The 59,716-nt window shown below is 46.8% G+C and overlaps 1 protein-coding gene across 1 annotated transcript; it reads left to right on the forward strand.

Annotated features, from left to right (window-relative positions):
- Positions 1-8,072: 8,072 nt before the first annotated feature.
- AKAP5 (A-kinase anchoring protein 5) lies at positions 8,073-27,224 on the forward strand. Its single transcript, XM_056545552.1, has 2 exons — positions 8,073-8,217; positions 25,446-27,224. Exon 2 carries the CDS (start codon positions 25,573-25,575, stop codon positions 26,953-26,955), a length of 1,383 nt encoding a protein of 460 aa, XP_056401527.1. The 5' UTR covers positions 8,073-8,217; positions 25,446-25,572; the 3' UTR covers positions 26,956-27,224.
- The last annotated feature ends 32,492 nt before the right edge of the window (positions 27,225-59,716 follow it).

Below are 59,716 nucleotides of genomic sequence, written 5' to 3' on the forward strand. Positions count from 1 at the left end.
TGGAAGCTAATCAGACTGATTGGGCCAGGCACCAATCACTGGTGCACTGGCCCTTTAAATTTCAGTGCGCTAGCGCGCGCGCGCCCTAGAGAGCGGAGCCGCGCGCACCAGAACATGACAGTCGGGGACCAGGAAGGGTAAGTGGCTTGGGATGCAATTCGCGAGCGGGCGCGTCCCGCTATGCGAATCGCATCCCCATCGCGAATGTCAGTGCAGCACTCCCGGTCAGCGGGTCTGACCGGGGCGCTGCAGAAGGGAGAACGCCGCGAGCGTTCCGGGTCCCTGCTCCTCCCCGGAGCGCTCGCAGTGTTCTCCCTTCTGCAGCAGTACCCCCCCCCCCCTTAGGTCTCCCCCTCTCTTTGTCTCCTTGTCCCTTTAACTGAGAAGAGAACATAGGGGGCGTCTCTTGAGTTTCCTTCCGGAACAAAAAACAGTCCTGGGTAGCTACATCAGCGGCCGGTAATCTGGAAGAAGTGGGAATGGGGAGGGGGGGCAGAGTGTCACCAGGACGGGGGCTATGAGGAGGCACTGCACAGTCCTGATAGGCCTTGGGGAGACCAGGCACAGGAGGAGACACTGAGGCCCGACAGACAGGACTGGGAGCAGACGTGAGGCATTTCTTGCGGCAAGCAGGGCCCCAATTCTTGATCTCCCCGGTGGTCCAGTCAAGGGTGGGAGAATGATGCTGGAGCCATGGCAGACCGAGGAGGACTTCAGAGGTGCAGTTGGGAAGGACGAAAAATTCAATTTTCTCGTGATGCAGTCCAATGCTCATAAGCAAGGGCTCAGTGCAGTCCAACTTCACTCCGTTGACCGAAGAAATGTAGAGCGGCTTGACGAGATGGGTCACCGGGATGCAGAACCTATTCACCAAAGAGGCCAGAATAAAATTTCCAGAAGCACCAGAGTCCAAGCAGGCCACGGCTGAGAAGGAGGAGTTGGCAGAAGGAGAAATCCGCACGGGCACAGTGAGATGTGGAGAAGCAGACTTTGTACCAAGAGACGCCATACCCACGTGAGCTGGGTGCGTGTGTGCGTTTCCCAGACGTGGAGGACGAATAGGGCAATCCACCAAGAAAAGTTCGGTACTGGCGCAGTACAGACATAAATTTTTATCCCTACGGCGAGTCCTCTCTTCATGGGTCAGGCGAGATCGATCCACTTGCATAGCCTCCTCGGCGGGAGGCACAGGGGTAGATTGCAAAGGATACTGTGAGAGAGGTGCCCAGAGATCAAGGTCTTTTTCCTGGCGGAGCTCCTGGTGTCTTTCAGAAAAACGCATGTCAATGCGGGTGGCCAAATGGATAAGTTCTTGCAGGTTGGCAGGAATCTCTCGTTCGGCCAGCACATCCTTGATGTTACTGGATAGGCCTTTTTTGAAGGTCACGCAGAGGGCCTTGTTATTCCAGGACAATTCGGAGGCGAGAGTACGGAATTGGATGGCGTACTCGCCTACTGAAGAATTACCCTGGACCAGGTTCAGCAGGGCAGTCTCGGCAGAAGAAGCTCGGGCTGGTTCCTTGAAGACACTACGGACTTCAGAGAAGAAGGACTGGACTGTGGCTGTGGCAGGATCATTACGGTCCCAGAGCGGTGTGGCCCAAGACAAGGCCTTTCCAGACAGAAGACTCACTACGAACGCCACCTTAGACCGTTCTGTAGGAAATTGGTCCGACAACATCTCCATATGTAGGGAACATTGAGACAAGAAGCCACGGCAGAGTCTAGAGTCCCCATCAAATTTGTCCGGCAGGGACAAGCGGAGGCTAGGAGCGGCCACTCGCTGCGGAGGAGGTGCAGGAGCTGGCGGAGGAGATGGTTGCTGCTGTAGCAGTGGCAGAAGTTGCTGTAACGTGGCGGTCAACTGCGACAGCTGCTGTCCTTGTTGGGCAATTTGCTGCGATTGCTGGGCGACCACCGTGGATAGGTCAGCGAGACTTGGCAGCGGCACCTCAGTGGGATCCATGGCCGGATCTACTGTTAGGATTCGGCTAGCTGGATGTGGATCCTCTGTGTCAGCGAGGGATTGACGTGGACCATGTTGGTGGACCGGTTCTAGGGTTGCTACTGGTTTTCACCAGAGCCCGCCGCAAAGCGGGATGGTCTTGCTGCAGCGGAAGCAACCAGGTCGTATCCACTGGCAACGGCTCAACCTCGCTGACTGCTGAGAAGGCGTGGGACAGAAGGACTAGGCAGAGGCAAGGTCAGACATAGCAGAAGGTCGGGGCAGGTGGCAAGGTTCGTAGTCAATGAGGATAGCAGGAGATCTGGAACACAGGCTTTGGACAACACTAAACGCTTTCTCTGGCACAAGGCAACAAGATCCGGCAAGGAAGTGCAGGGGAAGTGAGGTAATATGGACAGGGAGCAGGTGGAAGCTAATCAGACTGATTGGGCCAGGCACCAATCACTGGTGCACTGGCCCTTTAAATCCCAGAGCGCTGGCGAGAGAGCGGAGCCACGCGCGCCAGAACATGACAGCCGGGGACCGGGACGGGTAAGTGGCTTGGGATGCGATTCGGGAGCGGGCGTGTCAAGCTATGCGAATAACATCCCCATCGCGAATGTCAGTGCAGCGCTCCCGGTCAGCGGGTGTGACCGGGGCGCTGCAGAAGGGAGAACGCCGCGAGCGCTCCGGGGAGAAGCAGGGACCCGGAGCGCTCGGCGTAACAGAAGCAAAGACAATACCAGCAAATCTCTACCACAGAGAATGACAATTGGGTGTTGCGTATTCCCCTGTGTACAGAAAACAATAATCTCCACTGTAGAGGCCACATTTCAAATAGGGACAATGTATGTGGATATTGAAACTATTATTTCAGCTTATCTGAACCTAATTGATACATCAGACCCAGACCCGCCGCTACCGGACCGGCAAACCAAGCAATTGCTTGGGGCCCCGAGCTGGCTGGGGGGCCCCGAGCAGAGCCGGTGCTTGTCCATCCTGTAGCGACGGGGCAATTCGGGGGGCCGCACATTTCAATTAAATTACCTTTTTGTAGGGCGCGGGCCCCTTAAGAAACAAAGCAGGGCCGGACAGGTCAGTGGCTGATGGGAGTAGAGACGTCACATGCCCCGCGCAGGCATGCACGTCAACTCCAATCACCTGACCTGTCCCTGCCTACGTCCCCACGCGAACCTCCAGCATCCTCCCCGTGCAGTGACAGGAGCAGCAGCAGACTCACGCCGCTGCAACGATCCCTGGCAGGGTAAGTAAACTGGCGTGGGGGGCCCGGGGGGGGGGGGGGGGATTGTATGGTGGTTAGGGGACTACAATGGTGATGAGAGGTGTGTGCCTGTGTGTGTGTGTGTGGGGGGGGGTTATGGGGTCATGAGAGGTGCAGGGGGGGTGTTATGGGGGTCAAGAGAGGTGCAGGGGTGTTATGCGGGTGATAAGAGGTGCAGGGGTGTTATGGGGAATGTTATGGGGGTGTTATGGGGTGATGAGAGGTGCAGGGGGGAGTGTTATGAGGGTCATGAGAGGTGCAGGGGTGTTATGGGGGTGATAAGAGGTGCAGGGGGGGTGTTATGGGGGTGATGAAAGGTGCAGGGGGTGTATATGTATATATGATGTGTATGCATGTGTGTCAGTATTGTATTCAGTGGATACAGTGTGGAGCAGCATTATATTCAGGGTACAGTGTGTGGCAGCATTATATTCAGGGTACAGTGTGTGGCAGAATTATATTTAATGGGTACAGTGTGTGGCAGAATTATATTTAGTGGGTACAGCATGTGGCAGTATTCAGGTTACAGTGTGTGGCAGTATTATATTCAGTGGATACAGTGTGTGGCAGTATTATATTCAGGGTACAGTGTGTGGCAGTATTATATTTAGTGAGTACAGTGTATGGCAGTATTATATTTAGTGGGTACAGTGTGTGGCAGTATTATATTCAGTGGGTACAGAGTGTGGCAGTATTATATTCAGGGTACAGTGTGTGGCAGTATTATATTTAGTGGGTACAGTGTATGGCAGTATTATATTTAGTGGGCACAGTGTGTGGCAGTATTATATTCAGGTTACAGTGTGTGGCAGTATTATATTCAGTGGATACAGTGTGGGGCAGTATTCAGGGGTACAGTGAGTGGCAGTATTATATTTAGTGGATAGAGTGTGTGGCAGGATTATATTTAGTGGGTACAGCATGTGGCAGTATTCAAGTTACAGTGTGTGGCAGTATTATATTCAGTGGATACAGTGTGTGGCAGTATTATATTCAGGGTACAGTGTGTGGCAGTATTATATTTAGTGGGTACAGTGTACGGCAGTATTATATTTAGTGGGTAGAATATGTGCCAGTATTATATTCAGGGTACAGTGTGGGGCAGTATTATATTTAGTGGGTACAGTGTATAGCAGTATTTTATTCAGGGTACAGTGTATGGCAGTATTATATTCAGGGTACAGTGAGGGGCAGTATTTTATTTAGGGTACAGTGTGGGGCAGTATTTTATTTAGGTTATAGTGGCGGGCAGTATTATATTTAGGGCACAGTGTATAGCAGTATTATATTTAGTGGGTACAGTGAATAGCAGTATTATATTTAGTGGGTACAGTGTATAGCCGTATTATATTCAGGGTACAATGTGTGGCAGTATTATATTTAGGGTACAGTGTGGCGCAGTATTATATTTAGTGGGTACAGTGTGTGGCAGTATTATATTCAGGGTACAGTGTGGGGCAGTACTTTACATAGGGTACACTTTCTGGCAAGGTTATAATGATTACTGTCTTCATGCAGAGGATGAGAATCTGCTGACAAGATGAGGAGCCAATGATGTCTGGATGTCAGACTCTGCAGAGAAGATGGAGCTGGGGGAAGACCTGGTCTCTGGACCAGATGAAGAAGAAAAGATAACAGAGAAGATATCACTCAAGTCAGAAGACGTCACTCAGGTCACTGATATCATAGTGTATTCTCCTGACTGTCCTATCAGAGCTGTAGTCACTTGTAAGTTCTGCAATTATGATGGGTAAAACTGTGTCCAATCTGTGTCTCTTCAGCTGTTACAAAACTACAACTCCCATCACCAGAGGCTCTCCAGACATGATGAGAGTTTTAGCTTTCCAACAGCTGGAGAACCACTTCAACCGAGGTGATCGGTGGGGGTCTCAGCAGTCAGACCCCCACCCAAAAAAATGGCCCGGGGGGGGTGGGGTGGTCCTGGACAGGGGGTATGGGTAGGGAACACTGCTGCACCTAATGTGGGGAGAACTATGCTGTACCTAATGTGAGGGGGGAACACTGCCAACCTAATGTGGGGAGAACTATGCTGCACCTAATGTGGGGGGGGGGGGGAACACTGCCAACCTAATGTGGGGAGAACTGTGCTGCACCTAATGTGGGGGGAACACTGCCTACCTAATGTGGGGGGAACTCTGCTGCACCTAATGTGGGTGGGGGAACTCTGCTGCACCTAATGTGGGGGGGAACACTGCTGCACCTAATGTGGGGGGAACATTGCTGCACCTAATGTGCGTTGTATCGACGTTCGCTCACGTTGCGCTCCCAGAATTCAAGGGCCGGCGTTACTATGTCCTGACGCCGGCCCTAGAGCGTGACGTGCGTGAACATCAAAGGGGAGGGGCCTCCATGTCCATTTTGCTTGGGGCCCCCAAATTCCTTCAAACGGCCCTGATCAGACCCAAGCATGACCAAGAGAATTCCCCCCATGAGAACAACCACCCTGTATGCCAATGGTGCAAGTGCAAACCCAACAGAGTAGGACTAATATAGGAGTCTCAGGTGAAGAATCAGTGTGAGTACGAAGGGGGCGGTTCACAACGAACCTCTCATCTCAAACCAGTGAAGCATCCAATATCTGTTTTTTTTCTTTATCCCACCTGAACCTGAGACTATTAGGCGCAAATATTCTAGGGAGAGATGTCGTGTACGGTAACAAATATCTTTTAGGGGGGAATTGATAGGGATGACCCTTATGTTTCTAATGACTGATCAATATACTAATACCAATATGCCATTGCTGATGGAAAAATATATTTGTTCCCTAGCCCTTAACCCATATACATCAGCTTGCAATATGCTCGTGACTACGAATGAGGCCTTGGGATGACTCCATGCGGGAGTAGAAAGACAAAATATCTGACGAACTCTGCCAAGAAATTAATGTACACTAGATATGCTAATATATACTGACACAATAATCAAACAACCAATCAAAATGTAACATGCTAATTCTGATGTCATAACTAAACCTCCTTCTTTGTCCAATGTAAAAACTAAATGTACTTCCTGGATTAAATAGAACTCTTTGGGGCAGCTACGAGTATGCTAAGAAAGAGTATATACCAACATCCTGTGTGGTGTATATTTTCTTATGTCGACACTTAGCAATATATGGCAGCACAGTCAATCACATTTGAAAGCTTCCCCTCGGACCATCATTATCAATAGGAAAGCCAAGAATAGAAACTCTTGGAGTTGCCTCATAGCAGGTCCAAAGGATGATAAGATGTGCCACTAGTTCTCCAGTGAGTCTGGTTGTGCAAGGATGGCTAACCTTACCTGGCTACTGCATCATCTATGTCCCAGCTCAAGCACAGGCTTAAAGGGGTAGTCCAGTGGTGAAAAACTTATCCCCTATCCTAAGGATAGGGGATAAGTTTGAGATCGCGGGGGGTCCGACCGCTGGGGCCCCCTGCGATCTCTCTGTACGGGGCCCCGGCTCTCCGCCGAGATAGCGGGTGTCGACCCCCGCACGAGGCGGCGGCCGACACGCCCCCTCAATACATCTCTATGGCAGAGCCGGAGATTGCCGAAGGCAGCGCTTCGGCTCTGCCATAGAGTTGTATTGAGGGGGCGTGTCGGCCGCCGCCTCGTGCGGAGGTCGACACGCCCCCTTCCAGCGGGCTGTCGGGGCTCCGTACAGGAGATCGCGGGGGGCCCCAGGGGTCGGACCCCCCGCGATCTGCAACTTATCCCCTATCCTTAGGATAGGGGATAAGTTGCTCACCACTGAATCACCACTGGACTACTCCTTTAAACAAAGACCAGGAAGACCTTCTCTGGTCACTCCTACCCTATCAGCCTGCAGAATGCATAAAAGGGAGGAGGGGGTTACATAGCAGGACATGAAGAGTCATATAGAGTAAGGACATGCCCCCTCGAGAGCACAGAATGAAAAAGCAAGTTAGCAACAGATAGAAGGTATTTATGAGAAATATAGGTGCTAGACACAAAAATATTTGATTGTACATGATCATGATTACTAGGTACTGAGTAACATATACCATTCAAATACAACAAGTCAGAAGGAATGATGTCGCAATCACCGGTACTGCAAACTTCTTTCCTTATTTCAGGTTACTTACATGTGGGAAACAGATGGACAAACGACAGCAAGGGTGTACAGCAAGGGTGTACAGAAAGGAGGCGATCGCGTTTTGTCGGCACTTCCTCTGGCCTCAACACACTGAGTAACATGTAACTTTTTTATTTGTGGGATCTGACAGGTACGCTCTTATGGTGACACCTTCTCCTGCAAATTAGCACTCGGGAAACCTTATTCCCTGACACCAGCTACCGTAATAAGGTATGGCGGACACTCTTGTACAGCAGTTCTACAGCTCTTTTACAATTGTGGCAACAAATAACACAATATAACATGGCAAAGCAATAAATAAAGAGGATAAAACTTTTCTTAAATACACGTATTCACCCCCTACACCCCCCCCCCCTTAGAAACTTTGTATGTAGGTTCCTTCTATATATGAAGAGCCAATGGTGCAAACATTTAAACTTTTCCATGAGCGATTTTGCAGGGGTGGCTGTATAGGGGGATTATTCTGATAATACAGGAATCAATAAACAAGTAAAGCGGAGTGAATCACCTGTCAGCAGTGTATTATGAACAATAATGACATTTTTCTTCAAGGCAATTTCTTTAATTTGTTGAAAAGAACAGATATGGTCTCGGCTGCAGTGTAAATGTACTCCCAAGCAATTTCACACTTTTCTCTTCTACAATTGCAGCCCACTCTGCTACTTGTGGGGGTTCATTACTAACAACTTTGATTCTGTCATTGTGAAACATAGCTGTCCATCACCCGGTTGCTATGGCGATGGCCAATAGCAAGCCTGTGTGTAGGAGTTTCCATCTGGCTCCGAATGCAGCATGACCTGTCGGATAGACACAAGCAGAGGCAGCCTGGCTCCAACAGGGATGAAGGATCGAATCCTGGAACTAAGATATGTAAGTTGCATAGTCAACAGCATGTGATGATGTCTTGTAGGTGTCTTCAGTGGATTTTGGAATGTCTGTTTTATGCAATGTCTCAATTTATAGCAGAGTTCTTATTTTATACAGTGCATTATGCAGTTCAATGCAGTATGCTCTGCAAGGTTATACTGCCAGACAATGTAATACAGCATTAGATACAGCCATGGTACTGAAGGCTACAGATACTGCAGAGCTGAGTTTGTTATCTGGTACAACTTATAAGGATATTGGCCGGCATTTATCATTGTAGGTGTAAGTGAAGCATTTTTCTACATGTTTTTTTTGTGTGCTGTAATGTGTAGGAGCACCAAATTTATTAAATGGTCACAGAGCATTTGATACATGTTGTGCAGGTCACATTTTCTGAAATTTCTCCCTTCACATACACAAAAAAGCTAAGCTAAGTCTGAGCTGGTGTAGTTTTAGAGACTTTTCTGTGGCTTTGGGCCTTTTTTGTGCCTTTTCAAAAAAAAGACGCAGTTCATAAAATCCTTCCATATCATGTGTATTGCCAAAATCAGTGGATTGCAACTCAAAATCAACAGAAATGTGTAAACCAAAAGGTGCAAATTGCTTGCACCTTTTTTTTTGCACCTTTTGTAGACACAAGAAACAATCTTAAGACAATGATAACTGTCGGCCTTTATGTTATTTGTGGTTGTACATGGGACTGCGGGTAAACCTGCTATATGATATTAACTTGGACAGATATCACCTAAAAAAGATACATGAACACATTCAGCTCTGCTGCATTGGAACCTAGCAAGGGACTGAAGGGGCAATTCCCACATACCAGAAAGGTGGACAACAAGCCTTTCTAAATATTTGGCTAGGGCTATGAACTGGATCTTTGTCCTGGATGAAGGAAAGCTAAGCTACAACTCAGCTATATGTAAGGATATGCCATATGTAAGAAATTGCAGAGCAAATATAAAACTACAACATAGACCTTCCATTTTGGCTCATTGTGCATTTAAGAAACAGGAGTCCTGGGTATGTCTATTATGTTCTTTGGAATTCTTGCCATATTAATATAACACTATATTGTGCCATGTTAAATGCATTTAATATTCATCATTATTATCATCATATTTCTGGAGTGAATTTCAATATTAGCAATTATTATTGGTTTTTGATATAGTTAATTCCAATTTAGTTCCAGTTTTTCACCTCTTTGTTCTATCATATATATATATATATATATATATATATATATATATATATATCTACAGTATATGCAGGCGGGTCACAGAATAAAAATACATCTTGTCTACTGACCTGTCCTATAGCCACATTCACATTATATTGTAGGATTTTAGCTTTTATTTAATATTTTTACCAATTATTCAACATAATCCATAGTCCATTCTTGAGCATTGTAGTTTGCCAATTTTGTTCATATTTCAACTTATTGCTTGGTAGATTCCATTGTTAATCCAATGGGTTTTTCAAAGAATGGCCCCCTTTAGCATTGTTTTGCGCTAACATCGCCACCTTATATACAAACATGGCAGACAAAACCATGAGGTAATAGATATAGGCATGTCACAGAGATGCAGCAGTACTTCTGTATGCCATGTGGCACAACTTATAATATTGTGTTATCTGTGTGTAAATCTGCTATACTATCTTTACTCAAAGACTATCACCATGTGCTAGCAATGTAGTGCTGAAGGGTTAAACGAACTAGTGTAGCTCAGCTGCATCTGCATGCAGGGGTATAGATAGGAGGGGGCTGATGGGACATTTGCCTCCGATGCAGGACACAAGGGAAAGGTTCCAATATGCCATTCTGCCTTGGCCAGGGTGATATTCCAATATGTCTTACCTACTGTATTATATTACAGAGAGATGATTCTACATTAAAAAAAAAAAAACTGTTGAATGAAATATTAGGCTCTGTTCCCCCACCCCAGTATATCATTAAATGATAATCCCTAAATTCAATTTCTGTATATATATATATATATATATATATATATATATCAAAAAACAGAACATATTGAATTCAATGTCGGAGCAATGATGCTGAGACAAGCAGTTTCTGTCTCTACTATGTGGAGTCATCAATATGTTAAACTCTTGAGAATACAGGAATTATACAGCGATGTGTTAGTAGATGATTCCACCAATACTTGCCCTTAAGAACATTGGATAGTGTATGTTATATTTAGCATTCTGTATACATGGGAAACATTTAATCCATACTATGATCCATGGGTAATAAATGCACATCTGTTGTTGCTGGGTAGCAGAAGAATGAATAAAAAGCTTTAGTAGCTCTGCTGGATAGGATATAGCCACCTTTGCAACCATTATTTTTATTGTTCAATGCATCTAAAGTAAAAACAATTATGTAATTTTCCAAATAGTTTAATGTATGCAGTGCATATGCTAACATATCCCTACAAACAAACGACATGTCCCTTCTAGCTTATCTACAGATAGTAGACACTCACTTTCCTCTGACATGTCTTCTACTGTCGGTAGATTAGCAACAGGAGGAGACAGAGGAAGTGCATGACCTGACTACAACCAAACTTTGTTGTAGTCTGTAACCATGGAGACACAAAGTCTTTATATGAGCTGTAGGCACAGAATGGTTGCTTAATTATCTATTCTTGATACAATCTCTGGTGGCCTGTATAGAGTTTGAACGAAATGTTCAAATACTCGAGTGTGGCTTCATTCAAAGAGGGGCATTCAGGACCTTCTTTAGTGTTATTTTTTTTTTGTATTCAACTTTTTATAATATAACCAACACATAACACAGGGGGAGACAACCTGACAATATTTGTGACAAGATAAGCAGAGAGATAACACAGGTAAGTAACATCACGAAGCAATATGGAACACAAGTGTCCCATAAAGTACAAGCAAAACAAGCTTTCGTGTGATTTTTATGGATCATAGTGGTCAGACACTTATCACCTATCTTCTGAATATTGTTATGGGAAAATGCATTGTTGGTTTAGGGCATGAAACTGACAGTGTGTTCACCTGCACTAAACCCCATACACGCGGTCTGTTTCCAGAAATATGCGCTGTATTAGCCGGCATTGTTAATCTGGGAATACCCGGCTTTGCGCAGTGGAGGTGGGATCCGGCATACCCAGCTTCCCTACCTCTATCCCTTCTGCTCCATTATATGCCCGCCAACCTCATTAATATACATACTGGTGCAGAGGGGACAGAGGCAGGGAAACTGGGCATGCCAGGATGCGCCTCCATTGCACAAAGCCGGCCTTTTCCAGATTAGTAATGACGGCTATTACAGAGTGTATATTCAGAACCGGACCCCAGATCCCGGTAAGTGATACTTTATTTGAATCTGTTTCACCCTCACTTTAACTTTGCATATCAGGTTTAGTACAGGTGAATCCGCTGTCAGTTTCCTTTTAAATATTCCTTGTCTGTAGCAGAGACTCCCCTGTGTTACCTGCCTTTTATAACAGTGCTGTCACTTAAATTGTCAAAAGAGGGCAACAAAATATAGGGAAAGACATGGGGGGAGATTTATCAAAACCTGTGCAGAGAAAAAGTTGCTCAGTTTCCCATAGCAACCAATCAGATAGCTTTTTTCATTTCTGAAAAGGCCTCTGAAAAATGAAAGAAGCGATCTGATTGGTTGAACAACTCAGCAACTTTTCCTCTGCACAGGTTTTGATAAATCTCCTAGGGTGTTTTGATCAGTCTGTCATAATATAGAGTAGGTAAGAAGAACCTACATGTAAATACATGCAACGCATGGCCAGCAAAGGGTCACGGCTGCCACTGACCCTGCCCACGTGTCCATGATTAAAAAATGTCTACCTATGCGTAGTGATAGAGAAAAATCTGTCCAACACTGGCAGGTGGGCAAAGGCAGCAGCAGTCATGGCAGTTCTCTGGCATGTTATCCCAAACACCTCCAATAGCTGTTGGTCTAACTTCATTCAGCAGTTATTCATCCTGATTCCTGCAAACATTTTTAGTAGCAAGAAGAGAGATAGGTGCTATAGGTGATAGCCTCCTTTTAATATATCTTTTGGCAAATCAAAAGGATCAGGTGCTGAAATTCTCTTTTGCGAAATCATCTGTCTGGGGGAAAGTTGGGAGACCCCCCATACACATTAGACAGCTGTCCGATCCAGCCAAATGTAGCTGCTTTGTCAGACTTTTCTCCAGTGTGCCTTTATTAGCTATGCTGCTGTCATGAATTGTAACAACATGGGCAAAATGCTTAGGCTGCGTTCACATCACAATTTCTCCATCCGACTTGAGTAAACGATTTTATAACTTCAAATCGTATATAAAGTCGGATCCATTGACCTTCATTAAAAAATCGGATCCATTACACACATCCGATTTGATCCGCATCCGATTTCACACGATTTTTGTTCGGGTCTGAAATTGGGTTTGACCACGATTTCAGACCCGAACAAAAATCGTGTGAAATTGGATGTAATGGATCCGATTTTTTAATGAAGGTCAATGGATCCGACTTTATATACGATTTCATACGATTTTAAGTTATAAAATCGTTTACTCAAGTCGGATGGAGAAATCGTGATGTGAACGCAGCCTAAGAAGACTTAGCATTTTGAGATCTTTTCTTTCATATAAACTTCTTACAAATGTTTATTTTTTCTTTGGTTTTCAATGACTTTTGCTTGTCTGTGAAGAAGTAATGTTATTTTAAACTTCACAAAAATGTTATCGTATTGCAAATAATAACTAAAAAAATGACATGCATCATATTTACATGGCTTATTCTATACGCCATTTTGCATAACAGCATGTTGCTAGCTGTGCTTTATGTGCTATGAATATTTATAACAATGAACTGTGAACACCCCATGTGCTGGCAGAAAACTGCATGCAGGTGCGGAGAGCTACATGGAGCTTCCCTTAGCAACTGAAAAGATATAACAGATGTATGGCAGCACTTGGTAAATTACCTGTAATTATTAGGTTACATTTTTCAGTACGGCATAGCTGGTAAGTGTGCTGCTTCACACCTAGCAGTGTCTGTTTACCATGCGCTTTGAGAAAGCCACCGATGTATACGGTAAATGTATCCATAGACCCCATTACCAAAGAGAGGCCAAAAGAATGTTGGAAAATACATGGAAGGATTTACATCTATCAGTATAGAACAACACTACAGACTGCGCTGTTCTATAGTAAGGTATAAAGTAAAAAACTTTTTTATAGCATTACTGTCATTAATAAAAACTTTTGGCATGACTCCAATTAGGAACAGAGGCTGATGTTTACAGTTATGTATAGTGCTATATAAGCAATGAGAAACAACAATTGTTTGCAGGAAAATACACATATTTATTGTGAGCAGTGTGATGACTCGCTCTTGCAAATAGGTGTGGTTGCAGTATGGAGGCAAGGAAACAGTACTTTTCAAATCAAAGTTCAGTGTTTTATTCATACTTGGCACACAGCAAACAGTCTTTAAATGCAGAACCAAGGAAAACGTAACAAAAGTCCACCTGTATTCCTTAGGTGTTTGTTCACCCCAGAATCCATGCCATGTGGCATCAAGCAAGTCTTTTCCAGGCCTCCAGGCAGACTGTTCACCAGCTTCCAACCTTGGAGCAAACACAGGGAAGAACTCCACATTCAGCTCTCTCTGGCAGTGTGAGCTGCAAGTAGCAAATCCCTCTCAGCTGATGAAACAGGCTGCCTTTAAGGCCAACAAAAGGTGGCCTGGATTGTGGGGAATGACCCCCACCATGCACTTGGTCCTTCCCAGTAAGAGCCATCCCGGATTGGCCTTCCAGCCATACTATGGCCACAGTGTCAGACTGCATTGCAGTACAGATAATGAATAATACCAACTCTTACTTTACCAAAAGCAAGGAGCCTTGGTGACACATATCGCCAATCTACCACGATGCCTTTCACCTTATCAGATACCCCCCTTTGTTCAAGCCCGAGGGTGTGAACACCTGTGCAACAGTGGACTCGCGATAGGGCATCGGCGTTGCCTAGCAAAGGACCCGCTCTGTGTTCAACCTTGAACTTGAAACTCTGTAGTGACAGAAACCACCTGGTGACCCTGGCTTTTTTGTTCTTAGACTGGCACATCCACTTAAGGGGGGAATAATCCGCCATGAGATGAAACATGAAACTTCCTGCCCAACAAATAATAGCGGAGAGACTCGAGTGCCTACTTAATGGCTAGGCACTCTCTCTCCACTCTACTATACCTGGTCTCTGCCGGGGTCAGTTTGCGGCTAAGAAAGACAACGGGATTCTCTTCCCCGTTGACTTCCTGGGAGAGTACAGCACCGAGACCTACCTCAGAGGCATCCATCTGTACCACAAATTCCCTTTTGAAGTTGGATGTCACCAACACCGGAGACCCACATAGGGCCGACTTCAAAGCGGAAAATGCCTGCTCTGCCTGTTCGTTCCAACGGACCATGACAGACTTGCGTCTCTTCAGGAGGTCTGTTAAGGGTGCAGCCACCATAGCAAAATGGGGGATGAATCTCATATAGTAACCCACCATTCCTAGGAACGACTTCACCTGTCGGGTAGTGACAGGTCGTGGCCAATTTCGGATGGCCTTTATTTTGTTTACCTGAGGTTTGACAACTCCACGCCCAATGACGTACCCTAGGTATTTGGTCTCTTCCAATCCTATGGCACACTTTTTTGGGTTAGCAGGTAACCCAGCCTTCCTAAGGGAGTCTACCACTGCCTGTACTTTAGGAAGGTGACTTTCCCAGTCTGTACTGTGGATGATAATATCATCCAGATAAGCTGGTTGTACAGCTGGCCGCAGTACAATATCCATTAGCCTTTGAAATGTAGCGGGAGAGCCATGTAAACCAAAGGGTAACACCTTGTACTGAAACAAACCTTCTGGTATGACAAAGGCTGTTTTCTCTTTGGCAGCCTCTGTCAAGGGCACCTGCCAGTACCCTTTGGTGAAATCCAAAACAGAAAAATACTGAGCCTGTCCTAGCCTTTCAATAAGCTCGTCAATTGGGGGCATGGGATATGCATCAAACTTGGACACCTCATTAAGTTTGCAGAAATCGTTACAGAACCGCAACGTCCCATCTGGCTTGGGTATTAAGACTCAGACTGGCCCACTCAATCTTTGATTCCTCAATGACATCCAGTTTTAACATCTGCTGTACTTCTTCCGAGATGGCTTGTCGCCACGACTCAGGTACCCGGTATGGTTTCAACCCTATTTTTACCTGGGGTTCAGTGACAGTGTCATGGTGGATGACAAGTACATCCAGGAAGGTCTGAGAACACATCTGTGTTCCTACTGACAAACTCCCTGGCCACCTGGGTCTGTGCCGAGGAAAGGCTGTCAGCAATTTTCACTGTGGCAACTGTTTCCATCGCACCAGACTTAAGGACGGGAAACTCCACCCCTAACAAACCTGACCGGGGCTGTCATCCACACTAGTCTCCCTGTCTTTCCAAGGTTTCAACAAGTTTACATGGTACACTTGCTCTGGCTTCCTTCGCCCAGGCTGGTGTACCCTTTACATCACCTCCCCTACCCTTCGTAGGGACCCTGCTCCCTAGCCAGAAATTTACTATCGACCGTTGGTACCAGAACCAGAACCCGATCTCCCGGGTTAAAATTCCGAACCCGTGCCTGGCGATTATAAACTCTGCTTTGAGCTCACTGAGGTGCCTCCATATGTTCCCTGACCAAGGGCAACACTGTTTCCATCTGTTCCTGAAACTGAGTGACATACTCAACTACACTTTTTTGTGGCGTGGGCTGTTGTTCCCATGCCTCTTTAGCTATGTCTAACAGACCACGTGGATGTCTGCCGTATAGCAGTTCAAAGGGCGAGAACCCAGTAGAAGCCTGGGGCACTTCTCGCACTGCGAACATGAGATAGGGTACCAAAAGATCCCAATTTTTCCCATCTCTAGCTACCAACCACTTTTACATATTTTTTAACGTTTGGTTAAACCTTTCTACCAGGCTGTCCATCTGTGGGTGGTAGACCGAGGTCCTTAGCTGTTTTACCTGCAGTAACTTACTGAGCTCTTTCATTACCTTTGACATAAATGGGGTGCCCTGGTCAGTCAATACTTCTTTAGGTAAGCCCACTCGGGAAAATAACTCCATAAGCTATAAGTTTGTCCGAGGTATGTCGCAGAAGCAGCGCCTCGGGATACCGAGTCGCATAGTCCAGGACGACCAGGATGTGTTGGTGCCCCCTAGTGGATTTTGGCAATGGGTCAACCAGATCCATAGCGATCAGCTCAAATGGGACCTCAATAATTGGAAGAGGGACCAGGGAACTACGGTAATGTGGCTGGGGGCTAGTGATTTGGCAGGTTGGACAAGATTCACAATACCTTTCGACCTCTATATACACACTTGGCCAGTAAAGGCGCTGCAAAATTCAGTCCTGCGTCTTCTGCTGGCCCAAGTGCCCCCCTAGAACATGCTGATGAGCTAACTCTAACACCACTAACACACTTTCCCGAGAAACAGTTGGGTCCTGGTTGTTACGCCGAGCGCTCCGGGTCCCTGCTCCTCCCCGGAGCGCTCGCGGCGTTCCCCTCTCTGCAGCGCCCCGGTCAGACCCGCTGACCGGGAGCGCTGCACTGACACTGCCAGCGGGGATTCGATTTGCATAGCGGGACGCGCCCGCTCGTGAATCGCATCCCAAGTTACTCACCTGTCCCGGTCCCCGGCTGTCACTTCCTGGCGCAAGCGGCTCCGCTCCTTAGGGCATGCGCGCGCCAGCTCTCTAAGATTTAAAGGGCCAGTGCACCAATGATTGGTGCCTGGCCCAATCAGTCTAATTAGCTTCCACCTGCTCCACGTCCATATAACCTCACTTCCCCTTCCCTGCTTTGCCAGATCTTGTTGGCCTTGTGCCTAGAGAAAGTGTTTACTGTGTTTGCCATACCAGTGTTCCAGACCTCTTGCTATCACCATTGACTACGAACCTTGCCGCCTGCCCTGACCTTCTGCTACGTCTGACCTCGCCTCTGTCTAGTCCTTCTGTCCTACGCCTTCTCAGCAGTCAGCGAGGTTGAGCCGTTGCCGTTGGATACGACCTGGTTGCTACCGCCGCATCAAGTCCATCCCGCTTTGCGGCGGGCTCTGGTGAATACCAGTAGCAACCTAGAACCGGTCCCCCGGTACGGTCCACGCCAATCCCTTGCTGACATAGAGGATCCACATTTAGCCTGCCGAATCGTAACAGTAGATCCGGCCATGGATCCCGCTGAGGTCCCGCTGCCAGTTGTCGCTGACCTTACCACGGTGGTCGCCCAGCAGTCTCAACAGATAGAGCAACTAGGACAACAGTTCGCCCAACAAGGACAGCAGCTGTCGCAGTTGACCGCCATGCTACAGCAACTTCTGCCACAGCTACAGCAGCAACCATCTCCTCCGCCAGCTCCTGCACCTCCTCCGCAGCGAGTGGCCGCTCCTAACCTCCGTTTGTCCCTGTCGGACAAATATGATGGGGACTCTAAACTCTGCCGTGGTTTTCTGTCTCAATGTTCCCTACATTTGGAGATGTTGTCGGATCAATTTCCCACAGAACGGTCAAAGGTGGCTTTCGTGGTTAGTCTCCTGTCTGGGAAGGCCTTGTCATGGGCCACACCACTCTGGGACCGCAACGATCCTGTCACTGCCACTGTTCAGTCCTTCTTCGCTGAGGTTCGTAGTGTCTTCGAGGAACAAGCCCGAGCCTCTTCTGCCGAAACAGCCTTGCTGAACCTGGTCCAAGGAAATTCTTCTGTAGGCGAATACGCCATCCAATTTCGTACCCTCGCCTCTGAATTATATTGGAACAACGAGGCCCTCTGAACGACCTTTAAAAAAGGCCTATCCAGTAACATCAAGGATGTGCTGGCCGCACGAGAAATTCCTGCCAACCTGCATGAACTTATCCATTTGGCCACCCGCATTGACATGCGTTTTTCTGAAAGACACCAGGAGCTCCACCAGGAAAAAGACCTTGATCTCTGTGTAACTCTCTCCCAATATCCTTTGCAATCTACCCCTGTGCCTCCCGCCGAGGAGGCTATGCAAGTGGATCGGTCTCGCCTGACCCATGAAGAGAGGACTCGCCGCAGAGATAAAAATGTATGTCTGTACTGCGCTAGTACCGAACATTTCCTAGTGGATTGCCCTATTCGTCCTCCACGTCTGGGAAACGCACGCACCCAGCTCACGTGGGAGTGGCGTCTCTTGGTCTGAAGTCTGCTTCTCCACGTCTCACTGTGCCCTTGCGGATTTCTCCTTCTGCCAACTCCTCCTTCTCAGCTGTGGCCTTCTTGGACTAACTGTTAATAAGTTCAACATCCCTGTGACCCATCTCGTCAAGCCGCTCTACATTTCCTCGGTCAGCGGAGTAAAATTGGGCCTGCACTGTGCGTTACCGCACAGAACCCCTGCTCATGAGCATTGGACTGCATCACGAAAAAATTTAATTTTTTGTTCTGCCCAACTGCACCTCTGAAGTCCTCCTCGATCTGCCATGGCTCCAACGCCATTCTCCTACCCTTGACTGGACCACCGGGGAGATCAAGAGCTGGGGTGCTTCTTGCCACAAAAAATGCCTCACGTCTGCTCCCAGTTCCGTCAGTCAAACCTCAGTGTCTCCTCCTATACCAGGTCTCCCCAAGGCCTATCAGGACTATGCCGAGGTTTTTTGCAAAAAACGAGCAGAGATTTTGCCTCCTCATAGCCCCCTTCCTGGTAACACTCTGCCCCGTGGCAAGCTTCACCCTCTGCCCCCCCTTCCCATTCCCACTTCTTCTGGACTGCCTGCCATTGACGAGTTTACCCAGGACTTCTCTGTCTTTCAGAAACAAACTCTAGAATCGCTCCCAATGGCCTCGTCCCATGTGAAGCGACAAGCGGACGAAAAGAGGGGGAGACCTAAGGGGGGGGTACTGTTACGCCGAGCGCTCCGTGTCCCTGCTCCTCCCCGGAGCGCTCGCGGCGTTCCCCTCTCTGCAGCGCCCCGGTCAGACCCGCTGACCGGGAGCGCTGCACTGACACTGCCGGCAGGGATGCGATTCGCATAGCGGGAATCGCATCCCAAGTTACTAACCTGTCACGGTCCCCGGCTGTCACGTCCTGGCGCGCGCGGCTCCGCTCCATAGGGTGCGCGCGCGCCAGCTCTCTGAGATTTAAAGGGCCAGTGCACCAATGATTGGTGCCTGGCCCAATCAGTCTAATTAGCTTCCACCTGCTCCACGTCCATATAACCTCACTTTCCCTTCCCTGCTTTGCCGGATCTTGTTGCCCTTGTACCTAGAGAAAGCGTTTACTGTGTTTGTCATACCAGTGTCCAGACCTCTTGCTATCACCATTGACTACGAACCTTGCCGCCTGCCCTGACCTTCTGCTACGTCTGACCTCGCCTCTGTCTAGTCCTTCTGTCCTACGCCTTCTCAGCAGTCAGCGAGGTTGAGCCGTTGCCGGTGGATACGACCTGGTTGCTACCGCCGCAGCAAGTCCATCCCGATTTGCGGCGGGCTCTGGTGAATACCAGTAGCAACCTAGAACCGGTCCACCGGTACGGTCCACGCCAATCCCTCGCTGACATAGAGGATCCACATCCAGCCTGCTGAATCGTAACACTGGTGCTGTTCTGTACCAAGATTTTCTCCTGTAACATTGAGGTCTGCCAACTCTGGCCCTGATGGCAGATCCTCCACATCTCCCACCATTACCCTCAGTGGAGACGACACCTCCTCCTCCTCCATCATAGTGGTAGTCACCTCAACTGCCGTTGTTTCTGACTCGGGTTCCCAGGGTTCAGGGGTCACTGCTGAGTAGGGGGAGTCTATTGGGGACACCCCTGCCTCGCAGGTCTGGGGAACTCTTGTCTGGGGCCACAGAGACACGAACCCTGGAAAGTCTCTCCCAACTATTAACTCATACGGCAACTTCGTGGCAACGGCCACCTCATGAGTCCAGCAGCCAGTTGCTGTTAACAAAGTCACCAAGGCAGTTGCATAGTCTTTTTAAGTCCCCGTGTATACACAGTACTCCAGCTTGTAGTCCCGTGTACTCTGTGGGCGGCATCAGGTTGGACCTCACTAAAGTCACCATGCTACCTGAATCAATCAGGGCCACCACAACAGTATTTCCCACCCTCACCTGGCAGAGATGATCAGAGTCTGCTGCCCTGAGAACACCTGTGGCACACAGTCTCTGGGCATACAAGGACGAGCGGAGTGGGTAGTTGGTGTCCATAAGTTATTCCAGCAAGGGACAATTAGCCCTAACATGTCCTGGTTGTTGACACCCCCAACACAGCAACAGGGTGGGGCCTTTGGGAAACCTCCCTCCTGGGACTTTTAGGACTTTCTAGCTGCCTGGGCAAGGGTGGGGACCTCCTGGGTTTCACCTCTCCCTCCCGCAGTTTCATGGTGGCCTCGAACTTCTCTACCAGGTCCACCATCCCAAGGGTGTTGTCAGGGGTTACCTGGCCAATCCAGCTTTGGAGGGAATGTGGCAAAGCCCTCCAGAATACATTGGCCAGGAGACGGTCCAGCATAGCATGGGGACTTAGCACCTCTGGCTGCAGCCATTTTTGCAGGTGGTGTAACAGGTCGTAATACTGTGGCCTGGCAGGCTCAGCCAGCTAGTATTCCCACTGATGAACCCGCTAGGCCCAGACCAACACATTCACCCCCAGTCTTGCCAAAATCTCACCTTTGACAACCTCGTAGTCAACAGCCTGGTCGTCGGGTAAGTCGAAGTAGGCCTGCTGGGGTCCCGATGACAGGAACGGAGCGATGACCTCAGCCCACTGTTCTTGGGGTAACTTCTCCCTCGTGGCCACTTTCTCTAAGACCGCCAGGTAGGTCTCGACATCATCCGAGGGGGTCATCTTGGGGATCGCCAACCGTATAGCTTTCCGGGCGTCAGGGGCGTTCCGGGTCATCCCTGCCGCTTGTAGCGTCATTACATGCTGCAGTAACAGCTGGTTGGTTTCCTGCTGGTGCTGGTTGGCCTCCATGAGTCCTTTTATATCAGCCTCCATTTTGGCAACACTACGGTCACTGGAACACTACTTTGCCTTGTCTCACTGGAGAAAACACAACCGCCATACTGACAGTCACTTGTCAGCTGATTCATTGCCCCTAGCAACAACTCCAACGGGTTCTCCCAGGCTTGGTTCTTGGCAACAGCGTGTTGCAACACAATCACTGACCTCACTGCGTTGCCCGCATCCTCGACCAAATGTGATGATTCGCTCTTGCAAATCATCAAATAGAGTATAGAGGCAAGGAAACAGTACTTTTCAAATCAACGTTCAGTGTTTTATTCAGAACCAAGGAAAACGTAACAAAAGTCCACCTGTATTCCTTAGGTGTTTGTTCACACCTGAGTCCATGCCATGCGGCATCAAACAAGTCTTTTCCAGGCCTCCAGGCAGACTGTTCACCAGCTTCCAACCTTGGAGCAAACACAGAGAAGAACTCCACATTCAGCTCTCTCTGGCAGTGTGAGCTGCAACTAGCAAATCAGCTCAGCTCTTGAAACAGGCTGCCTTTAAGGCCAACAAAACGCAGCCTGGATTGTGGGGAATGACCCCCACCCTGCACTTGGTCATTCCCAGTATGCCGTCCCGGATTGGCCTTCCAGCCATACTACGGCCACAGTGTCAGACTGCATTGCAGCAGACACTGAATAATACCGGCTCTTACTTCACCAAAGCCAGGAGCTTTGGTGACACATATCGCCCATCCACCACGATGCCTTTCACCTTATCACAGCAGCTATACAAACATATGAATCACTGACAGTAGACATTCATGGCCAGCTTCTTCTTATTTTTTTTTTTTAAAGGAATCACTTTTGAACAGTTGACTGTGAATAGAAAATCATAATGATAACATTAATCAAATGAAAAATACAAATCTATTAAATAACCAAAACAAAATTAAATAAATGAATACAATAGAAAGGGGGTATATACGCATTCACCGCAGGGTAAGTATCACCACGTCCGGGAATCCTGGATAACGGGATCAGGCTGCAGCGGTGAAGAGCGCTCAGAGGCAACGCCGGCCATTTCATACGATATGATGTACTTCTTCCGGCCTCAGATCTACGCCATTGCACATGACTTCTTATGCGTCCGGTATCTAGAAAGGTATCCAAGACAATGTATCAACAAAGCTATGGAGCTATGGAGCATGATGAAGGACAAAAATCTGCGAATCTGTAAACTCCCTGAGCTAAGCTAACTATATCATAAAACTATAAAAGTCGATATATAATAAAAGTGAGACCTAAGTGGGAATAATAGAAGTGCATATTTCAAAAAAGGGGACAAATCCAAGCAGTCGTTCAACCCAGCCGGACTCTGAGCATTACATCTCAGGATCGGGCGGGTATCAGGGTACCTCAGGGTATCTCTATCGCCTCCTCTATCAGGTGTAGACACTCTTTCTAAGCCTCCAAATTTTAAAACATCAATATCAAAATTATGGTATTTTGGGAAATGCTCAGCAATTCTGGGAACACCGATTCCTGTTTTAAGGACATAGCAGTGTTCTCGGAACCTGACATGTAAAGGTCTAAATGTTTTTCCAATATAAAATCTAGAGTAGGACAGACCAGATAATATACCACGTACAAACTTTTACAAGTAATTAATTGGGTGATAGAATGAAATATACCTCCTAGATTACAGCTAGTAGCACACGTAGGGATGTTGGGTGTACAGGCACTCAACGTCAATGCTGATAAGGCAAAATGTAGATTGCCATGGAAAGTCGTCAAGGAATTTTAGCACATCTCCAGAATCTTTTAAATAAGAAGGAATAGATGTCAATAGAGGGTGGAGGAGCCAATCTATGTACTTAGATTGGTGTTCGCTCACAGACCCGATCCTGAGATGATAGGACGCAACTTGTGCACCTTAGGAAGCAGGTACCAAGTAGGCTTTCTAGCTACCGGACGCATAAGAAGCGCAATGGGGTAGATCTGAGGCCGGAAGAAGTTTGTCATATCGTACAAAACGGCCGGCGTTGCCTCTGAGCGCTCCCCACCGCTACAGCCTGATCCCCTTATCCCAGACTCCAGGACATGGTGATACTTACCCTGCGGTGAGTGCGTATATACCCATTTTCTATTGTATATCTTGATACTTCATCTCAATATATGCACCCCGCAGGTATCATCTGTATGTATTGGATCCGGACTTCTCGTTGCTCTTGTACATACTGGTATTGACAGTTTTACTGGTATACAGTTTTGGTATATGTAATGTGTGCTCTCCCCATTTCTTCGATGTTTGTACAATTAAATAAATTTCATTTATAAATAGATAAATCAATGTAGAAACCCGAGCCCCATACATTGAACAACCCACTGAAAAAATCTTGTCAAGGTCCCCTTGAGCTAAAGAAAAAGCATATGGAGACTACCATTTCAATTCTGTGGTTTGAGTCAGTTTTTGGTTCCTTGGTTCCTGGAAATGCTTCCAAGTAATCATACATTACTCCTTGGCAGTGACATACAAAGACTGCTCCCTATGCTTTTACCAATATTAGCTGACGTCAAATTGTACAATGAAATACTGCAGCACAAGCATCGTCTTCACACTGCACAGATCATCTATAATACTTAAAGACATGACGCAAGAAAGTAAGCTCTCTGGATAAATCCCTCTAATGGATGAGAAATTAAGCAACTATATTTATCCCTCTATGGCTACGATTGGTAAGAGTCACTCTCTAAGGCTTGAGTCCACCTTTAAACTATGATAACCCTGCTGAGGTGCCCCTCTGACATTACCATACATTCTGCACATGACCCCTGAAACCAGTATTTGGCTGCTGTCTTCCAAATGTCAATTTTTTTCTACTTAAACAGGTTTTCTCAGCAACATTTATCACCTACAGGATAGACAATGAGTTCTGATTACTGTTAGACCCCCCCCCCAACAAGCAGCAGAATTGGGGTACTTAATTCCGCATTTAATTTAAATGGTAATTTGACATGCATGGTGCTGCTTCATTCAACTTTATGGAACTATCTGTGGTAGGCTTTAGAGCTGAATACAGTGGCAGTATGAATGTTGGGTGACACAACACCCTCATACCCAATCAGTGGGAGTCCCAGCAGCAAGGTAGCCAGCAATCAGACACTCATCATTTATGTTGGGCATAGGGAGCTACAGTTTTTGCATCATGACTTTTATGTGCTATGTATCTCATGTAGTGTGTTTGTGTTGGATACTCTTTAGTCAATGGCTGAATTTGATCTTTATCCATATCTAGACCTTGTGAAATAACAGATTGCATTCTCATGAGGATTTCACATGGCAAATGTTTTTGTGTAAGTTACAGGATCCCAGCCAATTAAAGGGTACCTGTCATCAAAAAATCTTTTGATATGTCATTCATTAAGCTCTCCCTAACAACTTTCAAATTATATGTAATTTGAAAAAATGTTTATTTATATCTTTATTTTTTAATGTAAAATATGACCACTAGGGGTCTCCCTACACGCATGTCTCTGAGATTTCGGACTCATGCCGGCCTGGCATGAGTCAGAAATCTCAATACTGGGAACACTGACAAGCGCAGCTTCCTGCCTGTCAATCAGACAGGCAAGAGTGAGCGATGCACCCGCAGCACAGCAGAGCACACTCCTGACTGTCCGGCTGTGTCAGCCAGCTACGCCCCCTTAGGAGAGCTGACATGCGCTGGCCAGAAGTCAGTGTAGCGCAGCTCTGCTGCACCGAAGCATCGGGTCTGCCTTTCTGCTAGTCTGATCTAGGTCTTCTAGAGAGAAGTAATTTAGAGCGGGAGAGATACAGGTGCTTTAGAGAGAGGAGGAGGGCAGAAGTGAGCCCAGACAGGCATCAGCTAATGTCACACCTGCCGGGCCACTCCCCCTTCGTATCTCACAGACAGTTGAGATGAGCAGCCATACAGGGACAGATTAAGGTAGGACAATTGTGTTTTAAAGGAAGACCAGGAAGAGTCAGGGACAGATGGGGGGGGGGGTGAATTAGGGACAGTTTAGTGATAGGTACGCTTTAAAAAAAAAACAGCTATTTTAGGTAATACTAATTATAAACTTAGATGTGTCAATATTTTGATTGTTTTCAGCAGTTTCTTTTTTTATGTATAAAGAACCTTTAATTACTGACAAGGTAAAATACAACTTTTAATTCTACCTGGATTTTTACTTGATTTTTTTTCTCTGTCTACAGGTGTTTCTCATGTTAAAATATACCAGACTTGAAATGGAAGCAAGCAAAGGCATGCAACAAAGTAAACAATAAAAAACACTCACAGTTGATATAAATCTTTTGGTACTACATATATATATATATTAACATGTCAGAATGTAAAGTGGTCTGTTCTGATGAACCTTTGTCACAACTGGGAGAAAATGACCAAGTTAGCAAATACTTTAGAGGCTATTCCTCTATGGGATTCCTCCGAAAAGGTAGAAACAAAAGGAAGCCAAGTCGAAGCAATCTGTGTATTAAACCCAAGGACTTCAATGAAAGTGACAAGAAAAGTGCTAACATAGGGGCAAAAAAAGGTGAGGTTCTTGGTTTGGAAGAAGTCTCTAATGAGTTTACTTGTACCTCATCGATTATGGAAAACTACAGCCTAACTACTAATAAAGAGTCAAAATTTAGCTTCCGCAAACTAGAGGATGGCACTTTCGCCTTAGAAACCAAGAGCCCAAGCGAGCTTAATCCAGACAAGAGTGAGTCTGGAATTTTGAAGAGGTCCACAAAGAAACGGCACAAAAAAGGGCGTCATTCCCACAAGCCACTTAAAATATGCTTCAAAAAAAGAAGTAAAGCTCGTCGAAAGTCTTCAGATTCGAATGATGAGTACAGATCAGATCATAAAACATTAACAGGCTCAACTCTACAAGAGGACAACAGTTGTTTTGAGGACAACAATGATGACTGTTCTGAACAAGATCAGACAAAAAGAAAAACTTGGGCAACTTTAAGAAGTCTGGTAACTCGAAGACGAAAGTTACGATCTTCAGTAAAAAGACAATCCCAGTTGAGTGGAAGACACAATGAAACCAACACAGGCAATGCTTCCATTCAGGAGATTTCAAAGAAGAAAACATTCTCCAACATAAGGATTCCATGCATGAACTTTTCAAGAGGGAAAAGATCCACAAATATCCCATTGCCTTCTGAAGACACTCTTTGTACAATCAAATCCACAGATACCAGTGGAACGGATTCAGGACCTGACTGTGATAGAAGTGACAAGGCTTTGGCTGCTAAGTATAAACTTCAGAAGTCTTTAGATATAGAAAATGGCAAAATCAGTAGCAATCTTGAAAGTGGTTTACAGACAAGCATAGATCCAAAGTCAGAAGACACACAGAAGCTGTCAAGTAGGGATTCCAAAAATATACAAAATATTCAAGAAACCAATAGGCCTAAACTAAAGGAGAACTTAATTATAAGTGATGAGGTCCAACCTAAGACTGAATCCCAAAGTAGGAACATTAAAGACTCCCTTAGAGACTGTCCAGGTGACTTAAAAGTCCCTTTGATCAGTATCACTGAAGTTTCCATCAAAGTTGATACACCTTCAGATGTGTATGAAATGCTTCTCATATCTACAGCTGCTTCTCTTGTCAATAAAGTTATTGAGTCATCCATACAAAAGTTGATTGAAGAGGATACTTTCCTTAATCATGTTCCGGGCAAGGACTCTGGAAGATTCTATATTTAAAAAAGATGTTTTAAAAAATACAGATCTCCACTATGATGTTAAATTCTGTGCCTTTAAAGATGAATCAACATTCTGAAATGCAGCTTAGTGGAAAAATATTCTCTGGAGTAATCGAAACTCCAAAGAATGTGAAGGTTCTAATCAATTATAAGTTGATGGTGTTTGTACCTATCAGTTTGAAATGTTTCCGCCATAGCTGTCCTGCCTCCAGTATAATGTATTATTATATATTGCTTTTATTAAAATGTTTATTTAAGTAAAATGAAAAAGTTGCTTTTATAAACTGTAACATGTCATTTATAACAGTTGTACTTATTCTTTAAATTATCACACTTTAATTACCCTCCAGAGAGGAGCCATATTTACAGCTCACTCTGCACTGGGTCCTGGATATTCTCCCAGTAGGCCAATAAAGGTTGTATAATTATGAATTTACACCTCTGCCCAACACTGGTATAGAATACTATAGTTCAGGGCTGGCTCTGCCTATAGGCAAAATATCTGGGTTCGTCAGTGCCGCGGTGAGCCGGCTGTATCAATTGAAGTCTTCCTCGGTTCATTTTCCTTATTATCCTAGCCGGAGGGCAGCAGACGACTACCTATTACTTCATGCCTATACCATTGTTGTGTATGAACTTACACAACCTCCCGGGGTGAGCGGTTTTCTTGCCATGATTCGACACCTGGTGTAGGTTGGTTTTACCCTATGGAGCACCACGGCACAGGCACAAACTTACCTAAACCCCTGGGCCCACTGGTGGCAACAGCAGCATGCAGGACACCAGGTCTCCAGGCATCACACCATCAGGACACTAGGTATCTCCCTGCAGCAGCATTGCTCCTGGTGTCACCACCTTCTCACTCCTACTGTAACTTCTGAGCCAGTGTTCTCCATCCAGTGGGCCTCCAGATGTATCAAAACTACAACTCCCAGCATGCACAGACAGCCAGAGGCTGTCTGGGCATGCTGGGAGTTGTAGTTTTTTACTAAGTCTGGAGGCCCACTTGTTGGGGAACACTGCCTCAGAAGTTACAGAAGGAGAAAAGATGGCGGTGAGGAGGTATAGGTACATGGTAATTTACGCACCAGGGTGTACCTGTGCCTCCTCACCACCATCTTTACTCCGTCTGTAACTTCTAAGGCAGTGATTCCCAACCAGGGTGCCTCCAGATGTACCAAAACTACAACTCCCAACTTGCCCAGATAGCCAAAGGGCATGCCGAGAGTTGTAGTTTTTCAACAGCTTGAGGCATATTGGTTGGGGAACACTGCCTTAGAAGTTACAGACACAGCAAAGATGGCTGTGAGGAGGTACAGGTACGTGGTGCGTAAAGTACTACAAACCTATACCTCCTCACCACCATTTTTACTTTGTCTGTAAGTTCTAAGGCAGTGTTCCCCAACCAGGGTACCAGATGTAGCAAAACTACAACTCCCAACATGACCAGAGGCTCAATGGCTGTCTGGGCATGCTGAGAGTTGTAGTTTTGCAACAGCTTGTGGCACTTTGGTTGGGAAACACTGTCTTAGAAGTTACAGATGCACCGCAATCACTGGCATCTGCTCCATCTCCATAGTAAAGATGACAGTGAGGAGGTACTGGTGCGTTAAGTCCCAGATGGAAAGGGCGTACCCATACCACCTCACCACCATCTTTACTTGGATGGACGCAGCCCTTCTGTTAGGATTGCTGCCTTGGATAGGGGATATCTGACTTTGTTTTGTTTTTTCACTTTTATTTTAACCTGGCACAAAGGGGAGGAGGAAGAGGGTCTAGCAGGCTACCAGACTACCTACCTACATACCTGGCTATCATACTATCTACCTATAGGACTGACCTATCTACTTAATGGGGGTGGGGGGTGGGGGGGTCTAACTACTCTTCCCCAATGATGGTAAAATGTATGGTGATAATATTCCTCCTTGTATACTGGTATTATTGGTAATATTGGTCAGTATACAGGATTTGGTCAGTAACAGTATTATGGTAATAAGTATGGATATAATATTCCTACCTGTATACTAGTATTATTGGTATATAGGTCTCAGTATACAGGATTTGGTCAGTAACAGTATGATGGTAATATTAATGGTGTTAATATTCCTCCCTGTATACTAGTTTTATTGGTAATATTGATCTCAGTATACAGGATTTGGTTAGTCACAGTATGAAGGTGATATGTATGGTGATAATCAGTGATGGCGCTCCTAAGCGATCATGTCTCTCTACTTCATAGGAGTACTGATTTCAGCGGCGGTGCCGTGCTCCTCCGAGGCAGACAGGCATGATCGCTCACGTCCTGCGGCTCCTGCCTCATGACATCACAACTGCGTCACCGCCCCTCCACCACCAGTGTGTCACCCCAGTAGCATGCTAATTACGTGAGGAGGGGGCATGTTACAGTGTGTCACCCTAGTAGTAAGGTGGGGTGTGTCAATGAGCGGAGTCAAGGGGTGGCAAAATTAGCTTTTGCCTAGGGTGGCAAAAATCCTTGCACCAACGCTGCTATAGTTCTACAAAATACAGCGATCAAAGAATACCACTATATAAAGATTACATAGAAACTCTACACTAAGACCAAATATTACCACAATAGTGACTATATCATACCACCATAAAGTGGATGAATCTGTTCTACAGATTTTACCACCCAAAGTAAATAGGGACAAGCACACAAAGCCCCCCCCCCCCCCCCAAAAAAAAAGGCTTAAGTTGTACATAATGTTGTTACGGAAATAGTGATGTTGATATAATGCTTCATCAAAATGCCTCACAGTATATTAAGCCATTTCAATACCTATTTACTGAATATTTCATACATTCAAAAAATAAGATACAGCCACATGCAGAACAGTGGAAAATACATAGCATTTCCACACTAAAATTGCATTGTATGGATTTCCTTATGTAAACTATACCCCCCCAAAAAACTAAGGGGGGAGATTTAGCAAAACCTGCCCAGAGGAAAAGTTGACCAGCTGCCCATAACAGCCAATCAGCTCGCTTCTTTCATTTTTCAGAGGCCTTTTCAAAAATGAAAGAAGCGATCTGATTGGTTGCTATGGGCAACTCAGCAACTTTTCCTTTGGACAGGTTTTGATAAATCTTCCCCTAAGTATTTAAAATGCAGTGCTTCTGAAGCAAAATAAGGAACAGTGCAGATATATTAAAGTGTACCTGTCGTCAACAAAAACTTTTTACATAATGTAGACAATATCATTATATGTGTGTTTGTAATATACATTGGTTAAAAAATGTGTATATTTTTGTCCCTACAGCTATTGTTTGTGTGTCTCTATGAGGAGTCCAAATACAGGAATGAGGGTGGACAAGCAGGGCTCTTTGCACTTAGGACATGCAGGGCTCTTTGCACTGAAGCTCTGTGACATCCCCACGGCTCACACATAAGGATGATTGACAATCCAGAAGTCTGCACAGAGCCCTGCTTGTCCTGACCTCACTTCGTGTATTTGGACTCCTCATAGACACACACAGGCAATAGCTGCAAAGACAGTATATTTTTACCTAAAAATATACACATTTTTTAATCAATGTATATTACAAAAATACATATAATGGTATTATCTACATTATATCAAAAGTTTTTGTTGGTGACAGGTACATTTTAAGGGATTTTACAGTCCCATCTAAGTCAATATATTTAATCCAGTAAATTCATGTTTAAAACACCAAAATGAACATACTGAGGGTCTGAAATCCACACTGCAGGTCAATTTCCACAGTGCAGGGAAAATATATTTTTAAATCCCATTCAATGTACAGGTTGCAGAAATTCTGCAGGAATGTCCCTCAAGAAAATGCTCTTATACTGTATAATCGTGTTGTATACATAGTGCCAACCTAACTGCCAGATACAAAATTTTGCTAAAAGGGCTGTCATGAGCATGAAAGGGATTGTCTTGGTAATGAATTTATCAACTGCGACTTTCGCAAAAAAGTTGCAAAACCCACCAAAAAGTCGCAATTCTACACCAGCCCAGACCTAGCGTAGCTTTTTGGTGTATGTGAAAAGTGAAATTTCAGAAAATGTGTAACCTTCCCAAAATTTATCAAATGCCCTGCGACCATTTAATAAACCTGGCGGAGTCACGCAAAAAAAGATGCAAAAACAAAAAAACTAAATCACACACTAAATCATGTACCATTGTATCTGGTACATCTGTCCTCGTTCTCAAGGAGAGTGTACCCACTGGTGGTAGTCTATTCATCACCCAAAATGTATAATAAAGGCCCAGTTTCCATGCATCTGTTAGGACTGTAAATAACAAGGGCTCACATTTTGAACTGCCGTAGGATTCGTAGGGGGCAGACGCCTAAACTGGCAAGGATTAGGGCAGAGTCCATAGGAGTATCCTGCAGTGACAAACACAAACACAGCCCTAAGGGTCTATTCACATGGGCGGAATTTCCGCTGGCGGAATTCCGCCTGAAATGAAAGCCTAATACACTTCTATGGGATTCCTTACTTCTGTTGACACCTCAGAAATCCCACTTGTGGGATTTCCAAAGTGTCAATGGGAGTGCGGAATTCCATAGAAGTGTATTGGGCTTTCATTTTAGGGGGAAATTGAAAGACATGTCTAATAATTTAGAAAAAATAATTTAGCAAAATCAGGAATTTCCACGACAGAATGTCCGCCACAGAAATTCCGCTATGTGAATGGGACAGTGGAATCCCCATTGAAGATAATAGCCATTCAATTTTGTGGAATTCTGCAGCAGACTTTTTCAGCAGAATTCAGCACAGACATGGATTAAATGTGGTTGAAGGTGGCATGGATTTGCGACATTTGGAGGCCAGTTGCATTAGCAAAATGCGACTTTTTAAAAAGTTGCACATAGTAAATGCAAAAATTCCTAACCAAACACAACCATATAGTCAACAGCTTTAGAAATCTTCTATATGAAAAGTCACACACTTTTGCTGCAGAAAATGACTGCGCCAAACCATTGCGGCAAAAATAGACTCCAAACATAATTATAAATTCCCCCATACTGGTCCCCCATACTGTATGTCCCCTTATCATGTCATATCCCACACAGGAAGTAAATTAGAAGAGTGCCCCCTAAAGTGGAGTAGCAGAACTGGGATTGTTAGTTAGGCGTTATCTTTATTATCACATGCTGTAAATTCATTAGATCAAGGTTCTATTTTGCTTATAGCTAAGGTGAGCCTAAAAATGTTTTACATATGCTATACACATAAGATAGCAGGAACACGAACACTCATTTAAGCCGATCATTCGTGTGTTCTGAATAGGGAAAGGAGGAGAGGGGGAATGAAGGGATGTAAAAAGGGGTGTATGAAATTAGGAAGACATGGCTGAAGCAGTGCCTCTCTTGTCATCCATGGGCTGTGACTGGCAATGTAGTTCAGTTCCACTTTCCTATATGAGACGGACCTGCAATACCATATTGTTAGTGTAGGAAACATTTCTTAGGCTCTATTCACATCTGTGTGAACAAAGAAAACCCATTGTAGTCAATGGGATTGTTCTGCAAGGCAGAAACTGCTGGCACTGCTAACACTGACCAATAGATGTCAGCACAATAGTCTAGTCTAGAAGTCATCTCATTTTACAGCCTACAGTAAAATTGCAATTTACAGCCTTAGAGGATTTACATCCACACAGGATTTCCATGAAATTCCGCTTGCAACAGCCTCCCATCATTCTCAATGGGAATTCCGCTACTCTTTTAAGGCAGTTGAATTCTGCGATGGAACTTTTGGCGAGGAATTGAATTCAAGCAGCAGGAAAATTGTCATCAGTATCACCTGCACTAACCTGTTGGTACAGACAGGTAGTGCAGGTGACACTGATGACAACCATACTTACCTGGGTCCATTCTGAGCTTTGGTTCTCCCGCTATCTTCCTTGGTATCTTCCATTCTGGGCCAACTTGGAGCATGGGCAGAGCTTCCTGACGTCACCGCTGCTGTTTGCTAGCAGCGGGACCCAGCAGAGAAGCAGCAGTGTTGACGTAAGAAAGCCCCGCCCATGCTGTAAGTCAGCCCCAGAATAGCTGCCCCAGGGAAGATAGCGGGAGAACCAGTGAACGGAACGGGACCAGGTAAGTATGGTTGTCATCAGTGTCACCTGCACTACTTGTCTGTACCAACAGGTTAGTTCAGGTGACATTGATGGCAGACTTCCTTTAAACATGTTTAAAGGAGAAATCTGGCAAAAATAAACCTAGCAGCTAATCACGGGGGTCTGAGCGCTGGGTCCCCCCCAATCACCGTGATGGGACCTAGCACTCATTGAGGAGTGTGAGGTGCAGGCAGCACACGCTCCATTCATTTATATGCGAGCACTGAAGAGACCCGAGTACAACATCATCGCCGCTCCCATGGAAATGTATGAAGCGTGTGCCGTCTACTGGTAGAAGGCACTTGCTCCTCACCGAGAGAGCCAGGGTCCTGTACCGGAGATCGCAGGAGGTCCCAGTGGTCTTACCCCCAGCGATCAGCTACTTATCCCATATCCTGTGGATAGGGGATAAGTTTACTTTCACCGGAGTTCTTCTTTAATCTTTCGGTGAAATCTGCCAGGGAACTAGAGTTAGTCAATGGAGTGACACACATTTCTGCAGACATAAGTGCTGATTCCTGATCATTTTGAATGGCACAAATCCACAAAGGAAATTCAGAGACAAAATATAAGCAGTGAATAAAGACCATTGGCTCAATGTACTGTACCTGGAAGGAACAATTGTGGCCTCAACACAAAAGGTATCTGTTAATAATTATGTCATGTAAAAAATATATATATTCCTGTTGCAATACAAACCAACAATTACTTTTTTTTTACAATTTATTGGTAAATTTACAGCTACTTTTAGAAATGCACCTTGTCTTTCTCTGCACTAGCTTTTTTTTTTTTCTAAACTGGCCATGTTTCTTCAGCTGTGAAGGTCATAAGTGCTACACAATACATAATTCAAGACATATTAATTTCCAGAACAATAAGAACCAAATATAACCCCTTTCTATTGTCCTCTTAAAGGATCTATTGAATCTCTAATTACATGCCATAAATGTTACACAACTTAATATAATACTGAGGACACATGAGCCACACATATTCTTATTTTTTTTCTTCATTTCCCATGCAGCAAAACTGCCAAGTTGTACAGTGATACAGATGTAAGAAAACATAAGTGAATCCTCTGGAGTTACCTGATTTCTGTATTGATTTGGCATTGACTACTAATAAAAATGTGGTCTGATTGTTGTTGAAGTCACAATAATAGACAAATGCAATCTATTAAACTAATACCGTATATACTCGAGTATAAGCCGAGTTTTTCAGCACGATTTTTCGTGCTTAAAACACCCCCCTCAGCTTATACTCGAGTGAACTCTCCGCCCTCAGTGGTCTTCAACCTGCGGACCTCCAGAGGTTTCAAAACTACAACTCCCAGCAAGCCCGGGCAGCCATCGGCTGTCCGGGCTTGCTGGGAGTTGTAGTTTTGAATCCTCTGGAGGTCTGCAGGTTGAAGACCACTGCGGCCTTCGACATCATCCAGACCCCTCTCACCCCCTTTAGTTCTGTACTCACCTCCGCTCGGCGCTGGTCCGGTGCTGCAGGACTGTCCGGTGGGGAGGTCGTCCGGTGGGATAGTGGTTCCGGGCTGCCATCTTCACCGGGGGGGCCTCTTCTCCGCGCTTCGGGCCCGGCCCCGGAATAGTCATGTTGCCTTGACGACGACGCAGAGGTACGTTCATTACCAACGTCCCTCTGCGTCTTCGTCAAGGCAATGCCTCTATTCCGGGCCCTAAGCGCGGAGAAGAGGCCCCCCAGGTGAAGATAGCAGCCCGGAACCACTATCCCACCGGACGACCTCCCCACCGGACAGTCCTGCAGCACCAGACCAGCGCCGAGCGGAGGTGAGTACAGAACTAAAGGGGGTGAGAGGGGGCTGGATGATGTCGAAGGCCGCAGTGGTCTTCAACCTGCGAAACTCCAGAGGTTTCAAAACTACAACTCCCAGCAAGCCCGGACAGCCGATGGCTGCCCGGGCTTGCTGGGAGTTGTAGTTTTGAAACCTCTGGAGGTCCGCAGGTTGAAGACCACTGAGGGCGGAGAATTCACAAGAGGATGATGACAAGAGGATGATGAAGGGGGGTGGGGATGATGACAAGGGGATAATGAAGGGGGGGTGTGGGATGATGACAAGGGGATGATGAAGGGGGGTGTGGGATGATGACAAGGGGATGATGAAACGGGTGTGTGGGATGATGACAGGCGGTGATGATGAAGGGGGGATGATGACAGGCGGTGATGATGAAGGGGGGATGATGACAGGGTGATGATGATGAGGGTGTTAATGACGGGGGTCTGGATGATGACAGGGGGGGATGATGTATTTCCCACCCTAGGCTTATACTCGAGTCAATAACTTTTCCTGGGATTTTGAGGTGAAATTAGGGGCCTCGGCTTATATTCGGGTCGGCTTATACTCGAGTATATACGGTAACACATAAACAGTTGTATCATTCTTGTGTTTTTTGAGCACACTGAGTAAACATTCACAGTGCAGGGAGAAGAAGTGAGGCTGATGTTACATGAGTGTTATTTGTCACAGCTAGATTTACCTCTAATTTAAGGCTATATCAGGACTTGCACCTTCAAATAATAGCAAGTCCAGGGGCAGCCCACAATAAGTGATAAATGGCGTGCGTCACATCAGTGGACACTCATGTAAGAGAACACTAAGGCTGTGTTCCCATGATGCAGCTAAATTGCATTTTTGTAATACATTGAGAAATACATGTATTTTTTGATTGCCTTAAAGAGGCTACAACACTAAATAAATTCTTAGAATAGTCTGTGTCATTTGTGAAGCAATTATTCATACATGTGTTATAGACTGCAGGCCTGAAGACACAGAGCAGCTCCATTTGCCGTTGGTATATATATATTTATTTTTCTTCTTTTTTTTTTTCCTATTATATATCTGGCTACAATCAGGGATGGGACAGAGTAATTTGGTGCCCCCCCCCCCCCATCTTTTCCAATCAAGCACACACAACAAGCACTCACATAAGCAGTCAACTGCAGACTAAACATGTGTGTATGGCACTGATCAGATGCAGCGACAGGCAAAATACACAACTATTACATTTGGTGACTCACAGGTGACGTCTTCTCTGATCGTAGACATTCTCTCCCCTTTCCAATTAATTTGTGTCAGACTGAGATGTTAGCTTCTCCTGATCACTGAACTGACCATAAAATTTCATCAGGTGAGAAAAGCTGTTGTTGAAGCACATTCTGCATTTGTTTTCTGTTCATCTGATGCATGAATAAAGGCAAGAGAGTCGACTTGCATACAGTGACCCCCCAACCTATGATCATTTCAACATACGAGGGCCTCTCAGAGGCCATCACATGTTGAAGTCAGCATCAACATACGATGATTTAGTATGTCGGGGCCATCGCATAAACGGCTATCAGGCAGTGCAGACTGCTTCAGCTGCCACCGGATAGCCGTTTACGGTGCCCCATGTGGTCCGCTGACGATCACTTACCTGTCCTCGGGGCTCCGGTGCGTCCTCTTCGGGATCCCCTGCATCGTCGGCGCTCTCCATTGTCGTCATCACGTCGCTGCGCACACCGTCCCGTCATCCAATAGGTGCGGCATGCGTAGCGATGTGATGGCGGCGACGGAGAGCGAGAATGCCGGGAAAGCAGAGGCCTTGCCGGAGCGTCGGGAACACCACGGGGATGCGGTGAAAGCGATGGAAGGCGACATCCAGGGCAACAATGACGGTCCGGAGCGGTGGGGACACGTGAGTATAACCTCCAATACCAGTGGTCTTCAACCTGCGGACCTCCAGGTGTTGCAAAACTACAACTCCCAGCATGCCCGGACAGCCGTTGGCTGTCCGGGCATGCTGGGTGTTGTAGTTTTGCAATATCTGGAGGTCCGCAGGTTGTAGAGCACTGTCCTATACTTTACATTGCACGGATCCCTCAACATACGATGGTTTCAACAAACGATGGTCCATTTGGAACGGATTACCATCGTATGTTGAGGGACCACTGTACTATATTGCATAAGAATTAATCAGACAAAATGTAAGTAACTTCTTGCTCATGTTCCTAATTATCCTGTATTCATTTGTTTTGCATTTAATATCCTCTTTGTATTTCAAAAATTTTACTAAATTATTTAAAAATTTAAGGTGTAATATGACCTTATGGGAAAAAAATGAATTAGACCTGGACCTTAAATAAAATATTAGAAAAATACCTTTTTCACCTATCCCCCCTAATCCTGAGAATGAAGATAAAATGAATAAACATACATCTTCACCACTTCGTGATGCGTGTCTCCTAGAAGTGTATAGGGAGAGATCTGACACTCAAGGCCAGCAGGGCAGGGAGCCACCGCGACAGCCTCTCATGACTTCTTAACCAGGTCTAGGCGTCTTTATTTCTTCTTTTTAATTATGATGTCTCTGAAACATCTGAGCGTTTCAGTATAGGACTACAATTACACTACAGAATAGATATTCCAGGTGGAGATTCTGTTTTCAGTTGGCACTAGGGCTACTTAAACATGCGTCATCTCCATAGATGTCAATGTCTTTCCATGAGGTTTCCACAAAGTCCGGAATTTGAATTTTTAGTGGCAGAATTTTCTGCAGTGGAAATTCTGCAGTGTGCACGATGCAGCACAATTTTATTGAAGACAATGGAAGGCTTGTATACTAGAATTTCTGTGTAGAATTTCTCAGCTCGGAAATTCTGTAGTGTAAACATATCCTAAAACATAGTGCCTCGGCATCCCAAGATTTTCTGTATTATCAGTTTTTTTGTATTATCTGACTCCGGATTAAAGAAATTTCACAGCATATTTTTTTCGTAAAGTAACATTTTTGTAGCTAATGGGTTATTTATGTAAATGCTTAGCTTATCTTTTGCCATTTACTTCAGCACAATTTGGTTTAAAATGGAAATGCACTTTTGTGTGAAGTGTTTTAAATGTTATTCTGGAGAACAATAGCTTATATACATTGATGAAGGTCTCTTGCTTGTCAGTAGAACAATGAATGTCTACACAGACAGGCAAGTAACTAAAAAAATGTTCCAGAAGTCGATCCTATTGTCATGTAAATGAACGAGAAGACAATATTGGCACACAAAGCTTTGCCACAAGAACAATGACATTTCACAGTTTTCTCGTAGAGTTTGAAATACAAAAAGAAAGACATTGGGCAAATGTATCAGGAGTAATGTAAGCACAGCTAGATAAAAATGCCACAAGTCTTTAATAAATATTGTGTCCATTTCTTTTAATGGAGGTCTGCAGCAGTATATAACTTATCCCCTATTTGCAGTGTTTTGATCGCGGGAGGTCCGACTGCAGGGACCACCCGCAATCTCCTGTATGGGGCCCCAGCTCTGCCATGGCTCTTCCCGTGCAGGAGGAGTGTTGGTCGAAGCATGACCCTGCGGTCGAGTCGACCCCCCCCCCTTCATGTATCTCTATAGGAGAGGCGGAGATGCAACATAGATCTGAATGGAGGGGGTGAGGTTGGAAACACAAGCTCTAGCTGCGCAGACCCACAGCAGTGCCGGGTCCCCCGGTTTTTGAAGCATTTTTCCAAAATAGTGTGGTTTTTGGTTGGGTTTTTCCTGTGGAGTTTTTCCCACAGCTGTGCAGTCCTAGCACCGGTATATTGTGCCGGTGTAGTGAAGTAAATTGTGCCTTGCTGCTGAATATAACCGTACAGCTGATTAAAAAGGCTGAGATCACAGTCTACCGAATTTCCGCACTGAGATTTTCCGTGCAGACAATCCTAAGTGTGAACATAGCCTAATAGTGCCATACGGGTAGGAATCCAAATAATAAACAGATAATCACAATATAATAAAACAACATCAAAACCAAAAATGGACTACAGCCGGAGCGACGGGACTTGGTAAGTACAGTTCCCCGCCCAGGGGACTACTTGCAGGGTGGCATGGATAACTAATAAACTTAATATCCTCACCATCCCTTGGGCAAAAATGTCCCCCAGGGATGGTGAGGATAAACATTTTGCCATATATAACTTGTTCCCAAGCGTTATATATGGTAAAATCTAATGCTTACTTCCCTTTAATACCAAGTAGTTGTTGTTTAGGGTATTAGACTATAAACTGAAAATCACTAAAAACTGCCACCTCAAGAAAATCATTGCAGCTTCAGCATTTTATATTTCCCTATTGACTTTCAGCTAACATCTGGCTGCAACATTTTATCCTCAAAATTATTTTTCCAGATGAATGGCATGTGTAAAACTTCCCTTTATAGTTAATTTATTAGATCACAGATGGGGGCACAACGTTTGTAGAAAAAAAAAACACTAGAAAACAAATGCTAGAATGGAATCAACAACTTAAGGACCACGGGCATACAGGCAAGCCCTGACGCCCTGGTACTTAAGGAACAAGGGCGTACCTGTACGCCCGTGGGAATTTCGGTCCCTGCCGCGGCGCGCCGGACGGGAAACTGGGATGACTGCTGATATCCGGAAAACACCCATGATCCCCCTGAAGGGATAGGAGGGAGGTAGCAGACCGACCAATAGCAGATCGGGGGGGGGGGGGGGGGTGTTAAAGTTCAGTTGCCCCGTTCTGCCCACTCACAGTAGTCCGGGTAGAACGGGGGAACCGATGGTGACTGGTGCCGGAGGTCCACTTACCCATCAGCAAATGGCGGCGGGCGGCAGAGGACGGCGATGCGGCTCCCTGGTGCGGCAATGACGTGCGGCGATCATACAGAAGCCGGTGAGTAGTTGCCTAGCAACATCTGGAGGGCTACAAAATGTTGAGACCATTATACAGTGGTCTCTAAATTGTAGCCCTCCAGATGTTGTAAAACTACAACTCCCAGCATGCCTACACAGCAGTTTGCTGTCTGGGCATGCTGGGATTTGTAGTTTTGCAACATCTGGAGGGCCACAGTTTGGAGATCATTGTGCAGTAGTCTCTAAACTGTGGCCCTACAGATCTTGCAAAACTACAACTCCAAGCATGTCCAAACAGCTGTCTTGGCATTCTGGGACTTGTAGTTACATACCTCCAGCTGTTGCATAACATAATCTCCCAGCATGCCCTTCGGCGATCAGTACATGCTGGGAGTTGTAGTTTTACAACAGCTGGAGGCACACTGCTTGGAAAATACTGAGTTAGGTAACCAGTGTGCCTACAGCTTTTGCAAAAGTACAACTCTCAGCATACACTCTCCGTCAGTGCATGCTGGGAGTTGTAGTTTTGCAACAGCTGGAGGTTTGCCCCCCATGTACAGGGTACATTCACACGGGCGGGTTTACAGTGAGTTTCCTGCTTCAAGTTTGAGCTGCTGCAAATTTTCCACCGCAGCGCAAACTCCTAGAGGGAAACTCACCATAAACCCCCGCCAGTGTGAATGTACCCTAAAAAAACTACACTACACTACATTAACACAAAATAAAGGGTAAAACACTACATATACACCCCCTTACACTGTCCCTCCCCTAATAAAAACCTATCGTATGGCAGTGCTTCCAAAATGGAGCCTCCAACTGTTGCAAAACAACAACTCCCAGCATTTCCGAACAGCCAGCGACTGTCCAGGCATGCTGGGAGTTTATCAACAGCTGGATGCACCCTATTTGGGAATCACTGGTGTAGAATACCTGTAACGCTGTTAGTAGAACGCTGCGAGCGCTCCGGGGAAGCCGTGGGACCCGGAGCACTCGCAGCGTTCTGCTAACAGCAGCGCTCCGGTCTCTGTCTCTGACCGTGAGCGCTGCTGTGTTCGTGCCGGCGGGGAGGCGATTTGCGTGGCGGTTCAGGCCCGCTCGCGGATCGCGCCCCGTTCTACTCACCCTCCTCCTCTGGTGTCTGTCTCGTCCCGGCGCACACGGCCCCGCTCCCTACGGCGTGCGCGTCGGCTTACTAAGATTTAAAGGGCCAGCGCACCGCTAAATGGTGCCTGGTCCAACCAGTTCAATCAACTCCCTACACTATATAAACCCACTTCCCCTTCCTGTCCCTGCCAGATCTTGTTGCCTTGTGCCCTGAGAAAGCGTTATAGTGTGTTCCCTAGCCTGTGTACAGAGACCTTCTGCTGTTGCCCCTGACTACAAACCTTGCTGCCTGCCCTGACCTTCTGCTACATCTGACCTCGCCTCTGTCTAGTCCTTCTGTACCGCGCCAGTCTCAGCTGCCAGAGAGGTCGAGTCGCTACTGGGGAACACGACCTGGTAGTTACCGCCGCAGCAAGTCCATCCCGCTTTGCGGCGGGCTCTGGTGAACACCAGTAACTGTTTAGAACCGATTCCCCAGTACGACCCGCGTCATTGCCTCTCTGGCACAGAGGATCCACCTCCAGTGTCCTCACCAGCCGCTAGCCCGGACCCTGACAGTTGATCCGGCCATGGATCCCGCTGAGATGCGGAGTGTTGCTGATCTGACTACCGTTGTTGCCCAGCAGTCCCAGCAGATCGCCCAACAAGGGCAACAGCTGACGCAGTTGACCGCCATGCTCCAGCAGCTTCTGCCTGCCCAGCGTCAACCATCTTCTCCGCCAGCTCCAGCTTCTCTTCCCCTCCGAGTTGCTGCAACTACCTCTAGAGTCCGCTTGTCTCTTCCAGAGAAATTTGATGGGGACTCTAAGATGTGCCGGGGATTTCTGTCCCAATGTTCCCTGCACCTTGAATTGATGTCGGACCAGTTCCCCACAGAACGGTCGAAGGTGGCTATCGTGGTCAGTTTGTTATCTGGTAAGGCCTTGTTCTGGGCCACACCGCTGTGGGACCGCAACGATCCTGCCACTGCTTCAGTCCAGTCCTTCTTTTCCGAAGTACGCAGCATCTTTGAGGAGCCAGCCCGGGCTTCCTCTGCCGAGACCGCTCTTCTGAATCTCGTCCAAGGGAGCTCTTCAGTGGGCGAATATGCTATCCAGTTTTGCACCCTCGCCTCAGAGCTAGCGTGGAACAATGAGGCCCTCTGCGCAACCTTCAAGGTTTATCCAGTCACATCAAAGATGTTCTGGCCGCACAAGAAATTCCTGCTACCTTGCCTGAACTCATCCAGTTGGCCACCTGCATAGATATGCGTTTCACGGAGAGACGCTTGGAGCTCCGCCAAGAAAACGATCTTGTTCACACCCGACGGTTTCCTCGCTTGGGACCTCTCTTCCAGAGTCCTCTGCAACCTATCCCTGTGCCTCCCGCCGAGGAGGCTATGCAAGTGGACCGGTCTCGCCTGACCCAAGAAGAGAGGACTCGCCGCAGAAATGGAAATCTGTGCTTGTACTGTGCCAGTACTGAACATTTCCTTATAGACTGTCCTATTCGTCCTCCGCGTCAGTAGAAATGCATGCACCTAGTTAACGTGGGAGAGGCTTACTAGGTGTGAATTCCTCCTCTCCACGCCTGACTATTCCAGTGCGGATTTCTCCATCCGCTAACTCCTCCTTCTCTGCGGTGGCCTTCCTGGACTCTGGTTCTGCAGGAAACTTTATTGAAGCCTCATTCATCAACAGATTTAATATTCCAGTTACCCATCTCTTCAAACCCTTCTTCATCTCATCTGTAAACGGAGAGAATCTGGACTGCACCGTGCGTTACCGCACAGAACCCTTACTCATGACTGTTGGAGTACTCCACCAAGAAAAAATTGAATTCTTTGTTTTGCCAAATTGTACCTCGCACATTCTACTTGGCATGCCCTGGCTCCAGCGACATACTCCTACCCTCGACTGGACCACTGGGGACATTAAGTCCTGGGGCGCTTCCTGCCACAAACATTGCCTTAAATCTGTACCAATCAGCCAAGTCCCCATCGCTACTCCCCTGCCTGGTCTTCCCAAGGCCTACCAGGACTTTGCTGACGTCTTTAGTAAAAAACAAGCAGAGGTCTTGCCACCACATAGACCCTACGACTGTCCTATTGACTTGCTCCCTGGTACCACACCACCCCGTGGCAGAATTTATCCTCTCTCCGCTCCAGAGACCAAGGCCATGTCTGAATACATCCAGGAAAATCTTGAGAGATTTTCATTAGGCAGTCTTCCTTGCCTGCCGGAGCAGGGTTCTTCTTCATGGCTAAGAAGGATGGCTCACTACGCCCCTGCATAGACTATAGTGGCCAATCCAAGCTCTCCGCGGTCTTGGATTGGCCACTCCCCTCGGGACTTCGCTCTATCCAGCGCTTCCTCGGATTCGCTAATTACTACCGTCAGTTCATCCCCCACTTCTCCACTATCGTGGCTTCTATTGTGGCACTGACAAAGAAAGATGCGAATCCGAGATCCTGGTCTCCCCAAGCGGAAGAAGCTTTTACTTGCCTTAAGGCCGCCTTTGCCTCCGCCCCAGTCTTGACTAGGCCCGATCCTCTGAAACCATTCTTCCTTGAGGTAGACGCCTCTTCGGTAGGAGCCGGGGCGGTTCTTCTTCAAAAAAACGCTAAAGGAAAAAACGTCACTTGCGTTTTTTTCTCTAAAACTTTTTCTCCTCCTGAAAGGAACTACGCTATTGGTGACCGTGAATTGCTGGCCATTAAGTTGGCACTAGAGGAGTGGAGACATCTCCTGGAAGGATCCCTTCACCCTATCACCATCTACACTGACCACAAAAATCTGTCCTACCTACAGTCCGCCCAGCGCTTAAATCCTCGCCAGGTCAGGTGGTCGTTGTTTTTTGCCCGCTTCAATTTCCAGATCCATTTTCATCCTGCAGACAAGAATGTCAGGGCGGATGCCCTATCACGTTCCACCAATGCCACGGAAGCTAAAGCCTCTCCCCAACACATCATCCCTCCTGAGTGTCTGATCTCTGCTGCTCCTGCTTCTCTGGTGCCAGTTCCTCCAGGAAAAACTTATGTCCCTCCACGTCTTCACCTCCGGACTCTCAAATGGGGTCATTCCTCCCACTTGGCGGGTCACGCTGGAATCAAGAAATCCATTCAGTTGATTGCCAGACACTATTGGTGGCCTGCCTTTGAAAAAGATGTGACTGAGTTTGTACGGTCCTGTACTGTCTGTGCACGTGACAAGACTCCTCGCCAGAGGCCTGCGGGTCTTCTCCTTCCTCTGCCGGTGCCCGAACAGCCTTGGTCACACATAGCGATGGACCTGTATCCCATGGCAACACTGTCGTTTGGGTGGTCGTTGATCGATTCTCCAAAATGGCTCATTTTGTCCCACTTCCTGGTCTGCCTTCTGCGCCACAGTTGGCGAAGCAATTCTTTTTGCACATTTTTCGTCTCCACGGACTGTCTACGCATATCGTCTCTGATAGAGGCTGTTACGCCGAGCGCTCCGGGTCCCCGCTCCTCCCCGGAGCGCTCGCTTCACTCTCCCCGCTGCAGCGCTCCGGTCAGATCCACTGACCCGGGGCGCTGCGATTCCGCTGCCAGCCGGGATGCGATTCGCGATGCGGGTAGCGCCCGCTCGCGATGCGCACCCCGGCTCCCGTACCTGACTCGCTCTCCCTCGGTCCTGTCCCGGCGCGCGCGGCCCCGCTCCCTAGGGCGCGCGCGCGCCGGGTCTTTGCGATTTAAAGGGCCACTGCGCCGCTGATTGGCGCAGTGATTCCAATTAGTGTCTTCACCTGTGCACTTCCCTATATCACCTCACTTCCCCTGCACTTCCTTGCCGGATCTTGTTGCCATTGTGCCAGTGAAAGCGTTCCTTGTGTGTTCCTAGCCTGTGTTCCAGACCTCCTGCCGTTGCCCCTGACTACGATCCTTGCTGCCTGCCCCGACCTTCTGCTACGTCCGACCTTGCTTCTGTCTACTCCCTTGTACCGCGCCTATCTTCAGCAGCCAGAGAGGTTGAGCCGTTGCTAGTGGATACGACCTGGTCACTACCGCCGCAGCAAGACCATCCCGCTTTGCGGCGGGCTCTGGTGAAAACCAGTAGTGGCTTAGAACCGATCCACTAGCACGGTCCACGCCAATCCCTCTCTGGCACAGAGGATCCACTACCTGCCAGCCGGCATCGTGACAGTAGATCCGGCCATGGATCCCGCTGAAGTTCCTCTGCCAGTTGTCGCTGACCTTACCACGGTGGTCGCCCAGCAGTCACAACAGATAGCGCAACAAGGCCAACAGCTGTCTCAACTGACCGTTATGCTACAGCAGTTACTACCACAGCTTCAGCAGTCATCTCCTCCACCGGCTCCTGCACCTCCTCCGCAGCGAGTGGCCGCTCCTGGTCTACGCCTATCCTTGCCGGATAAATTTGATGGGGACTCTAAGTTTTGCCGTGGCTTTCTTTCCCAATGTTCCCTGCATCTGGAGATGATGTCGGACCTGTTTCCCACTGAAAGGTCTAAGGTGGCTTTCGTAGTCAGCCTTCTGTCTGGAAAAGCCCTGTCTTGGGCCACACCGCTCTGGGACCGCAATGACCCCGTCACTGCCTCTGTACACTCCTTCTTCTCGGAAATCCGAAGTGTCTTTGAGGAACCTGCCCGAGCCTCTTCTGCTGAGACTGCCCTGTTGAACCTGGTCCAGGGTAATTCTTCCGTTGGCGAGTATGCCGTACAATTCCGTACTCTTGCTTCAGAATTATCCTGGAATAATGAGGCCCTCTGCGCGACCTTTAAAAAAGGCCTATCCAGCAACATTAAAGATGTTCTGGCCGCACGAGAAATTCCTGCTAATCTACATGAACTTATTCACCTAGCCACTCGCATTGACATGCGTTTTTCCGAAAGGCGTCAGGAACTCCGCCAAGATATGGACTCTGTTCGCACGAGGCGTTTCTTCTCCTCGGCTCCTCTCTCCTCTGGTCCCCTGCAATCTGTTCCTGTGCCTCCCGCCGTGGAGGCTATGCAGGTCGACCGGTCTCGCCTGACACCTCAAGAGAGGACACGACGCCGTATGGAGAACCTCTGCCTGTACTGTGCTAGTACCGAACACTTCCTGAGGGATTGTCCTATCCGTCCTCCCCGCCTGGAAAGACGTACGCTGACTCCGCACAAAGGTGAGACAGTCCTTGATGTCTACTCTGCTTCTCCACGTCTTACTGTGCCTGTGCGGATGTCTGCCTCTGCCTTCTCCTTCTCTACTGTGGCCTTCTTGGACTCTGGATCTGCAGGAAATTTTATTTTGGCCTCTCTCGTCAACAAGTTCAACATCCCAGTGACCAGTCTCGCCAGACCCCTTTACATCAATTGTGTAAACAATGAAAGATTGGACTGTACCATACGTTTCCGCACGGAGCCCCTTCTTATGAGCATCGGATCTCATCACGAGAGGATTGAACTTTTGGTCCTCCCCAATTGCACCTCGGAAATTCTCCTTGGACTTCCCTGGCTTCAACTTCATTCCCCAACCCTGGATTGGTCCACTGGGGAGATCAAGAGTTGGGGGTCCTCTTGTTCCAAGAACTGTCTAAAACCGGTTCCCAGTAACCCTTGCCGTAACTCTGTGGTTCCTCCAGTAACCGGTCTCCCTAAGGCCTATATGGACTTCGCGGATGTTTTCTGCAAAAAACAAGCTGAGACTCTACCTCCTCACAGGCCTTATGATTGTCCTATCGACCTCCTCCCGGGCACTACTCCACCCCGGGGCAGAATTTATCCTCTCTCTGCCCCAGAGACTCTTGCCATGTCTGAATACGTCCAGGAGAATCTAAAAAAGGGCTTTATCCGTAAATCCTCCTCTCCTGCCGGAGCCGGTTTTTTCTTTGTGTCCAAAAAAGATGGCTCCCTACGTCCTTGCATTGACTACCGCGGTCTTAATAAAATCACGGTTAAGAACCGCTACCCCTTACCCCTCATCTCTGAACTCTTTGATCGCCTCCAAGGTGCCCACATCTTTACTAAATTGGACTTAAGAGGCGCCTATAACCTCATCCGCATCAGAGAGGGGGATGAGTGGAAAACGGCATTTAACACCAGAGATGGACACTTTGAGTATCTGGTCATGCCCTTTGGCCTGTGCAACGCCCCTGCCGTCTTCCAAGACTTTGTTAATGAAATTTTTCGTGATCTGTTATACTCCTGTGTTGTTGTATATCTGGACGATATCCTAATTTTTTCTGCCAATCTAGAAGAACACCGCCAGCATGTCCGTATGGTTCTTCAGAGACTTCGTGACAATCAACTCTATGCCAAAATTGAGAAATGTCTGTTTGAATGCCAATCTCTTCCTTTTCTAGGATATTTGGTCTCTGGCCAGGGACTACAGATGGATCCAGACAAACTCTCTGCCGTCTTAGATTGGCCACGCCCCTCCGGACTCCGTGCTATCCAACGCTTTTTGGGGTTCGCCAATTATTACAGGCAATTTATTCCACATTTTTCTACCGTTGTGGCTCCTATCGTGGCTTTAACCAAAAAAAATGCTGATCCCAAGTCTTGGCCTCCTCAAGCAGAAGACGCCTTTAAACGACTCAAGTCTGCCTTTTCTTCGGCTCCCGTGCTCTCCAGACCTGACTGCCTGATCTCCACTTCTCCTGCCTCCATCAGGCAAACTCCTCCAGGAAAGACCTTTGTTTCTCCACGCCGACGCCTCGGAATCCTCAAATGGGGTCACTCCTCCCATCTCGCAGGTCATGTGGGCATCAAGAAATCTCTGCAACTCATCTCCCGCTTCTATTGGTGGCCGACTCTGGAGACGGATGTTGTGGACTTTGTGCGAGCCTGCACTATCTGTGCCCGGGATAAGACTCCTCGCCAGAAGCCCGCTGGTTTTCTTCATCCCCTGCCTGTCCCCGAACAGCCTTGGTCTCTGATTGGTATGGATTTTATTACTGATTTACCCCCTTCCCGTGGCAACACTGTTATTTGGGTGGTCGTTGATCGATTCTCCAAAATGGCACATTTCATCCCTCTTCCTGGTCTTCCTTCTGCGCCTCAGTTGGCTAAACAATTTTTTGTACACATTTTTCGTCTTCACGGGTTGCCTACGCAGATTGTCTCGGATAGAGGCGTCCAATTCGTGTCTAAATTCTGGAGGGCTCTCTGTAAACAACTCAAGATTAAATTAAATTTTTCTTCTGCATATCATCCCCAGTCCAATGGACAAGTAGAAAGAATTAACCAGATCTTGGGTGATTATTTGCGACATTTTGTTTCCTCCCGCCAGGATGACTGGGCAGATCTCCTTCCATGGGCCGAATTCTCGTATAACTTCAGGGTCTCTGAATCTTCCTCCAAATCCCCATTTTTCGTGGTGTACGGCCGTCACCCTCTTCCCCCCCTCCCTACCCCCTTGCCCTCTGGTCTGCCCGCTGTGGATGAAATTTCTCGTGACCTTTCCATCATATGGAGAGAGACCCAAAATTCTCTCTTACAGGCTTCATCACGCATGAAGAAGTTCGCGGATAAGAAAAGAAGAGCTCCTCCCGTTTTTTCCCCTGGAGACAAGGTATGGCTCTCCGCTAAATATGTCCGCTTCCGTGTCCCTAGCTACAAGTTGGGACCACGCTATCTTGGTCCTTTCAAAATTTTGTGTCAAATTAATCCTGTCTCTTATAAACTTCTTCTTCCTCCTTCTCTTCGTATCCCTAATGCCTTTCACGTCTCTCTTCTCAAACCACTCATCCTCAACCGTTTTTCTCCCAAATCTGTTCCTCCCACTCCTGTTTCCGGCTCCTCGGACATCTTCTCTGTCAAAGAGATCTTAGCTTCCAAAAAGGTCAGAGGGAAAACTTTTTTTTTAGTGGACTGGGAGGGTTGTGGTCCTGAAGAGAGATCCTGGGAACCTGAGGACAACATTCTAGACAAAAGTCTGCTCCTCAGGTTCTCAGGCTCTAAGAAGAGGGGGAGACCCAAGGGGGGGGGTACTGTTACGCCGAGCGCTCCGGGTCCCCGCTCCTCCCCGGAGCGCTCGCTTCACTCTCCCCGCTGCAGCGCTCCGGTCAGATCCACTGACCCGGGGCGCTGCGATTCCGCTGCCAGCCGGGATGCGATTCGCGATGCGGGTAGCGCCCGCTCGCGATGCGCACCCCGGCTCCCGTACCTGACTCGCTCTCCCTCGGTCCTGTCCCGGCGCGCGCGGCCCCGCTCCCTAGGGCGCGCGCGCGCCGGGTCTTTGCGATTTAAAGGGCCACTGCGCCGCTGATTGGCGCAGTGATTCCAATTAGTGTCTTCACCTGTGCACTTCCCTATATCACCTCACTTCCCCTGCACTTCCTTGCCGGATCTTGTTGCCATTGTGCCAGTGAAAGCGTTCCTTGTGTGTTCCTAGCCTGTGTTCCAGACCTCCTGCCGTTGCCCCTGACTACGATCCTTGCTGCCTGCCCCGACCTTCTGCTACGTCCGACCTTGCTTCTGTCTACTCCCTTGTACCGCGCCTATCTTCAGCAGCCAGAGAGGTTGAGCCGTTGCTAGTGGATACGACCTGGTCACTACCGCCGCAGCAAGACCATCCCGCTTTGCGGCGGGCTCTGGTGAAAACCAGTAGTGGCTTAGAACCGATCCACTAGCACGGTCCACGCCAATCCCTCTCTGGCACAGAGGATCCACTACCTGCCAGCCGGCATCGTGACAGAGGCGTTCAATTCATCTCAAAATTCTGGAGAGCACTCTGCACCCAATTGAAGATTAAATTGAATTTTTCCTCCGCCTACCACCCACAGTCCAAAGGACAAGTGGAGAGAGTGAACCAAATCCTTGGTGACTACCTGCGACATTTTGTCTCCTCCCGCCAAGACGATTGGGTCGACCTGTTACCCTGGGCTGAATTCTCGTACAATTTCAAAAACTCTGAGTCATCCGCCAAGTCTCCATTCTTTGTGGTGTATGGCCATCACCCGCTTCCCCCCCCTCTCCCCATTCCCACTTCATCTGGAGTTCCTACCGTAGATGAATTGACCCGGGACTTTTCTTCGATTTGGAAAGAGACTCAAAAGTCGCTCTCACTGGCCTCTTCTCGAATGAAGAAACATGCTGATAAGAAGAACTCCTCCTGTCTTTGCCCCTGGTGACCAAGTGTGGCTCTCTGCCAAATATATTCGGTTTCGTGTCCCTAGCTACAAGCTGGGTCCACGTTACCTCGGGCCATTTAGACTCAAAAGTCAAATCAACTCTGTCTCCTACATGCTCCATCTTGCTCCTTCTCTGCGCATTCCTAACTCCTTTCATGTTTCCCTTCTCAAACCTCTCATTCTTAACCGCTTTTCCCCCAAGGTCACCGTTCCTGCTCCTGTCTCTGGCTCCTCTGACGTCTTCTCGGTAAAAGAAATCCTCGCCTCCAAGGTTGTCAGAAGTAAAACATTTTTTCTTGTTGACTGGGAAAATTGTGGCCCCGAAGAGAGGTCTTGGGAGCCCGAGGACAATATTCTCGACAAGGAGCTCATCCATAGGTTCCTGGGCTCCAAAAAGAGGGGGAGACCTAAGGGGGGGGTACTGTAACGCCGAGCGCTCCGGGTCCCGCGGCTTCCCCGGAGCGCTCGCAGCGTTCTGCTAACAGCAGCGCTCCGGTCTCTGACCGCGAGCGCTGCTGTGTTCGTGCCGGCGGGGAAGCGATCCGCGTGGCGGGTCAGGCCCGCTTGCGGATCGCGCCCCGTTCTACTCACCCTCCTCCTCCGGTGTCTGTCTCGTCCCGGCACGCGCGGCCCCGCTCCCTAGGGCGCGCGCCGGCTTACTAAGATTTAAAGGGCCAGCGCACCGCTAATTGGTGCCTGGTCCAACCAGTTCAATCACCTCCCTACACTATATAAACCCACTTCTCCTTCCTGTTCCTGCCGGATCTTGTTGCCTTGTGCCCTGAGAAAGCGTTATAGTGTGTTCCCTAGCCTGTGTACCCAGAACTTCTGCTGTTGCCCCTGACTACGAACCTCACTGCCTGCCCTGACCTTCTGCTATGTCTGACCTCGCCTCTGTCTAGTCCTTGTGTACCGCGCCAGTCTCAGCTGCCAGAGAGGTCGAGTCGCTACTGGGGAACACGACCTGGTAGTTACCGCCGCAGCAAGTCCATCCTGCTTTGTGGCGGGCTCTGGTGAACACCAGTAACTGCTTAGAACCGATTCCCCAGTACGACCTGCGTCATCGCCTCTCTGGCACAGAGGATCCACCTCCAGTGTCCTCACCAGCCGCTTGTCCGGACCCTGACAATACCCCTATGTCCACCCTTATGCAATCTCTAATTTAGTCCTCAAATGCGCATGGTTCTCTCCCACTTCAGAGCCCTGTAGTATTTCAAGGAAACAGTTTAGGGCCACATATGGGGTATCTCCGTACTCCGGAGAAATTGTGTTACAAATTTTGGGGGGCTTTTTCTCCTTTTACCCCTTATGAAAATAAAAAGGTGGGGCTACACCAGTGTAAAAAAAAATTACACTAACATGCTGGTGTTGCCCCATACTTTTTATTTTCACAATAGGTAAAAGGAAAAAAAGACCCCATAATTTGTAATGCAATTTCTCCTGAGTACGGAAATACCCCATATGTGGGCGTAAAATACTCTGCGGATGCACAACAAGGCTCAGGAATCAGAGCGCACTGTGCACATTTGAGGCCTAGATTGGTGATTTGCACAGGGGTGGCTGATTTTACAGCGGTTCTGACATAAAAGCAAAAAAAATAAATACCCACGTGTGACCCCCTTTTTGGAAACTACACCCCTTATGCAATGCAACAAGGGGTATAGTGAGCCTTACAATGGACAATTATTAGACATAGTGCATGTGATATAATGTTTATCATAGGCATGCACATATGGATGATATCAGTGACATCACTGTGTATAAGATAAAACAATACACATGTATATATTTAGCAAATAGTGATATGATTCATGTGGTATCTGTAGTGCTAGTGGCATCAAATATTACATTATACAAAGGTATAACTCATGCTGGAAGAATTATATTATCGCAGTTTTAACCTTGTCCTTCTAAAGCTAAATAAATAAAAAAGTGAAATATTGGGCATATGCCCGCTTACAGGATGCCAATGTCAATTAAAGATCTCATCTGTCATTTCCACCCAACAGTTTTTGGTATGAGCAGGGCCTTATTTACAGCTTGTGCTGCCCTAGACACTGAGACTAATAGGATGATTCTACAAGTGTCTGAATTTATGCAGATTTGTCTTAGGCTAAGTTTCCACTTGTTTTTTTTCTGGCAGTTTTTGGAGTACTGCCACTGCAGTTTTTGAGCCAAAGCCAGAAGTGCATTCAAAAGGAATAGGGCATATAAAGGAAGGACTTATACTTCTTCTCCCTTATGGATCCACTTCTGACTTTGGCTCAAAAACTGCAGTGCCGATATTCCAAAAACTGCCAGAAAAAAAAACAAGTGGAAACTTAGCCTTAAATATGCTGCAAAAACCATAGTTACTTTCATATTTTGTTGCAGATTCTCCATGGATCTTACCCCTATACACAGAATGAGGTGAAATCAGGTGAAAGTCCAGAACAAAATGGGGGAGATTTATCAAAACCTGTGAAGAGGAAAAGTCGGGTCGGGTCCGCGCTGCTGCAGGCCTCCAGCGTGCGTCCCCTTCGTCATTGCTATGCGCTGCACCGCGCCGTGCATGACGTCAGTGCGCCGCGCTGTGCATAGCAACGACGCAGGGGACGCACGCCGGAGGCCTGCAGCAGCGCGGACCCGACCCAGGTAATTATGCCACCGGGGATGGGGGGAGGCAACGGGGCAGCGGCGCCGGCAATGGGTGCCGCTGCCCCTTCTCTCCCCCTGGCTATTGGCGCCGGTACCGATAGTCAGGGGGACAGAACGGGCAGCGGCGCCGATAGCCAGGGGGCTGAGAAGGGTCGGCAGCAGGGCTCTAGATCCCAGGGAAGGCAAGGGGAGAGAAGCGGGCAGCGACGGCCTCTGTCCCCCTGCCTTTCCTGGGGATGTATCGGGGTATACACGCGCACACACGCACCCTCATTTTACCATGGATATTTGGGTAAAAAACTTTTCTTACCCAAATATCCTTGGTAAAATGAGGGTGCGTGTTATAGGCCGGTGCGTGGTATACCCCGATAAATACGGTATTCACTGAAGTGCTGTCCCCTCAACACTGTTACCCTAGGCACAGGCCCACGGGTGCCTAATGGCAAATACAGACCTCAATACAAGTGGCTGAAAAATCACCCTTACTAGTGCAGTCCATTGTCCGGCTGAAATCCTATGACAGGCTTGGCCTATACTTTTCCTATAGGCCCATATATTCTTTCAGAAGAGGACTTATGAAACCTGACCCTGAAGATGGCATATGAAAAGATAGAAAATACAGTATAGCAAACAAAGCAGCATATCCTAGTGCAGCATAGCCTATTATTAGAGAGTAATGTTGTCAATAAATCCAAGCGGTATGGCACTGTGAACGTGTAGTTGGGGGCTCAATTCAAAGACAAAAAAAAGAGAAGGTGATCCAGCAAGGTAGATGAATATTTCCAGCTCTATTGTAGATCATAAAAGCAATTCAATGTGCTTGGCAGGAAAGTACATCTGGACGTTTCGAATGGACAACCGTTTTTTATCACAAATAACCCCAAATAGCTCAGATAACATTTAAATAAAAATGAACAGGAAGGGGAGGAAGTGAAAGGATACACCGTCATTAGGAGTAATCTCCTTGAGGGAGTGGCTTTAGGTGCCATTACTGAAAGCCAAAAAGACTATCTATTAATTTCCTATCCCATTACCCCTATACTATATGGAATACCTAAAACACATAAGGGCATTTCTCCACCACCAATGTGTCCTTTAGTGTCATCACGAGGGTCGTTATTAGAGAGAATTTTAGAAGCAAATCCCCATAGCAAACCTCTTCTAAACTGGGCGTTTCCCGAGACAGGTGTCATCAGAGAGGATTTAGACAGAAAAGAACAACCTTAATTTCAGAAGCTCATAAGTACTGAAAGGATTAAGATTTTTTAATAGAAGTAATTTACAAATCTGTTTAACTTTCTGGAGCCAGTTGATATATATAAAAAAGTTTTTTCCTGGAATACCCCTTTAACCCCTTCCCGACCTATGACATACCTGTACGTCATGGGTGGCAAGGTGTTCCCGACCCATGACATACAGGTACGTCATGAACATTTTTGCCGCTACTCGCGGCATCCCGCAGCGCCCGGAAAGATGGTGGCTATCACTGATAGCCAGCCATTTTACCGTGCGACCACGGGGGGTTTCATCCCCCACCCCCCCCCCCCCCTAGCTATCGCTGCTATCAGCTGGTCAAATCTGACTAGCTGATAGCAGCGCGGTGTGTGAGTCCGGATCACGGGGATCGGGACACACACCGCTCTGCTAAGTGTCCCTGACCCGTCCCCCGGTGTCACTTGCCCGTCAGAGCGGTGTCCCAAGCGGTCCCGGCGGCAAGTGGCGTCCTCCAGGCGGTCCCGGCAGCGCTGCGTCCCGGCGGTGAGTTTCCGGCAGCAGTGCGGCATCTTCATTGGCAGCAGTGAGATCGCCGTAAAGCGATCTCACTGCTGCCTCTGGGAGTTTCAAAACTGCAACTCCCAGCATGCCCATACAGCCTTTGGCTTTCTGGGCATGCTGGGAGTTGTAGTTTTGCAACATCTGGAGGTCCTCAGTTTGGAGACCACTGTATAATGGTCTCCAATCTGTGCTCTTCCAGATGTTGCAAAACTACAAATCTCAGCATGCTCAGTCTGTCCAGGCATGCTGGGAGTTGTAGTTCTCTGACATCTGGAAGAGCACAGATTGGAGACCATTATACAGTGGTCTCCAAACTGTGGACCTCCAGATGTTGCAAAACTACAACTCCCAGCATGCCCAGACTGCCCAAGCATGCTGGAAGTTGTAGTTCGGCAACATATGATCCTTCAGATATTGCCGAACTACAACTTCCAGCATGCCTGGGCAGTCTGGGCATGCTGGGAGTTGTAGTTTTGCAACAACTGGAGGCACACTAGTTGGGAAACATTGTCCGTTTCCTACCTCAGTGCCTCCAGCTGTTGCAATTGTTGCAAAACTATAACTCCCAGCATGCACTGACAGACCATGCATGCTGGGAGTTGTAGTTTTGCAACAGCTGGAGGCACACTGGTTTGGAAACACTAAGTTTGGTTGCAAAACACTTGAAAGTTTATTACTTAACTTAGTGTTTCCAAACCAGTGTGCCTCCAGCTGTTGCAAAACTACAACTCCCAGCATGCACGGACAGGCAAAGGGCATGCTCGGAGTTTGCAACAGCTGGATGTTTGCCCCCTCCCCCCAATGTGAATGTACAGGGTACACTCACATGGGCGGAGGTTTACAGTGAGTGCTGCAAGTTTGAGATGGCGCAAATTTTGCGCTGCAGCTCAAACTTCCAGCGGCAAACTTGCTGTGAACCTCTGCCCATGTGACTGTACCCTAAAAACACTACACTAACACTAAACTAAAATAAAAAGTAAAAAACACTACATATACACATACCCATACACAGCCCCCCCCCCCAAAAAAAAATTTTTTAAAACGTCTGGTACGCTACTGTTTCCAAAACGGAGCCTCCAGCTGTTGCAAAATAATAACTCCCAGTATTGCCGGACAGCCATTGACTGTCCAGGCATGCTGGGAGTTTTGCAACAGCTGGAGGCACCCTGTTTGGGAATCATTGGCATAGAATACCCCTATGTCCACCCCTATGCAAATCCCTAATTCAGGCCTCAAATGCGCATGGCGCTCTCACTTTGGAGCCCTGTCGTATTTCAGGGCAACAGTTTTGGGACACATATGGGGTATCGCCGTACTCGGGAGAAATTACCTTACAAATTTTGGGGGGCTTTTTCTTCTTTAACCCCTTATGAAAAGGTGAAGTTGGGGTCTACACCAGCATGTTAGTGTAAAAAAATTAATTTTTTACACTGACATGCTGGTGTTGCCCTATACTTTTCATTTTCACAAGAGGTAAAAGGGAAAAAAGACCCTCTAAATTTGTAATGCAATTTCTCCCGAGTACGGAGATACCCCATATGTGGGCGCAAGGTGCTCTGGGGGCGCACAACAAGGCCCAGAAGGGAGAGTGCACCATGTACATTTGAGGCGATTTGCACAGGGGTGGCTGATTGTTACAGCAGTTCTGACAAACGCAAAACAATAAATATCCATATGTGACCCCATTTTGGAAACTACACCCCTCACGGAATGTAATAAGGGGTGCAGTGAGAATTTACACCCCACTGGTGTATGACAGATTTTTGGAACAGTGGTCTGTGAAAATGAAAAATAAAATTTTTGATTTGCACAGCCCACTGTTCCAAAGATCTGTCAAACGCCAGTGGGGTGTAAATGCTCACTGCACCCCTTATTAAATTCCATGAGGGGTATAGTTTCCAAAATGGGGTCACATGTGGGGGTCCACTGTTCTGGCACCATAGGGGCTTCCTAAATGGGACATGCCCCCCAATACCCTTTCAGAAAAACTCACTCTCCAAAATTCCATTGTCGCTCCTTCCCTTCTGAGCCCTCTACTGCGCCCGCCGAACACTTTACATACGCATATGAGGTATTTCCTTACTCGAGAGAAATTGGGTTACAAATTTTAGGGTGATTTCTCTCCTTTTACCCCTTGTAAAAATTCAAAAATTGGGTCTACAAGAAAATGCGAGTGTAAAAAATGAAGATTTAGAATTTTCTCCTTCACTTTGCTGCTATTCCTGTGAAACACCTAAAGGGTTAAAACACTTACTGAATGTCATTTTGAATACTTTAGGGGGTGCAGTTTTTATAATGGGGTCATTTATGGGGTATTTCTAATATGAAAACCCTTAAAATCCACTTCCAACCTGAACCGGGCCCTGAAAAATTACGATTTTGAAAATCTTGAGAAAAATTGGAAAATTGCTGCGGAACTTTGAAGCCCTCTGGTGTCTTCCAAAAGTAAAAACTTGTCAATTTTTTTATGCAAACACAAAGTAGACATATTGTATATGTGAATCAATATGTAATTTATTTGGAATACCCATTTTCCTTTCAAGTAGAGACTTTCAAAGTTAGAAAAATGCTAAATTTTCTAAATTTTCATGAAATTTTTAGATTTTTTACCAAGAAAGGATGCAAATATCAGTGAAATTTTACCAATAACATAAAGTAGAATATGTCACGGAAAAAAAATCTCGGAATCAGAATGATAAGTAAAAGCATTCCAGAGTTATTAATGTTTAAAGTGACAGTGGTCAGATTTTCAAAAAATGCCCAGGTCATGAAGGTGAAAATGGGCTGGGTCATGAAGGGGTTAAGGAGACAAAGGATGTATTGGTTGTAATAACCAATCCACATCTTATAGAAAACAGATTTCAGGAAATACATTACTACGTGCTGATAGTAACCACGCAAAGCCCACTATCAAAGCATTCCCTATTGGTGAGATGACAAGACTTAAAAGGAATAACATGTATCTGGAGACATATGATATCCAAAAAGTGGAATTGATGCACCGTCTCAGGGAACAAGGTTATCCCAATAGGTTCTTGTCGGGGGCAAATCGTTTTGTCAGTGATAAGGCTAGAACTGTTTTATTATCCCCCAACACCAGGGTTAAAATTTCAAATTATGACACACCAGTATTAGCCCTTACATACTCTCCCCAGGTTAATGCTGCCCATAATATAATTAAAAAAACATTTATACTTACTTAAGGAGTATCCTATTTTGTCCCAGATCCTAGCAAAGGGTTGTATGATAGTTTCTAAAGGGGCTAAAACTATTGGTGATTATATTTCCCCTAACTCGGTCCAAAGCCGATCCTCTAAGTCTGATACCTGGTTACACTGCCGGGTTTCTATAGATGTGGCAGGACGCCATGCAAAAGGTTTTCGTTTTGTTTTTAACATACAAAACAGAAAAAACACATATTAACAAACCAAAACAACCCCCCATCCCCACGAACGACACCTCCCGCCTGGTCAACCGTCTGTCCCTGGTGCTGGGTGTTGATCTGTCATATTGCCGCTCAGCCACTTACTGGGGAGCGTAGCGAGGTATGTACAGCTTGGGCATTGCCTGAGTTCCCTTTTAGCAACCTACCCACCCATCTTCCTACCTAGCCAATTATCTACCTTCCAACTTACCCACATACCTACAGATGTAGGGACCGGTAAAATCAAGACCTGTGCTGAGGAAAAGTTGACCAGCTGCCCATAGCAACCAATCAGAATGCTTCTTAATTTTTCAGAGGTCTTTTCAAAAATAAAAGAAGCTATCTAATTGGTTGCTATGGGAAACTGGTCAACTTTTTCTCAGCACAAGTTTTGATGAATCTCCCCCATTGTCTCCTCTGTCCGGCCTGCTACGCCACAGTGCTCCACTGCTTTGCCACCAGAAGCCTACATGTATTTCTAAATTTTTATGCATGTACATGTCCTGTGGCTCCCAAACATCTGAAATCTATAGAATGTGGTTCTTATGTTGAACATGTTTGGCCACCCCGTTCTATCACTACGTTATAATGGTGTGTATGGTAAATGTATCAATAGATCCCCATTACCAGATATATACCAAGTATCATTTTAATTTTTTTTTTTACATGGGAATCTATGCTGCTAAGTGCCATTCTTCATAACTACATGTTAGAAAAAGCCTAAAAGTTACAGAGATGCAATTGAGTTGCAATATGATATATAACAGAATCTGTTTTTAGCATCCATTAATGTATAAGTTTTTAAGTGTAAAAAACATAAATGTTAAGCGTGATGTGAGTGTGAACCCAGCCTAAGTGCTTCTTAACTACTTTACTTATCAGCGCAAGCCACAGACTGCTGGAAACAATGGGGGACATTTACTAATCTAGTCTATTCTGGGTATGCTTATAGACCAGCGTATGTGGTAGTCTCCTGTCTATTGTGCTCCTAATTTATCAAAGGTCTCCCAGCCCTTGATAAATTCTGTGCTCAGACTTCAGGGTCTACAGCTTAAAATGCATTTAGACCTGCTCCAACATGGTCTGACATTTCAGCGTATTTTGGGCAGATGCGACTTGTCGCACAAAAGTCGCACTTGATAAATTCAGCACCAATGCATTTTCCAATGCATTTCCGTCTAAAATAGACTTGCATGCATCATGTTCTAAAAATCCTCTACAGCAAAAGTCGCAGAAAAGTCGCACATATTTAGACTGCGACTTTCTGTGCGACAAATTTAGACATGAAAAACCAGTCTAAATCGTTTGATAAATCTCCCCCATTGAGTCTGTCACTATATCATGCTGCCCTCAGTACAGACAGTCATGACTGTAGGGGCTGACACACAACAACAGAGGGGCCTTGTGCATGGGTATTTGGGCCCTTGCTCTCTAACTCATTATAAAAAACCCACTTACATCCTATTCACTTCAATAGGAGTAAAACTATATGGAGTACGGAGCAAACTGCTTTCTGCCCTGTCCTCTAAGTTCGGGAGCCAAACAGCTGATTGGTGAATTCCTCTGTGTCGGCACCCTGCCAATCAACTACTCATCGCCTATACTGTTATTGCACATATGGTTTGTCCACTTCTGCATAACTGGTTGTACCCATAAACCGAGGTAGATTTATTAAAACCTGTGCAGAGAAAAAGTGGAGAAGTTGTCCATAGCAACCAATCAGATCACTTCTTTTAGTTTTCAGAGACATTTCAAAAGTCAAAGCGATCTGATTGGTTGCTATGGGCAACTGGTCAATTTTTCCTTTGCACAGGTTTTGATAATCTCCCCAATCATTCTGAATAAATAGCCTACCATTATAATATAGTATAATGAGTGTCTATGGGTAATTGACGGTGACCTGGATCCTGTTAATTTTCAGTCTTTTATAAATACCCAATAGGCTTTCTTCTATCTGGGACTACTCTAAAAATGCAGC

This window comes from Hyla sarda, chromosome 11 (genome assembly GCF_029499605.1).
Source record: "Hyla sarda isolate aHylSar1 chromosome 11, aHylSar1.hap1, whole genome shotgun sequence".
Lineage (NCBI taxonomy): Eukaryota > Metazoa > Chordata > Amphibia > Anura > Hylidae > Hyla > Hyla sarda.

Bases quoted from the DNA above. Each gene is read 5' to 3' on its own strand.
- AKAP5 (XM_056545552.1), top strand. From the start codon at position 25,573: ATGTCAGAATGTAAAGTGGTCTGTTCTGATGAACCTTTGTCACAACTG.